The sequence below is a fragment of the Arachis ipaensis genome, chromosome B10 (assembly GCF_059453495.1).
Source record: "Arachis ipaensis isolate K30076 ecotype BB chromosome B10, ASM5945349v1, whole genome shotgun sequence".
In the NCBI taxonomy this organism is placed as follows: Eukaryota; Viridiplantae; Streptophyta; class Magnoliopsida; order Fabales; family Fabaceae; genus Arachis; species Arachis ipaensis.
In genome coordinates this window covers 136511844-136583932 of record NC_142435.1, presented here as the reverse complement: position 1 = coordinate 136583932, position 72089 = coordinate 136511844, and the positions used below count along the sequence as shown (strand labels likewise).

The following is a 72089-nucleotide window of genomic DNA, read 5'->3' as shown; positions in this document are numbered from 1 at the left end:
AAAAACCAACTTAGGTTGGTAGAGTGGTCACCTAACTCATCAGTTTAAGCAAGTGTTGGGGTTCGAATCCCGCCTTGTGTATGCAGCAATTCATTGGCCAATGATAAACTCTTAAATGGAAATCAGATCTGCGACAGATTAGTCCTTGACCTGTCAGGTTGAGAAATACTATGAAAAACAAAAAAAATAATGCAAAAAACTATTTGAAATTATATTTAAATTAAATATTATTTTAAAATTTTAAATTTATTTTAAATATAATCAATTAGATATAATTTGAACATATATATTTTAAATTTTAGCATTTATATTTAAAATTATATTTATTAATTTAAATTAAATAGTGTATAATTTTAAATTATAAATTAGTATATGTAAATTATGCAAAATTGAATTAGTCATGAGCAAGACTGTGCTGAGGTTGTCACAGTAAATAGTTAGAGTAGTCTCTAACTTCACATCAAGCTCTCCAAATAAATTCTTCAGCCACTTTAACTCAGCCTCACATGCTACCAAGTATTCAAACTCAACTTCTGTTGAAGATTTGCTAATGGTAGCTTGTTTCCTGCAATCCTAGGAAATTAAATTAGCACCAAGATATACATAATAACCAAATACACATTTTCTATCCTCTAAATCTACAACCTAATTTATGTCTAAAAACCTATGAAGTCTCATATCACTGTTTTTTTAAACTGAGGTTCAATAAGAACCTGTTTAACAGTAGAAATATTAAAAATAATTTTTTCATAATTTATGCAATTAATAAGTAACACTAAAGATACTTTAAGTAGTAAATACATTGCAAAAATTAAATAATCAAACACTAAAATTTTATTATGGGAAAATTTTTTAAAAGAGGGACAAAAAAACTCACAAGACCTAGTCCAGTAAAATCTTTCACTATCAAAATAGTGGGTACACAATTAGTCTTCCTAGTGACACTAAGACATCTCAACAATAAATAAAGTGCATCATCAAAATTAATAGAAACAACATAAACCTTCTACAAAAGTGGATATCTCAAATCAAACAAAAAAAAGGTAATACAACTAGCAAGTTATATCCTAATGTTCATTTCTACACCAGAAATAACATACTAAAATTTCATAAGAAATGGAGCAAATTTACTAGGCCAATGAGATCAAAATGACATCACCATTTTTTCCCAATTCTTCTTCTCTTCTTGTCGAAGCTCTCTCCTTGGTTTTCTTTCTTTCAAAAAATGAAAGAAGCTACTCTCTCTCTCTTCCTTCACGTGGCTTATAGCCGCTTCTTCCTCTTTTATTTTATTTATTTATTTATTTTTGTTTTTAATTTGTGGGTCCCACTTAGTTGGAGATCTACCAACAAATCTTCTCCTCACCAACTCAAGTGGGGATAGCAGGCTCCACCAAGTCCACATTTTCTTTGCAGGAATCAAACTTCACTACAAGTAAGCTTAGTCATTATGTCTGAACTATTATCATCAGTATGGATCTTCTCAAGTGTATATGACTTCATCTCAAGCGCTTGACGTATCCAATGATACTCACCTCTATGTGCTTTGATCTGGAATGAAACATTGAATTTTTACTGAGATGAATAACACTTTGACTGTCACAAAATAACACAAATTTCTCTTGATTGATGCCTAACTCTTGTAGAAATTTCTTTATCCAAAAGAATTCCTTAGAATTTTCAACAACGGCAATGTATTCTGCCTCTATAATAGACAAAGCAACACATTTCTAAAGTCGAGATTGCCACGACACAACTTTTCCTGCAAAAGTCATCATATAACCAGAAGTGAACTTTCTTGAATCAAGATTCCAGCCATATCTGCATCTGCATAACCATCCAACACAGGTTGGCCACTCCCAAAGTATAAACAAACTCTAGAAGTACTATTAAGATATATGAGAATCCACTTCACTGTTTGCGAGTGTTCCTTGTTAGGATTAGAGAGAAACCGACTAACAACTCTAATGGCATGGCAATATCTGTCATGATTCAAACCATAATATACATCAAATTGTCAACTGTAGATGTATATGGAATCTTCTTCATTTCTGCTTTCTCTTTCTCACTTTTAGGACATTGCCGCGAACTCAGCTTGAAGTGACTAGCAAGTGGAGTACTAACAGATTTGAAATTACTCATGCTGAATCTCTCTAAAACCTTCTCAACATACTTCTGCTGTGACAACTACAGTTTTTCATTCTTCCTATGACGAGTGATACTCATGCCAAGAATTTTCTTTGTAGGGGTCCAAATTCTTCATAGCAAAGGATCTGTTCAAGTCTTTTTTAAGACTTTCAATCTTCTTAGTGTCATGACCAATAATTAATATGTCATCAACATAAAGCAAGAGAATTATAAAATCACCCTCAGAGAATTTTTTAACATACACACAATGATCAGAAGAAGTCTTACTATACTCATGACCTCCTATGAAGGAATCAAACTTCATGTACCACCTATCTTGGCGCTTGTTTCATCCCATATAAGCTCTTCTTCAACTTGCATACAAGATGCTCCTTTCTTTTAATATTGAAACTCTTTGGTTGCTCTATATAAATTTCTTTATCTATGTCACCGCGAAGGAATGCAGTCTTTACATCAAGCTCCTCAACCTCTAAATTTAAGCTAGCCACCAATCCAAGCGCAACTCGAATAGAGGATATCTTCATAATTGGAGAGAAAATCTCCTCAAAATCAATACCTTTCTTTTGCTCAAAACCTTTCACAACCAATCGAGTTTTGTACCTTGGCCGTGAGATATTTCCATCGCTTTTAATTTGAATACCCATTTATTCTTAAATGCTCTCTTACCAATTCAAACGTATGATTCTCATGCAAGGATTTTATTTCTTCTTGTATGGCCTTCAACCAATCTTCCTTATACTCATCAGACATAGCTTCCTGGTAGCTCTCTGTGTCTCCAATATCAGTATTCATTACATACTCACAAGAAGAGTATTTCTGAGAGGGATGACACTCTCTAGTAGATCTTCTCAATTCAGGTTCAACTGGTAGTTTAAGTTAAACTTCAACATCTGGTGAAACTTCTGCATCTGGCACCTCAGGTTGAGGTGTGTAGGTTCATCATGCAAATCATCACTATCATTATCAACTTGTACATATTCCCCATCAATAGGAGGTCTAGTGGAAGGACTAGTTCATCATCAGCGGAACGTCTAACAGTAATTATTGGCTTATCTGTCTTCTCAAGATCTTCAATAGTTTGGTTTTCAAGAAAAATTATATCTCGGATTCTAATTATTTTCTTGTTCATTGGATCCCATAATCTGTAACCAACGTCTTCGTGATCATAACCCATGAAGACACACTGCTTTGACTTTTCATCAAGTTTAGACTTTTTATCTCTTGAAATGTGAACAAAAATCCTATAACCAAACACTCGCAAGTGACTATAAGAGACATCTTTCTCTCTCTAAACTTTCTCTAGAACATCACCATTTAGTGGAATTAAAGGAGAAAGGTTGATCAAATCTACCGCAGTCCTCATTACTTCACCCCAAAAGGATTTAGACAACTTTGCATGAGAGAGCATACACCTGACTCTATCATTGATAGTGCAATTTATTCTCTCTGCAACTCCATTATGTTTAGAAATCTTAGGAACTGTTTTCTCAAACTTGATCCTATGTCCTTTACAATAATCTTCAAATGGAACCCTATTTTCACTACCATTATCTGCACGAACACATTTTAATGTTCTTTCTATTTTTTTTCAATATTTGCATGAAAGTGTTTGAAGATATCGAGCATCTAGTCTTTAGATTTCAAAACAAAAGCCTACACTTTTCGAGGTTAATCATCAATAAAAGTAATAAAGTATGATGCACCACGTAGTGGCTTAGCATCCATAGTGTAAACATAAGTGTAAACTAAATCTAGAACATGTAATCTCCTATGAGGTCCAAAACTACGAAATGATACTCTAGCATGCTTTCCAACCAAACAATGAGTATAAGTATTTAAAGTTGTACCTTTCACTGAAAGTGAGTGCTTTTTGGTTAAAATGCTTAGTCCTTTCTCTCTCAAGTGACCAAGACGCATATGCCACAAATCAGAAGAGGAATTATCAGTTACATTCACCTATTTTTTGCACAACTTTGCTTGCAACCAGTAGAGAGTAGTGAGATTATTATCTTCTTTAGCAACAATGAGAGTTATTTTGGTAATCTTGCATTTTACACCATCAAAAGATGTGCAATACCCCTCTTGATCCAATGCCTTCAACATGCTTTTTTTAACTATTGATAATGTCAACTTCCCTTTTGGAACTGAATTAGTCAATGTCACAACTAGAACTTCCTAACTATCAGGCAAATAACTCAACAACAACAAGGCTTGCAACTCATCATTTAAATTAATTTCTTTATTTGTCAGTTGGTTCACCATCTCTTGAAAAATGCTCAAGTGCTCCGACATTGATTTACCTTCAATATACTTCATATTGACAAGCTTCCTAATTAAAAATGCTTTGTTTTGCACATTTTTTCTCTTATATAACTCCTTCAATTTCTTCCACATCTTCTCGGTATTCGTTTCGGTCTCAACATGTGGATACACGTTAAGATCGAGCCATTGCCTAATCAAAGCAACTGCCTTCCGATTCAACTTCTTCCATTCAGCATCGGATTTAGTACCTTTAGATTGATCTTCCTCCACAAGATCATACAAGTCCTTGCTATACAATATATCTTCCATGAGGGTCTTCTAAATCGAGTAATTTTTGAAATTCAATTTGACCATATTTGGCCCATGAGTATTTTCCTCCATTTAATCAGCATAAAGATAAACAACCAAAACTCTTGATACCACTTTGTTGGAAAAACTGAGGTTCAATAAGAATTTGTCTAACAGCAGAATTACCAAAAATATTTTTCATAACTTGTCCGATTAAATAGACAACACCAAAGATACTCCAAACAGCAAATACATTGGCAGAAATTAAATAATCAAACACTAGAATTTTATCGTGGAGAAAATTCCCCCAAAAAAGGGACAAAAAACTCACGGGACCTAGTCTAGTAAAATTTTTCACTATCAAAATAATAGGTATACAATTAGTTTTCCTAGTGGCACTAAAAAATTTCAACAATTAACAAAATACATCATCAAAATTGATGGAAACAACATAAACCCTTCACAAAAATAAGTATCTCAAATCAGACAAAAGAAAAAATAATACAACTAACAAGTTATATCCTAATGTTCATCTTTATATCAAAAATAATATACTAAAATTTCATAAAAAATAAAACAAATTTATCATATCAATGAAATCAAAATGGTACCACCATTTTTTCTCAATTCTTCTTCGCTTCTCGTCGAAGCTTTTTGCTTCATTTTCTTTCTTTCAAAAAATGAAAGAAGCTACTCTCTCTTTTCCTTAAGCCACTTCTTCTTTTTATTTTATTTATTTATTTATTTTTGTTTCTACTTATGGACCCATTTAATTAGTGACCCATCAATACTTGTTTAGGATTAATTCATGATGTTTGGTGCCTTGAAGATATCTTAGCACTTTCTATGTAGCTTATCAGTGAGCTAAAAGTAGAGAAGACATAAATTGGATTATTTTAGCCATTGCAAAAGAGAGGTCATGTCTAGTAATGCATAAGTATTAGAGAGAACTAACCATAATTTTATAAAGTTTAGGGTCCTCAAAGGTTTCACAACCTGTTGACAACAATTGAAGTGATGAAATTATAGGTGTAGGCATAGGACTAGCATTAGTCATGTCCAATTTTAAAAGTAAATCTAATATATACTTAATCTGTGACAAATGTAGTTGACTCGAAGTAAATCCAACTTCTATTTACTACTCCAATACAAAGAAATAACTTAATTCACCTAAATTCTTAAGAGAAAAAATTGTATCTAATTTCTTGACCAGATTATTAACATGAACAACATTGTTACCACTAATGATTATAACATAATATATAAATAACAAAATCAAATTATTTTTTAATAAAGAGAGAAGTATCAGACTTAGCATTTTCAAAATTAAAGGAATAAAAAATTGTACTTAAAAAAAATCAATTTCTAGGAATTTGTTTCAAAATTATAGAGAGATTTATTGAATTTTTAGACGTGTATTTCAACTCTGTCTTTTAACCTAATTAGTTGTGTCATGTGAATTATTTAGTGTAAATCTCTATTTAAGAAGACATTGTTAAAATCAAACTGTCTTATTATTCAATTTCTTGACAGTGCTCAACTTAAAATTAACCTAATAATAATTAGCCTAATAATTGGATTAAAAACTTTTTTAAAGTCAAAACCTTCTTCTTGATAAAATTTCTGTGCTACTAATCTAGCTTTGTATTTTTGGATTGTATCATCGAGATGCTTCTTGATGGCAAAAACCCATTTACATCTTATTACCTTAGCATTTTCTGTTTTTGGAACTAAAGTCTAAGTATTAGTTTTTTTTGTAAAGCTTGAAATTCATCAATCATAGCCTTTTTTCAGTGAGGAATGCTAAGAGCAATATGAGCAGTTTTATGAAGGTTGTTCTTCTTCACCTAATTATGATATAATAGTAGTAACATAAGCCTTGGATTTAGAAGTATCAGTTTTAGACTTGTCATCATAGAATGAGTATTTTTGATAGCTTGCTGTAGAGGTTTTTCTTGAAATTATTCTATAGGTGAAAAGACAATTTCAATTCCTGAAATTTTTTGCATAGTCTCATTCTAGTTAGTCTAATAAAAAACACTATCATCATCTTGTCTCACTTCTTGATGAGAAGTTTGTGAGTCATGCTGAGATTGCATAGGGCTGATATTGGTTGATTGAGAAGAGAGTGAAGTATTTATATACTGTGTAGTATTTATATACTGTAAAGTAGCATTATCCTTAGAAGAATCATTAGTAGCATTACTTGGTGAAAAAGAAAGAATAAAATTAGAATTTAAGACAATATTGCTAACAGAATTTTTAGATATAAAATGTATAGCATCATCAATATTTTTCATAGGTGAATTAATATTGAAGGTAGATTTATAATTGTTAAATAGTTCCCGATAAGAAAACTGGTGTTCATCCAACAAAACATTTCTTAAAAGAGTAAGTATTGTTTTTGCCCCAAATATTTTAAAGTTATTTATAATGTTTAAATTATCTTATTTAAATCTCAAACATTTTAAAATCATCTTAATACTTGTTGGGAATAATTAACCATTTCCCCTTGAGAAAATACCTTTCACAGAAAAATAAAATAAACACAATCACAACACAAGAATTTAACGTGAAAAACCCTAATTATTGGAGAAAAAAAATTACGGCCGTTGTCAAATGACAACCAGAGAATATCACTATATGAAAATTGTTACAACACATAGACTTCTTTCTCTCTAACACCGGCACCCCAGTACACCCACACTCTCAAAGCAAATATTTAACTACACCTCACAACACTCTCTAATCAAGGAGTATAGAGGAAAAGAAAAGTCAAATACAAGCTTTAAGTGTTTCCGACTGGTGCAAAAAAATGGAGAACTTAGCCTCATATTTATAGCCTAGGCCACCCACTCCATTTTCTATCATGAGCAATGTGGGACTAATTCAACAAAATCCTAACAATACTGTCCTGCCATTAGCAATCTGTTAACAGAATTAACAGTGGGACAAAAGGCTTTGGATGTGTACACTACAAGAAAGATGCTGAGTACCGTCAGATTTAGCGTTGCATAGTAGCGGCAGATTTACCGGCGGTAACGGCGTCGAATTCGTAAGTTTAAGTAATTACTAGCAGATTTTGGTTTCCATGGTAATTTCGCCGGTAATATTTGGAGGGAAACAAAAATAAATTGGCGCATCTTTCAGGGTTAAACGATGCGTTTTGGTGACCCGCAATGATTTATCGTCAGATTTTTTCGACGGTAAATCTAACCTTAAAGGGCCGTAAATCCAAAATGCGGACCCTCTTTCCCCTCATTTGAATTTTACTCTCTCTCTCTCTCTCTCACTCATCTGTTTCCTTCTCTTTCCCCAACACCACCATCTGTCGCCGCTAAAACTACCAACATCACAACCCACTCTCCGTCGCTGTTAACCCACTGCCGAGACCCTCCCTTCTTCTTCTTCTTCTCCCTCTTCTCTCATTGCCATTTCACCGTTAATCTTCTCCCTTCTCGGAACCGCCACGTCACACTACAGAGCCACCATCGACGAGCCATGAAGCCACCGTTATCCCCACCATCATCGCGCTATCGCTGCCTAGCTTCGCTGCGAGTCTATCCTTCAGTGCAGCAGAACAAGGAAGCCTCTGTCCCAGTCTCCCGGCGGATTTCCCAGCCTTCGACAACCAATGTTCGTAGATTCTCGCTCCAACAACAACATAGTGTCGTTGCAACTCCTCTCTTTCCTCTCCTATGTTGCATCTGTTGCCCTACATCACGGGTTTTGGATTAAACTCTGTTTTTCAAATTCTATTTAGTCAATATTGGTTCATTAGTTTGGTTTTAATTAATTAATTAGATTTAATTTTCTATTTTAGTAGATTTTAGGTTATTAAGATAGGTTAGATGTAGATTACTTAGTTTTGAGATTGCTGAAAGTGGTTGGATTGTCTGATAATGTTGATTCATTGTGTTACGATTGATTTTGCTTAGACATGGCTATTGGAATTGCTAGATTTTGCTTGATTGCTGCTTGTTTTGCATTAACTATTGCTGGTGTGCTTGTTGATTTGAAATTGGGATTGTATATTGATGCTTGGTATTAATTTTTGCTTGTTTGATTAATTTGGCACGCCAAGTGTTCGATAATATGCCTTAAAGAGTTCTAAACACGGTTATTTTTTTTTTTCTAACTACCCATTATTTAAAAATTTGAAATATAATTTAAATATATGTGATTTATTTGATGCTAATGCATGTCACTACTCTGTTGGCATAGAATATAAAATCTTTTCTATTTAAATTATATTTCAAATTTTTATATACTCTCATACAGCAAACGAAAGAAGTAAGTGAATATGGAAGAAGCAAACGTATTAATAATGAGTAGTTAGAAAAAATGTGCACTTATGTGCTTTCTAACTAAACGTGTTAACGTATTTATTTTAAATGGACACTCTATCTTTTCTATTATTTAAAATTGTTCATCTTTTTTATTATTTGAAACATTCCATTTTTAATAGTTTGGTCCGATTTAAATTATTAATATTTTTTATTATTTTTAAAAAATATATTTTTATATTTACAAATACATATATCTCGTTTACCGTGTAAACGAAATAATTTTTTATGTATCTCATTTACACTGTAAACGAGATATATGAAAATTGAAAAAATCCACGTATGAAAAATTATCCCGTTTATAGTGTAAACGAGATACAAAAGAGATATTTATTTTGGTAACTATTTTTTAAATTATTTATTTTAGTAATTATTATAATTATTTTATTTATTAAAATAAAAAATCCTATAATTACATCAGTAAAAAAATTAATATCCAAAATTATTAAATAAAAATTACTTAAACATTTAAATATAATTGAAGGACGTGTAAAACTTTTTAAAAATTTGCACTTTCTCCGTGTATCAAATTAAATTCTTCTATATAATAAGTGATTATCATCTTTAATATTTTTATTGGCAAGATTTAATTTTGATACACTGTGAATATAAATTAAAATAGTTTTACATGTGTATCTAATTATTCAAGGTCACATTAATAAAAAAAATTATTTTTTACATTAACCGCATAAATGATCATAAAAAAACAGATCTAATTGCACGACTGTGTAAAATATTTTACACTATTAATATAACAAAATTATACTTTTATTAATATAGTTGAAAATAAACAAGAAACCTCCATCAACATGGTACCGTTATATACTTGTATTAAATGATGCAAACCCATAACAGACTTGATCAAGAATCAACTCTCCCCCTTCAACAGTCATGGCTGAATCAATCAACTTTTCAAAACACATGCAAAAAAATAAAATAAAATAAAAAATTGATGATATATGACCAACTTTTTTTCGGGGGAAAAAAAATCAAATTGATCATAAGAAGTCTTAGGTTCAATTAGTGCTAAAATACATGCAAAACATCAAATGCAGCATTTGAAACTCAATACAAGATCAATTATTCTAGCTTAAATACACGAAGTTAAATATTCATTTTAGTATTTTGATTAAAATTAAGAGATATAAATTTCAGTATCATTCCTAACTAAAACAAAATTTTCTTCTTTCTACTTAAACTTTATTTTAATATAATTGGTCCCTTTTTTTTTTTTTTTTTGTTAAAGTGGTTCTTATTATTCTTACTTTATCTAAATATAGTTCAACTTACAATCACATGCATTTCCCAAAATAAATAAAAATACTTAAAAACAAGATCCGCTAAAATCAATATTTTTATTTTAATTAATTTCACTACGTACACTTTTTAGGATAGCAAAAATGTTATGTATGTATTGTTGGGCCAACCGTGCAGAACTCTCGACTACGGAGAGATTTCGGGAGAGAGAATATAAGATAAGAAGACATCACACCAACTCAAAACCTTAAGATAGTAAGTTAATGGGTCTCTTATCTTATAAACTCTTCACTCTTCCTTGCTTTCTTTGATGTGAGACTAATTTCAACACTCCTCACACTTGCAACAATAACATGTATATATAAAAATAGTTATTAAATTAATTGTTATGTATTTTTATATCAATACATATGTTATTTAATTTATTTTTAATGCATATTTTATATTTTATATTTTAATACATATTTTATATGAATAATTAATTTTTTATATACACATATTGTAGTTATTATATTAGATGTCATTTTGATAAGTATTTATTAATAATCAACATATGTTCTTTTTTAAATTAAAAAAATTAATATATAATTAATTAATAATAATTATATTTTTACAGGTATTTCATGTATGAATAGTATTATTATTTTTTGTTTGTGCCAAAAAGATAGTATAAAAGTAAATACGTAAAATAATTATGTATGCATATCAAAATGTATATATCATATTGTTATAGCAGTATCATACATAATTTTTTATGAACCCTAATACTATAGAGACAATAACTAAAATTATTTTATTTAATATAATATATATAATTTTGTGTATATAATATATATTTATATATTTAAAATTATATATTATTCTAATAATAATTAATAAATATCAAATAAAATATTTTTAAATTATTTATATTAATTTTTTATTATTTTTTAAAAATTTAATTTTAATGTACTATCAATATAAAATACACATGCATCTAATTATATAATGTCACATTAATAAAAATAATTATTTTTTACGTAGAAATGGTTTGGATGTGATTCCAAAATTTAAAAAAAGTTGTAAAATTTAACACTTATGTGTTACACAACAAAGTGTTACCAATATTTTAAAAAAGTAAGCTAATAAATTATAATTCAAATAGTATAGTCTCTTTATTCTTTTTTATAGGTCTCAAGTTCGAATCTTACTGCTAAATTTTAAATATATATATATATATATATATATATATATATATATATTATATATATCTAAAAAAATAAACGAAACCAATTAATTAAGTTAAAATTAAGTTTTGTAGGGTATAACGAAATATCAACGATCACGAGTGATGTATGCACCTAACATTAATACATCTGAAAGTGAAGTACCAGAGCCACGTTTTCCACCACCCACCGTTTATTTTACCTACCTGATCTGATCTTCTCACAAGGAATGCCCCTACTTCACCTTCTTTTTTTTTTTTTTTTTTTCCAGTTTTTCTCTGTTAATAATAGAATCATCAACTTATTATACGTACCGACGTAAGTTTATTCAACCTATATTTTATGTCACTAAACTTTTCCTTTTGTTATAAGATTATATAAATGCACACATTATTATTATTATTATTATTATTATTATTATTATTATTATTATTATTATTTTAAGTTCATGTTATAAAAATATGGGGTTGAAGGTAAAAATGGATACCAAAGTAGTACATATTAAGTATAAGAGTAAAATATATTTTTTGTTTTTGAAATTTGATAAAAATTTTAAAAATATCTTTAAATTTTATTTTATTTTAATTTTATTCTAAAAAATTCGATTTACATTAAATATATTTTCGATAGCTAAATTTTTAAAAATTTAAGACCAATTTAATAATAATGCATAATTTGTTCTTATATAATTGTTTTTGAATTGGTTCTAAATTTTATGAAAAACTAATTTTAAGACAAAATTAAAATAAAATAAAACTTAAGAGTATTTTTGATATTTTTACTAAACTTCAAGAATAAAAAATATACTTTACCCAAAATATAAAATTAATCAAAGTAGTACACATTTTATATTTTAGTTAAAAGATCTTAAATTTAAATATTAGGAATAACAATATATATACTGTGTTATTATTGTTATTATTATTTTAAAAGAAAAATTATGACAAGATTATAACGTGTCTACCCGTCACCACCACTCACCAGCTGAAAATATTTTTTATCCACCAAAATTTCTTTTGTCAATAAGATTGGAAGAAAAACCGATTAGCTAGCCTAAACTAACCTCCCTTCTCTTTTGGGACTTTAGCCCCTAATTTTTTTCCTCACTTATTCTAATATTCTTTATTGTGATTAACTCGATCGTTACGAGTGGCTCTTGTGGCATGCACTCTCACTCCACCACTTTTTAATTTTTATTGCATGAGATTTCATCTATTTATAAAATAATTCTGGAAATAACTAAGATCCATTGAATAAAATAATTCTGGAAATAAATTCGTTTTAATGAAAAATTACGTCCTTTTTTTTAAATTCAATTTATAATTAAAAAAATAACTAAGAAAAAATCAGTTACTTATATCGAATCAATCATATTCTATGTACACAAAATATTAATTATCAAACCAGTACTTATTAATATTAAATACATATTAAAATATAAATATATATATAAATATATAATAACTAATTTTTTTAATTAATGTTTTGTGTATATATAATATTTTTAATATAAAATATATTTTAAAATATAAAATACATATTAAAATAAGTTAAACAATATTTATATTTATATATAAATATATAATAATTAATTTGGTATAAAAATATTATTTGTACATTAAAATTAGTCACTAATATATTTATATAAAAATATGTGTAGTTTAATTTATTTTTAATATGTATTTATATTTCAATATATATTTTATACTTATTACTAACTTTAATGACCGATGTAATAATCGAATTTCGTAACTACTTTTTTAGGTACGTCTTAGACAAGATCAAGTTAAGTCTAAGTCTAACATTAATCATAAATGTCAAGAAATTTTAAAAGGAAAATGGAAGTTTCCCTATATATATCACCAAGGGTGAGACATTTTGAGAAACAAATCATCATCTTCTTGATCCAAACCCAAAACCATGGTGTCTTCATGGAGTATTGCCTTTGCCACAATCGCTTTGGCAATCCTCATATACCGTATCGTCAAGTTTGTTACCCGGCCGTCGTTACCACTACCCCCGGGCCCAAAGCCGTGGCCAATAATAGGAAACTTGCCACACTTGGGCCCAGTGCCCCACCATGCTATTGCAGCCCTAGCCAAAGTGCATGGTCCTCTCATGCACCTTAGACTAGGGATGGTAGACGTGGTGGTGGCCGCATCGGCGAAAGTAGCGGAGCAGTTCTTGAAGGTGCACGACGCCAATTTCAGTAGCAGGCCCCCAAATGCAGGGGCAAAGTACATAGCATATAACTATCAAGATCTTGTGTTTGCACCTTACGGACCAAGGTGGAGGATGCTCAGGAAAATTAGCTCACTTCATCTTTTCTCTGCCAAGGCCTTGGATGATTTCAAACACTTGCGTCAGGTTAATTAACCACCTTTTCTTGCTGCACATATGTCATAATTGTTACAATGAAACCAAATAATATTGCAATATTGATTATTTTTAAACTAAAAATATATATATTAGGATAAAATGATATTGAATTAAAAGCTTATACATTATAAAAATCATGTTTATGAAATTTTATGGCAGTTCAAAATGATTTGATATAATTTTTATCAAAATTATTAACGTACGGTATGTAAAGTTTAAAATGAACCCGAGAATGAGGTTGCTAGATTATGCCTCTGTTGATGTTCAATTTTTAGAAACTTGGTATAAATAATCCTTATGATTGATGCTTTTAATTTGATTGTTAGAATCGAAAAAAAATAATTTTTATAAAATATATATGACATAATTGACGACTAATAAAACAATTATTTTACGTGTTTAACGTGCATATAATTAACTTTACAAAAATATTATTTGTATAAAATTAACTATTAAAATCAACCGTTAATATATTTATATATAAATATATATATAATTTAATTTATTTTTAATATATATTTATATTTTAATATATATTTTATACTAATAACTGATTTTAGTATTTAGGTAGTATAATTATTAGATTTATTATGTACTAATAATATCATATAAATAATTTATTCTTGAATGATTAAACAATTTTATTGTAAAAACTGAAAATAACAAATTTAAATCTAACTATTTAATTAGGAAAAAATATAAGTATTATAGATCGTATTTCAGAAGAATAAATATCCTGTGTGCTGTGTGGAATTGGAATGAATTAATCATACAAAGAAGCTAGCTGTGGCACTGTCTAGAAATTAAATGTCGTACATTGAATTCGAAACTTCTGTAATAAGGGAGAAGTGGACAACTGCCGTAGGCCACACATTGAATTCTTTACTAATTCTACTTTTCTTTTTCTGAAATAAAAATAATTTGCCTAATATATTTTTGTTGAATTGTCATGTCACTTGATATATTTAGATACTCATCAAGTATTTTCTTCAAATTTAATTTTAATAAAAATTATTTTTTAAAAATATTTAACACACTTAAATATTAATATATTTAATTTTATTTTGTTGTTTATTTTAAAAATAAATTTAAAATAATATTATTATTAATTATTAATAAAAAATTATCTAAAATATTTATATAATTAAAAAAACTAAAATAAAAAAATAATTTATATTTTAATATTAATAAAATATTCAAATATTATTATAATATAACTAAATTTTTTTATATTATTGTTCATGATTTATATTAGACACTTTTACCATTGGTTATATCTAGAGCAAAATAGAAGTTAAAGATTTCGCCACATGTGAACCCAATCATGACCTTATATTGAGAAATATTATTGTATGGCTTTGTAAAAAGGTAAAAACTGGAAATATAATTTATTTGCTTTTAATCTTTTTATATACAAACTTCTAAAAAAAGGAAATTATACTTGTGAAAGAGAAGGATATATATATATATATATATATATATATATATATAACCGAAATAAGAATAAAAAAAATTAACTATTAAATTAATCATACATATATAATATTAAGAAATTTAATTTTAATTTTATCAGTTAAATTTTAATAATTATAAAAGTAGGTAGGGTACCTACAAAAGCGGGTTAAAGTTTAACTTTTTACTACTCGTAAATAAAAATAGAACGGGTTCTATGCAAATTATTGTAAGACGGGACGAGATCAAGTAGAGCAAAAATATATCCCTACTCGTCCCATTATCACCCTATATATACATATTGAAATACAAAATATATATTAAAAATAAATAAACAGTACATGTATTTATATACAAATATATAATAATTTATTTATTAATTAATTTTTTGTGTACACATATTATATATATATATATATATATATATATATATATATGAGCTAAAAAAGATTGATGATCAAGTTTAAAATACATTTCAGAAAGATATAATTCTGAGCTTTTATGCTGTTGTGAATGGCTTTTTTCGTAATTAATTTATGATTACTTCTATAAATACTCCTTGAATTATTTGAAAGCTTACTCTAATTTTTGTAGACTACAAAATAATCAAATATCTATCCTGTCTAAACTTTTGAAAATCTAAAAAAAAAAAAAATTTGGGACATGTCTACTTGACTAGTGGCTCCAAGTATAGAATCCACCTAAAGAACATGTCATTTTTTTTTTATCAAAGTCATATATCTATAAATAAACTGGCTCTGATCTACATATGTAATAATGCATAGCATACTCTTGAGCAATAAAGTTAGGTTTGGCTTTGCAACTTGCAAGACATTAGTCCTTGTACACAATAAATGTAGCAAAAAATTCAAAACTACTAATTAATAATTAAAATATTTTTATTCAATAGTCAGTCTATTTTATAAATAATGTTTTTCTTTGTTTTATCATCCATAATATTGTTACGTGGAGCATTAATATTATACTAAAATAAGAGAATTACAAATACATATATAATTAAAAAAATTATTTAGCAGTTTTCCGTAATATATATTTCATTCTCAAACAATGGCATTAATTAAAAATAATGTTATATGATCAATAAATATTATCAATTTTTTTCAGTACTTAACCAACAATAATTTACATTTATATTTACAGAAATTTTGTATATAGAAAACATATAATTTGTATTTATATTTATTAAAATTCACACATAAATCAATATAATTTATACCTATATTTTTTAGAATTTATATACATAAATTAATAAAATTTATTTATTAAAAATAATTTAATACTTCTACTGATAAAATGATAGCCAAAAACACTAAAAATTACTACCCAATAATTTGTCATTCATTAATGCTAATGAACCTCATAATAAATTTGTAGGGAGAGGTTGCAAGATTGACCAAGAACATAGCAAGTAGCACAGACACATCAAAAGCTGTGAACTTAGGACAACTGTTAAATGTATGCACCACAAATGCATTGGCCAGGGTAATGATAGGAAGGAGAGTGTTCAATGATGGAAATGGTGGGTGTGATCCAAGAGCTGATGAGTTCAAATCAATGGTCGTGGAGGTTATGGTTTTGGCTGGAGTCTTCAACATTGGTGACTTTATTCCTTGTTTGGAGTGGCTAGACCTTCAAGGGGTCCAAGCCAAGATGAAGAAATTGCATAAGAGGTTTGATTCATTCTTAACAAGCATTGTTGAGGAGCACAAGAAGAATCCCAACAAAAGTGAGAAGCATAAGGATATGTTGAGTACTTTGTTGTCACTTCAAGAGGCTTCCGATGATAATGATGGCACCAAACTCACAGACACCGAGATCAAAGCTTTGCTTCTGGTATTTACTCTCTTCATTTTTTCAACATAAATATTTTTATCATAAATGGAAATTATTTTCATATACTTGTAAAGAAAAGAAATTTAAATATATTACTTAAAAAATATGATTGTAATATTAGTGTACTAAAAGTTAACTCATAATAAATTGGTACGTTGAAAAGTTTGCACATTATGAATTTATTGAAATTTCTTGAAAGGAACCTGGTCGACATTTGCAGGCACTTAGATTGCCCATATTCCTTGAAAACTCAATGATGTTTCTTTCTAGCTTAAGTGATGATGATTGCACCTTTGAAAGGAACCACAAACAACCAACCTAATTTATTAGGAGCTTGAATTTTTCCACGTAATCGGTTTGTGAATTTCTTAGCCATACATAATGCATTGGACTTTTATTATTGTTTGTTGTCAACCTTATCAATAAGTAAAACAATTTTTAGAAAAATATTTGCTAATAAATATCTCTAGGACACTTATTTTTATTTATTTATTTGTTTAAAAACAGTATTTTGTAACCTAATTGGACAAAGATTAATTCGTCGGTAACTTCCATTTTTATTTATTTGTTTTGCAGAATATGTTTACTGCAGGAACAGACACATCATCAAGCACTACAGAATGGGCAATTGCAGAACTAATAAGGAACCCAAGAATCATGGGGCAAGTCCAGAATGAATTAGACAGTGTAGTAGGAAGGGAAAGGCACGTGACAGAAGAGGACTTGCCCAATTTGCCATACCTTCAAGCAGTGGTCAAAGAAACCTTCCGTTTGCACCCATCAACCCCACTTTCCCTCCCAAGAGTGGCAGCAAAGAGCTGTGAGATCTTAGGGTACCACATCCCAGAAGGTGCAACGCTCTTGGTCAATGTTTGGGCCATAGCCCGTGATCCAAAGGAATGGGCTGAACCATTGGAGTTCAGGCCCGAGAGGTTCCTAAAGGGTGGTGAGAAGGCTGATGTTGATGTTAGGGGGAATGACTTTGAGGTCATTCCCTTTGGTGCTGGGAGAAGGATATGTGCTGGGATGACTCTTGGGCTTAGAATGGTTCAGCTCTTGACAGCAACCTTGGTCCACTCATTTGATTGGGAGCTTGAGGGTGGCCTTAAACAGGAGGACCTCAACATGGATGAAGCATATGGGCTTACCCTTCAACGAGCTTTGCCTCTTTCGGTGCATCCAAAGCCCAGGCTTTCTTCTCATGTTTACTCATCATCTGAATAATTCATTAAGATTCAAAGAGGTTCAGGCCCAAAATATTCACAAAATAAAGCTTTTGAGTATAATAGTTTGGGAAATTCTATGGTAAAGATTATAAAAACTAAACCGTAGAATTAAGAGAGTGGAAATTAAGGTTCACACATAACTATAAGGAGAGAAATAGTGTGTTGATTGTTTAGTAAAGGAGAGATACATTGTGAATAATGATTATAGAGGGATAGTTTTACCCTGTACTGTTATTGATGATGTGTAATTTTGGGCGTATAAATATAGTGTGGTTATGTTTCCTCTCCAACGCATCACGCATGGGAATTTGTTTAGAATGATTTCTAGGTGAAAAAATACAGAGAAACCATGAGAATATTAACAATACGAATAATGGAGTAAAAAATAAAATTAAAATTAAAATTAAAATTATAAATCAGATTATTAATTAATTATTTTTAATTTTAGATTTTGAAATTTAAAAAATAAAGATTTACAAATAAACCAAATCACAATTGACAGTGACAAACCAAAAAAATTTATGTTGTGGGGACAAAAATAATATACATTACTATCAAAAAATATATTAATCCAAATTTTAAAAAAATAAAAGTGCAGATTAATTATTCGAATAAAAAAAATCAAAAATTACATATAATAAAATAGAACGAAAAAGATAGTTTTTAAAATATTTTTTTATTATTATTTCTAAAAATAAAAATATATATTTTTTAAATTAGTAAATTCATCAATTGACTTTAGAAATTTATATGCAACATAATTACATATAATAAAATAGAACGAAAGATAAACAAATAAATAATAAGGATCACTAAATTAAGAATAAAATAAAATATATAAATTCATGAAGAGAATAAAAAATTAGATTAATACCTAAATTATAATTGCTTGAATTATAATTTGTAATTGAAAAAAAAAAAAGAAACAATGAAATTGAAAGATACATAGAGTCATAGAGAGTTATATAAGAAAATAGAGAATTTAAAATTTACTTTTTGATGAAGAGAAGATGACCACTAGAAAAGGAATAGAAAAAAAAAGTTGAAAATATGAAACTAAGAAGAGGGTTTAAGAGAATAAAGGGATGGTGACAGCTGAAATTTGAGAATGGGAGAAAACTAAATTTGATTAGGTTAACTAATAGTCAAAATGATAAAAAGATAAAATGAATTTGAGACTTTAAATAATTGGGCTAAATTTATTTGTAGTGAGGTGATTTTAAATAAATGGGACATATATATATAGATTTTTTAAAAAATGAAATAAGAGTGGGGCAAGTGCCCCCTATTACAGTACGTAGGTTCGTCCCTGACAATTGGCACAGTTACTCTTAATATCTCTGGTTTATAGAGTCAACCCTACACCGCTGTACTTTTTCACTGTCTAGTCCGACACTGCCCAGCCGGCGCCGCCCATCCTCCCGTCGACGCCGCCCAACCTCCCGCCGATGACGTCCAGCCTCTTCGCGTTCCACTTGCGCGCCGTAGCAACGGGAGATCGCACTGTAGCACTCCCGTGCAGGCCTCACCGCAGGCCGCCGCCTTCCTTCGCGCCGTTTGAGACGCACGTTATCCCTGTCGTCTATCCGTCGCGCCGTTGTTGCTGCTGTGCCGCACCTCATCGACGTCGCTCTTTCTTCCACTGATTCGACTCCTTCTCCTCTTCCATCTCTGGCCGCTACATGTTCGGGTTCGAAGTCCACGAAGCAGATTCACAATCTCGCCTAGTCGAAGTTGTCGGTGCGTGGTTGCTCCATCGCCGGATTTCCTCTCCTGCCTCCATGCGTCGCCGTCGAATCTCTCCACCCTTCAAATGTGCTAGATGTTCAATTCATTAGGTATATAGATGGTTATTTTAATTCTTAATTGGATGGTTATTTTGTTCGATTCAGTTGAAGTATATACAATTAACAAATGCTGGATGATCATTTCATTAGGTAGCCAGATGATTATTTTAATAACTACGTAGATAGTTGTTTGATGACGATTTCGCAACAGTAACGAGAGAGGAGACTACAGAAGTGAACGATCATGGCCGATGAAAAATTATTTAAATTCCTCATTGTTTAAATTCTTCATTATCTCTCTAGCAAAATTGTTTTCAGATATAACAGGAAGGGCATTGAGACATGTAGAAAATTTCAATGCTTCTACAGCGGTTGTCTCCTTTAAATTAGATTAGTGGCCATGATTAGTATTGATAAAGGTTATTTTTCGCTCGCCATTGATATAATTGCCGAAATTTTGGACTGGACTGGATGATATACCTTTTATATTAGTTTAAATTTTTGTTGATAATTAACTTTTTTGAGTTTTTCAATGTTTAAAAATTATTATTTAAACAAAAATTTTTATAAAAAAATTTTATTTAAATAAAAATTTATTACATATATTTTTTTATTTTTCATATAATATTTATAGAATATTTAAAAATACAATCACACTCACACTTAAAGAATTCTGGGAATAAAAATTCTTAATAATTATATAAAATTAATAAAATTAGAATAATTTGTTATTGACAATTTTTTATCAATTTGAAATAACAGAATTTCATATTTATAATTTATTGAATTTTATTAATTAGGAATTTTTGTATATGCTAAATAATTAGTGGAACAACCATACAAGTTTGATTTCCTTTGTTCTTTTAAAACTAATATGAAAGCTTTTTCACAAAATAAAAACTGGAAAAAGTGGACAAAGTAATTTCATAATATAAAAACTAATTTCTGTGCTTTAACAATGTTGGGAATAAGGAATATGATCACAATCTAATCAATCATGTATCAAATAATTTGTTATTTTTATTATATTAAAATGTTAATATAATAAGGTTCTTGATTAAATTTAGAGATTTATCATTGTGATAGTGATTATAATATTGAGAGATAAATTTTTTATAATTTAATCTAAAATTGTTCTTGGTCATAGGATTATTAAAAAGGACATTAATAATCCGGAAAGATCAATATATATATAATGGTCTTTATTGGATGAAGATTAATAGATCTCATTTATTAAATTATATATATAGATGGTGCATATAGAGATATGACCATTGAACTGACTCACTATGAGAATTCCTAATTGTTATAATTACCGCATATTTGTCAATAGGATATTCTCAAAATGAACATAGTAATAGAGTTTCCTTTGACCTACGACTATCATAGTAATTAACAATGTATTTATTATACTTTGATTCCGGACACCTAATACCCTAGGGTGCTAGTTGAATGGATATTGGGTATGATTTAAATACTTGTAGAATTAATGATTAGTCAATAAAGAATCCGTCAACTCTCGGTAAAGAGTTTGAGCTCTATGATTATAATGACTGAGATAAATAAAACATTGGCCAAGGGGATTGAATGAATGAAGAAATGAGTTTCTTATGTCATTCACAGTTCATTATAATAATGGTAATAAGTTAGAGTTTGACAATTAAACCATACTCTAAGGGTTAACCAAGAGTTGGAAAGATGGAAGGAATTATACTTTATTCTTCTGAGGTTCTTAGTAAAAATATATTACTTCATACTATCGAGTCGTTGAGGAGTGTTGCTAGACGCCAACCTTGATTAGTAAATTTAGTATGACTAATTTACTACCCGCTTAGTATTGAACCTATGGGGTCATACACTAATTTACTACCCGCTTAGTATTGAACCTATGGGGTCATACACTAACGAGTATTCTAATCTTTGCTATAGAATTATTTAATTATTATTTTGATTTGATCAAATAAATAATTATATTAATTCAAAATAGAATATTATTATATTCTTTGCTAGCACCAAGAATATAATAATAGTATGATAATTGAGAATATTAAATGAGATTTGAGAATAATTAGTTATTCTATTTCTAAATTCGGATGAGATCCTAACTGATTCTGTTTCAAATTGAGTTATGATATGATTCATAAATTTGAAGGACTCGGATTTAGAATTTCAAGATATGATTTAAATTTGAATTGATATTCAAATTTAAAATCAGTAGCAAATCTCATACTATATATATGTATGCCAAGAGTAAAGGAATCACAGACGAGAATAACAAGAGTTTTATTCATTTACCTCTACACACATAAGTGTATGTGAGCCTAATTCTTGGAGAAGAGTTTTATGGTGTGCAAAAAGTTGCAAAGAGGTTCTCAATTTAGATTAGATATCCATTGGTCAAAGAGTTGACAGCAAATATTTGTCTCGGTGTGGATACGCATAGCGCCTTCGTACCATCGAAAGAGAAAAAGATTTTTACTAGCGTACTCAGGTATTTAGATCTGATCTACTATATATTTATTATTGGAATAAAGTTTAAGCACAAAATAGATCTTTAGGATTACTTTCTTTTCTTCCGCTGCGTGTTATAAACACATGGTAATCCTTCAATGGTATTAGAGCAAGGTTTGGCTTTTTTGTGTTTAAATTTTTATTCCTATTTTCTTAAATTTGTGAATTAATAGGATTAATTTAAATTTTTTTTAAGCATGCGATGCAGTTATTTTCATTGAAAAGGTTTTCTAATAAATTAATAGTTAATTTATTTCAATATTAATTATTTAATCGTGATTAAATTATCATTTTTTTAATATAAAAGTTATATTTATAATTAAATATTTTGTTTGATTTTATTTATTTATTAAATTTTATTGTGATTTTGATCATAACAAAAGGTATAAGATGCAAAATATCTTTTGTTTACTTTTTTATATATATAAGTGTATATATAAAGGTCAAATTTAATTTGATAATTTTTAAGGCTAAACGTTAGTACATGAAAAATCAAATTTTGATTTGATTGATGTGTTTTGAACTCTATAATTTTAGGAATTAGTTTTTCTAATGCTTTTGATTATAAAGAGCGTCCTAACAACCAGAAGTTTTATTTTCAAGATAATAATCAGTATATACATTTGATGTATTAAGGATTTAATTTTATATTTTTACCTAGACAACTTTGGGAGTATAAATTTTAATCCATGAGTACTGAAAAAAAAATTCTCTAACAATAGAGATAATCCTAAAAGTTAGGAGATTGCCAAAAAAAAATAAATTTATCTCTTGTTTACAAGGAACGACTTGACAACCAGGAGACTTGTACTCAAAGATAGAATTTATTTATGCATATGATGATGTATAAGGAGAATTAATTTTATACTTGAACCTAGACAACCTAAGAGTATAAAATATAATTCAGTTAAATAATTGTCTGACAACCAGATAATTATTTGAAATTATAATTGTATGGGATACAATTTAATCATGTTTATTTAGAATAGGTATGAGTAACAACTTGACAACCAAGGTACTCATTCACGATTCTAAATAATTTTGACAGAAATATAGATTTCTTAATTTACTTTCATATTTTAAATTTTTAAATATGTTCACCTTTTGTGTGGCATACTTGAAAATAATAAATTGGCTATACATTGAGAATTGTTCTTATGTATAAAAGGGTCATCATGGACATGATAATCCTATTGAAATAATATTGTCCAATAAAATTGGTGATGGAATAGTCAGTACTTGTGAAGTATTTAAAATATTATTTTACTACAATATGGGTTGTTTTGACAGTCATTGAGTTCTAATTTCAAAAATATATACCTACTATTTATTACTGAACATCTTGAGAAGATATATGGTGCTCAAAGTAAGATAGTATGACTATCAAATATTTTATTTAAACTAGTGAAAGTTTTGGGCAATATATTTTGAATTAAATAACTTCAGAAGTTGAAATGTCATTAGTCAAATGGCTTTTACGAGAACTGTTCTTGTAAGCATTTTTAGAGATTTATTTTGTTACAAACAATTTATAATTGGCCCTAATATGATTAAGGTTTGTGGTCTTTTTGGAAAAGCTCAATATGAGTACTGAGGATGCGTATCAAAATTGCTCTTAAGGGTTGGTTTGACTAATAATAAAGATATTGAGTATTTTTATTATAAGAGTTTAAAGTAAAATTTCTAATTATCTAATTGATATTCTATTGAATAGAGAATGAGATTCTCTCCATGCACAAATACTAGTACTCTTTATACTCCATCGTGTTTAAGAAACATGAAATTTAATTTAGTTGAGTATCACTGTTTGTTAAATATTTGGACTACGTTTTAGAAATATTGCTAAATTAACAAATTTTTTATTAAATCTATTTTTTTATCCATATGAGATATGGAAAAGGCATAAGCTGAAACTCAAGAACATTAGAGTTTGGAGATGCCTTATATGTGTTAAGAGATTGCACAACAATAGAATTGATATTAGGTCCAATAAATGAGATTTATTGGTTATCCTAAAGAAATAATGAGATTATTTTTATCACTATTCTTATGACAAAGTTTATGTGATAAGAGGTTAAACTTTTTTTTAGAAAGAGTGAAAGTACACTTACTTTTATTATAATTGTTTACTACTCAATAGAGGATATACTTTCTCCTGAAAGTATAAAAAGTTTGATCGTCAAACAAATTTTTTAAAAAGTAACCTATTTGTATAAATGATACAATTCTATAAAGATAGATCTAATGGTTACTTAGATTTTTTTTATAATCATGTTCAATAAGGATTATCCTTAAAATAAAATTATGCACTATTGTAGTGGGAGATTTCATGTTTTGAGAAAATGTCATATTTTTTTTATCGAAAAATAAGTACATAGCAGTGATAATATTTTTTCTAAACTGATACAACCTTTAAAGAAAAGGCTACACAACAAAAACCAAGCCTAAACAAAGCTAGTCAACCCTCACGAAACTAGAAAAAGACAAAAAAAAAAAACAAACATTTCACAACAAAAAGATAAAGAATTAAATCCAACCACACATGCAACAAGAGACAAGACACCAATAATTTATTATTTATCTCAATTCTTAGCACCTGTTCTTCGAAGTCTTCTGTCTCTTGACCAAACTAGAACCAAACCCGATACATCTTGTTCTAACAGAGAGATATTCACGTTTTCCTTCTTGAAGACAACATCATTTCTATGTTTCCACAGAGACCAAATTACAGCAAAAAAAAGTTGTCATCCAATCCTCTTTTTCACCCTTCCTATTCGCTCCATGTATCCACGACTCAAAACATTGTCTAGGATCTCCTGCCCAAACCCAAAGTATATTCCAAAACCTAAGAGCTGAACCCCACAGTTTCCATGCATATTCGCATGTGAAAAATAGATGATGAACAGATTCTGGTGCCTTGCCGCAGATAACACAGGTAATTTCTGATGTTGGTAAGATTCCACATCTAACTAACTTGTCTTTGGTGTTCACTCTTTCTAATATTACAAACCACACAAAAATCTCCACACGAGGAGGGACCAAACTCCTCCACAAATTGTTATAAAAATTGAACATATTTGGCTCTTGTCCTAGATTTTTATTCTTATATAACACATTCAAAAAAGATTTTACAGAGAAATTACCTTCCTTGTCATGTTTCCATATCAGCTTATCCACTTCGCTTTGTCGAATCCCCACCTTTGTTAGGCCTGTTTGTAGCTCACTCAGCTCTTGCTCTTCCCACAACCACAAAGCTCTTCTCCATTGCAACCCCCATCTCCAAACATACCCATCCCAAAAGCTACAATCACTGATGGTGCACGCCTTATCAACTGCTACCCTATAGAGATTTGGGAATCTGTCTCTAAGCCTCCCATCTTTCATCCAAACATTGTTCCAAAAAAGCGTTCTAGTTCCATCTCCCAATTGCAACTGCATACCTTCATAGAAAATGCTAAAAAGCTCAGCTTCACTAAATCTCAAGTTGCCAATAGTATTCCAAAGACTCCTTGTATTTTTCATTTGTTGTTTCTCCAGTCCCTTTTTAGAATCCAATTTATTACATGAACACACCACTCTCTTCCAAAGTGGGCACTCCTCTTTGTCAAAACGCCACCACCACTTGAATAAGAGTGCTGCATTCTTTAATACTAGATCTCTCACACCCAGTCCGCCTTGACTCTTTGGCTTTTGAATTAGGCTCCAGCTCACTATTGACATCCCCTTCGTTCCATCACTTTTTCCCCAGAAAAATCTTGACTGAAGAGACGTTATCTTTGTCACGACTGCTTTAGGCATCTTAAACAAGTTCAAATAATACATAGGCAGATTGTTCAAGACTTCCTTAATTAAAACCAATTTTCCGGCTTTTGACAAGTACCTACTTTTCCAACCCTTAAGCCTATCTTCCACCTTTCTAATAACTGGCTTTCATATTTCTATTCTTCTTGGATTGGCGCCTAACGGAATGCCCAAGTAGTTCATAGGTAGCGACCCATTTCTACAACCCAACGTCTTGCAAGCTAGCTCCACCTCCTCATTGTTATAATTTACTCCGATCAAGACAGATTTGTTGTAGTTTATCTTCAATCCCATCATTAGCTTGAACCCTCCTAACAGTCTTCTATAGCTCATTAGGGACTCGTGATCACACGGGCAAAATAGGATAGTATCATCTGCAAACTGAAGATACGTAATACTAACCCTATTATGACCAACGTCAAGAGATCTAATCCGACCCTTCTCACATAATCTTCCCAACATACTATTTAGGACCTGGCTCACCATAACAAAAAGAAAAGAGGACAATGGGTCCCCTTGTCTCAATCCCCGCTATAACTTAAAGGGTTTAGTTGTTGTCCCATTCACAAGCACTGACATAGATGCTGTCGATAAACAAGTCCTTATCCATGATCTCCACACCTCGCCGAAACACATGCTCTTCAAAACTCTGTCAACAAAACTCCACCGAATTCTGTCATACGCTTTCTGAAAGTCTAACTTGATTAACCAAGCTGGTATCTTCTTTTTCCTCATCCAATGCACTACCTCACACACTATAAGAGCTCCGTCAACAATCTTCCTCCCACTCACAAAAGCAGATTGCTCCTCCCCTACTAATTCTGGCATAACTGGTTGAAGTCTTTTTGATAGTATCTTAGCTACCACTTTATAAACACAGCCAACCATACTGATTGACCTATAGTCTTTCAGATCGTCCGATCCCCCCTCCTTATGAGCAAGAGTAACCCATGTCAAATTGGCCTTCTTCGGTAAAATTCCCTTCTCAAAAAAAATCCTCAACCACTTGACTGAAGTCTTCCCCTATGATGTCCCATAAGTTTCTAATACTTTTGAAATTGAATCCATCCGGACCAGGTGCTCTAGACAGCTCGCACTCCCAAACTGCGCCCTTGATTTCCTCTCTTTTTGGCTTCCTTTCCAAAAAAATTGAGTCTTCACTGCTAATCCTTTTTACCAAGGACATATCAAACCCAATTGATAAATGCTTATCCTCCCTGTATAAATTCTCAAAATACCGTCTTATCTCTCTTTTAACTGTGCACGGCTCCCTTATATATTCTCCATCAATACAAACTGAATTCATAACCTTACCCCTCCTTTTCACCTTAGTCACCGCATGAAAGTATTTGGTGTTTCGATCTAGCGGTGTAGCATACCTCGATCTTGACATTTGTCTCCAATAATCATCTTTTCGCTCATACCATTTTTCCAACAAAATCTTCAAGGCCTTGTTTCGTGCAAGTAGACACTCATCTTGGATACCCTCAGCAAAGCACTTATCCACACTTTGAATTTCAGACTCTATCTTCTCTATTTGGCAGTTGATGGATCCAAATTTTTCTTTATTCCAAACTCTAAGAGGTCGCTTCAACAAGTCTAATTTTTCCAATAAGTTTCTTTCCCTTGATTTCTCCCACTCCTTTCTTACTGTTTCTTTGAATCCAGCATGTGTCAACCACGCATCTATCGTTCGAAACGGCTTAGGACCCCAATCGACAACTCCAGAATCCACCAACAATAGACAATGGTCAGATAAACTTCTCGACAGCATCTTCAGACGAACTATATCAAAACATTCTTGCAATTCAACATGAATAAACACCCTATCAATTCTTCTACATGAGCGACCTCCATACCAAGTGTATTTTCGATCCCGTAACTCCAGTTCCAATAACTCCATAGCCTCCACCCACTCCCTAAACAGTAAGCTGTTCTGGGTTAGCGTGTTACACCCGAACCTATCCTCCACTTCCAATATCTCATTGAAGTCTCCTCCCATCGCAAATGGCACTATCCAGGCTCTCTTTAATTCCCACAGTTCTGACTAAATTTCAATTTTTCCTTCATTGTCATGCGGTCCATACACCACACACACTGCCGCCTCCAAATTTACTTCTTTAATAATACCCCTAATTGCTATCCATCTCTTCCCTTTTTCTACTCTCTTCTGTTCCATGAAACTATTACTCCAAATGCATAACAGACCTCCAGCCGTACCCACAGAATTGACACAAGCCCATGAGAAATCTCCTCCCCCCCCCCCCCACACTCTCGATACCAAGTCCTTTGTTATAAGCTCCTTCTTAGTTTCTATTCAGCCAATCATACCTACCCTTTGTTTTTTACACAAACCTTTGATCATTTCAATCTTCCCGGTGCCTCCTAAACCTCTTATATTCCAGAAAGCAATTAACATATCAGAAAAAATTCTCACCTGAACAGTGGACTAGGGGCAATCTATATCCCTTCTTCTCTTTATTCCTCTTTGAACTATTATTTTTTGATCGCAAATTGTACCCTCCGCTCATCGGTCTTCCTTCGATTTTCTTGAGGTGCTTCACTACCCGAGTCTCATCTTCTTCATCAAAACGCATGCCAGCATCCTCACACAAAAGTTTGGCTTCAAAAACATGTTGTAGCTGATGTCGCTCCAAAGATTCATTATCGCTCTCTCTATTCTTATCTGGTGCCCCTTCCTCTTCCTCACCCTCAATATGAGATATTTGTGGACTCATATTGACGATTTTCCTAGTAATAAGATGGTGTACATGGTTTGTACTTGAGCATGGCCCAAAACCTGGCGGAAAAGGGCAAGATTGATATGATCCTTGTGGTATATCGACATCTTCATGTACAAGGCCACCCCCTTCGTAACTTTGATTAAGAGGCCCATCCAAGCTAAGATTTAAATTCTTAGTTCCTTGTTCAGTCCAAGAATGAGAAAAACAAGGCCCAACACCACCTATCATTTCCTTTTCACTTAATATGGGCCAAGAGCACAAGCCCAAATGTTTCTTCACTTCACATCTCCTATTATCCATCTCCTTTTCCATCGCCACTTGCATCATGTCATCCCCTTTATTACCCCTCTTTATATTTAACTCCACTTTATAACTATTACTACTTCCCCCATAACGGCTCTTCTCATAGAAATAATCACAGCCCACCCATGCACTATATCCCACACTCTCCTGCGGGATTTCCAATTCCCTATTTATCATCTCATTAAAAATTGGGTCCCACCCTTCGTACTCGATATCTTCACTTCAATTTGCTCTTCATCACCCTTCTCTTTAATAGCCACACTCAGTGATTCTTGGTTATGCGCTATCTCCTTGCATCTTCTCACATTATCTATCTTTGTTTTCTTCTTGCTGCTCCATACCCCTTGTTGCTCCTTTTCCCTTCTTAGTCCTTTGTTGAAGCTTGCATGAGTCACCGTCATCCTTTTGCTTCCGATGCACACCCCGTTGAGCTTCTGAACCGCTCTTTCCGCTCCACCTTTAGCATCAAACCTTACAAATGCAAAGGGAGATGCAACGCCTCTTCTCTTTTTCCTCGAGATGTATATATCAGTCACTGCCCCGACCCATCCGAACGCCTTAAAAAGAGTCCCTTTAGATATCTCCCATGGTAAATTATCGACGAACACCGAATGCGAGTTCCTCTCTATGTTCTCCCATTTGTCCTTCTGATCACCCGCCCATTTATCTTTTACTTCGACCTTTGTCCCTCCCAGTCTTCTACGTCTTCTGCTTCCTTGCCACTGTCAGCCTTCTTCAGCCTCCATATTAAAACAGATTACATGCATGAAACTTAAATACACTAGGTGTATTTTACAAAAGGTTAAGCAAACATGCTCAAAACTTAAGTTGTTAAGGTCAAAAGAGTTTTGATAAACACAAATGTGCATTGAAAATTATACACATGATTGATTGACTCTAGTGCAAGTGGGAGATTATTGAGATAGTATGCCCAAGATCCAATCTATCATGATTGGCTCTCGTGCAAGTGGGAGATTGTTGGGAATAAGGAGTATGACCACAATCCAATCAATCATGTATCAAATAATTTGTTATTGTTATTATATTAAAATGTTAATATAATAAGGTCCTTGATTAAATTTAGAGATTTATCATTGTGATAGTGATCATAATATTGAGAGATAAATCTTTTATAATTTAATCTAAATTGTTCTTCGTCACAGGATTATTAAAAATGACATTAATAATCCGGAAAGATCAATATATATATATATATATAATGGTTTTCATTGGATGAAGATTAATAGATCTTATTTATTAAATTATATATATAGATGGTGCATATAGAGATATGGCCATTGAACTAACTCACTCTGAGAATTTTTAATGGTTATAATTACCGCATATTTGTCAATAGGATATTCTCAAGATGAACATAGTAATAGAGTTTCCTTTGACCTGTGACTATCATAGTAATTAACAATGTATTTATTATACTTTGATTCCAGACACCTAATACCCTAGGGTGCTAGTTGAATGGATATTGGGTATGATTTAAATACTTGTAGAATTAATGATTAGCCAATAAGGAATCTATCAACTCTCGGTAAAGAGTTTGAGCTCTATGATTATAATGACTGAGATGAATAAAACATTGGCCAAGGGGATTGAATGAATGAAGAAATGAGTTTCTTAGGTCATTCACAGTTCATTATAATAATGGTAATAAGTTAGAGTTTGACAATTAAACCATACTCTAAGGGTTAACCAAGAGTTGGAAAGATGGAAGGAATTATACTTTGTTCTTCTGAGGTTCTTAGTAAAAATATATTACTTCATACTATCGGGTCGTTGAGGAGTGTTGCTAGACACCAACCTTGATTAGTAAATTTAGTATGACTAATTTACTACCCGCTTAGTATTGAACCTATGGGGTCACACACTAATGAGTGTTCTAATCTTTGCTATAGAATTATTTAATTATTATTTTGATTTGATCAAATAAATAATTATATTAATTCAAAATGGAATATTATTATATTCTTTGCTAGCACCAAGAATATAATAATAGTATGATAATTGAGAATATTAAATGAGATTTGAGAATAATTAGTTATTCTATTTCTAAATTTGGATGAGATCCTAACTGATTTTGTTTCAAATTGAGTTATGATATGATTCATAAATTTGAAGGACTCGGATTTAGAATTTCAAGATATGATTTAAATTTGAATTGGGATTCAAATTTAAAATCAGTAGCAAATCTCATACTATATATATATATACCAAGAGTAAAGGAATCAAAGACGAGAATAACAAGAGTTTTATTCCTTTACCTCTACACACATAAGTGTATGTGAGCCTAATTCTTGGAGAAAAATTTTATGGTGTGCAAAAAAGTTGCAAAGAGGTTCTCAATTTAGATCAGATATCCATTGGTCAAAGAGTTGACAGCAAAGGTTTGTCTCGGTGTGGATACGCGTAGCGCCTTCGTACCATCGAAGGAGAAAAAGATTTTTACTAACGTACTCAGGTATTTAGATCTGATCTACTATATATTTATTATTGGAATAAAATTTAAGCACAAAATAGATCTTTAGGATTACTTTCTTTTCTTCCGCTGCGTGTTATAAACACATGGTAATCCTTCAAACAAAATACAACGATGATGGTTGTTTTAAAAGCTTTTTCACAAATGCCAAATAAGTGTCACATAAATAATTTCTATTACGTTTCAGGGAGTATTTTGCAGGGAATATTTTGTATGGGAGGACCCATCCGTCATGCGTTTTGAATAGTGAGGAATAATTTTGTATTTTTTAATTCTAAGAGACGAAATTGTCCACGAAATAAAAGCTCAGGAACTTATTTATCCTTTTTCCTTATATTTATTTCTGGATAACTTTTTTCAAGCAGTAAATTAAATAAAATTAAAACAGCAAGTACTATTCTTCACTAAATTCTGTCACAATTAGAACCACACAAAGTAATATAATGTCTCAACTAGGCTTCTTCGGCAATGATCTTGTACAGCTCCCAAGTGATAAGAAAAACAAAAAGGAAGAAAGTAACTCTAAATATTCTAATATAAAATGCACTCAAGGCTATTTAACTAGAGTATTTTAATGAATAGTAGAGATGGTTACAAATCGGTGGAAAACTTTCAAACTTTTACTATTTTGAAATTGCATCTCTTAAAAGATATTTAAATTTTAAAGTAGTCTCTTAACTTGTAATCGAGTTTTGATTTCGTCTGTAAACTTAAAACTGTCCCAAATTTATTCTTAAACTTAACAACAGTCATTCCTAAAATATTTTCCAGCGATAGATTAATGACATAATTGGACAAAAGCCACACGAACTTGTAAACGTCATCACTTTCTTTTTAGCGCCTAAATACAACTGAAGGTTTTAGATCTATGCAAAAACTCGTAATACGCCTCCTCTCATCCTCTCCCAATGATGACAGCTCCACCACCACCAACTCCAAGCCCAACCTTAACTCTCCTCACTTCATCAACACCCTCTGATATGCCCAATGCATCCTTTGCAACCGTCTTACCCCCTCTGTTGCCCCTGACACTGCTGCCATTGCTGACTCTGTCAAGTGCCGCCTCGCCTACCATGGAAGCTCTTCTCTTGCTCTCTCCTTTGCCAAGTTCTCCAAGACCGGCTTGGTAGTGTCAACAACAAGTGGACGGTAATCTACCTTATCAAGATCATCTTCAAGGATTACAAAGGTGCAAAATTTTAGAATTGTCCTTCTAACCTCTTGTCCAATTTGTCCCTCTAAGACAACGCCAATTTCGGCAAGGGTAAAAGCATTTGGGGGATAATAACAAAAAAGATTGGGTTAAAGAGGTTCTATTAGTTTCAAAGGATTCCGAGAATAAGCGCAAGCTTGCGTTTAAACATTTTGTCAATTTGGTTAGGGAAGAGAATGAGGTTTTCAAAGAGGTTTTGGTTAGGGATGTATTGTATGCTTGCCAAGGGGTTAATGGGAAGTATGTTAAATGTAACACCCTCACTATCAGAATGTCACGCTTCCGACTATGCTACTCTAATAGTTAAGGTATTACGACAACTTCTATACTTATTAACAATAAAATATGAGCCTTTAACTCGAATACCAGATTGTTATTTCTTTGAGAAATTGAAAATTCTTTTTTTTTATAAGTCTTTAGCTATATTGTTTTTGTTTGTATATGTATTCATCGTAATTTTTCTTCGCGTTTGTAAGGCCCGTGAAATTAATAAATAAGTATCCAATAAATAAATTATTATTCAAAAAAATTAGAAAATTAAATTTTATAGTTAAATGTGGTAAAAATAATTAAAACATGAATTTTGACACTAATTTTAAAAAATTTAGCCAAAGATTAGGCTAAACGAACTAAACAGATTGAACCGGACCCATGGCCTAACGTATAAAAGAGGAAACTCAACCCATCTTCCTCATTTCTTAATGAGAGGCACGCTGAAAGCTGAAGAGAGGGAGGAGAATGCAAGTTATAACACCAAACCCTTGCCAAAGATTCAATTCCATGTAACTTTCAATCCGGAGTTCCGATTGACGAGCCGTCAGCGGTCACGCGTTCGTCTCGGAATTATCTACAATATCCACCCAACAATTTGGTAAAAAAATTCTGATTTCATGCCTAGTCTTCCCCTTTTCAGTTCGTGATTTAGGTTTTAGAAATTGAGAAATTTTATGATTTTGATGATTTAAGGGTACTCTAACAGTGAATAATTGTTGGGTTTCACCCTAATTTCGAGTGGATAAGATAAAAAACCACTTAACCCTCTATGAATAATTAATTAGAAAACTCTATGTTAATTATAGTGAATTTGGATTGTATTAGATTGAATTGGGTGTTTTGGAGTTAAATTAGTGGATATTGGAAGCTTGAAATTGAATCCTGGGAGTTGAAAATTCAGTTGGTGAGGAGTTGGAGCTTTGGAGCTTGAAAAACGGTGGATGATTGAGGCGTTTCAATCTTAGGGAGGAATCGGCCAAGATATGGTTTCGGTTTCTTGTAACTAAAATATAATGTGTCGTGAAAACTTAGACTAGTTGATCGTAGGTTAGGTTGAACCAAGATGACTTGTTAAAGTTTAGTGAATTGGTAAAACTGTGGAGTTGAACATGTGAATTTGTTGCTGAATTATTGAGCAATGATAAGGTTTGAGTTTGATTGTAAATGATGATGATGTTATATTGATGATTTATAGGTATTGTTGCTTTGGTTATGATTGTGTGGGTTAGAGTTGATGAAATTGAGTGTTGAAGTATTGTGGAATGAAAGAAATGATTATGAAATTGTTTTAAGTGTATTTAATGTTGTTTTGAGTTGTGAAACTTGGTTTGAAACTGAGAATTTAAAAAATAAAGGTTTTGAACTCTTTTGGGAAAAGCAAATTTTTAATGAACTTCAGCTGTTCATAACTTGAGCCTCGGATATTGAATTTGAGTGAATTTTGATTCAAATTAAAGATAATTTTAAAAGCTTTAAGATTGTATAAACTTTATGAAAAACAGAATTTCATAGAGAAGGTTATAGATGTCGAAAGTTATGTGTAAAACCTGAATTTTCGAAGTTGTAGGAAAAATCAGAAACTATATTTAAGGTCTATTAGTTAGGTTTTGGTTACGAAGTAAGGATTAGTGAGTGAAAGAAGATAGAATTGGTGTCGAAGGAGTTGAGAAAAGGGATGCTTGATTTGATGAGGATGATGAGAGTAATGAGAATTTGTAATTTAAAGAGATATATGTAACTGGGTAGTAGGCAGTGACATTGTCCACTTGCTTCGGGTTGGAGATAGGGAAGAAGAATTATGAAAAATAAATTTGATTATGGAGTTTTGAATGAATGTATGTTTGTGATACTTTGGTAGTAGCAAGGATGGTGGTTTGTCCCGCTTGCTCTAGGTTAATGTTTGAGATTTGATAACGATGATGCTTGATTTAAACTAAATGAATGTATGTTTGAGACCCTGGGCAGTAGCAAGGATGATAGTTCGTCCTGCTTGCTCCAAGTCAGTGATTGTGACGCCTGGGTAGTAGCAGCAGTAATGGTTATTCCACTTGCTCCAGGTTGAGCTTTTAAACACCCGCCTGGGTAGTAGCCACAGTAGTGGTTATTTCACTGGCTCTGGGTTGAGCGGGTAGTAGCAAGGGGGTTGTATCTCAAACCCACTTGCTCCGCAATGGGTGTTTCAGTCCATGATTAGCTATCAGGACGTGTCGGGTTGGCTATATAACCGACAGATGATATCATCAGTCATAGGATAGGCATTTATCATTTGCATTTGTTTGTTTTGCTTGAGTTTGCATTTCTTGGGATTGCCTAATTAATAATCTATGCTTACCTACTATATTTGTTACCTGTTATATCGATATCCTACTTGTGTTTGTCATTATCTGTTTGCTTATCTGTGTGCTTCCACCGGAATTAGGGATTTTGGAGGAAAGTAGACGACGGAGGGTTTTAGTTAGAGTTTAGTTCAGATTTAAAACCTTAGATGATCTACCCTACTTATGGTTTACAATTTATTACCTTTAAGTTTTATAATCTGAGTGTTAGAGTTCTAGGATTGCCTTCGACTTTTCCGTGACCTTATATGTTAGTTATGTGGGCACTATTACCATGCTGAGAACCTCCGGTTCTCATACCATATATATGTTGTTATTTTCAGATGCAGGTCGAGAGGCACCTCGATAAGTTTCTGGAGTTCATTCTGCAAGCGAAGTGTTATATTTGGGACTCTGTGTTTCGAGCTTATGTTTAGTATTCTGTACTTAGATTCTCCTTTGTATGTTTAACTTTACTTTGTCCCTCTTAGAGGTTGATGTGGAGAAACAAGTTATTGTTTTGTCTATTTTGGGTTAATGTAAATATTCTCCGGCCAACCTTGGTTTTGCAGGTTGAGCCTAGAACTTGAATATTTTGTATCTTTTGACACTCTTTTTATTATTCATATATATATATATATATATATATATATATATATATATATATATATATATATATATTACGTTTCTTCGTATGCAAGTTTTCCGATTATGTAAGCAATGCGCCCTATGTTTTAAACTTTCCTTCAAAAGCTTCTCGTTATAAAATTCTTTTCAACTATTATTATATATATTTTTAATTTTAGAGGTCGTAATACCTTGTCACCCCAGTTTTATGATTTAAGCATAAGATTCTGTGTGATAAGGTATTACAGCCTTTGTTATTATAATTTTGTAAGAGGGATAGGGGCTGTATGATATGTATGTATCTAACATTTGTAAGTTACTTGTTTAAGAAGTTTTGTGTATATGTATATGCATATTTATTATCAAATAAAAAGAATTTTCGATTTCTCAAAAAAATAGCGATCCGATATTCGAGTTAAAGGCTCATGTTTTATTGTTAATAAGTATAGAAGTCGTCGTAATACGTTAACTATCAGAGTAGCACAGCCAGAAGCGTAACATTTTAATAGTGAATGTGTTACATTAAATTCGATGGTGGTAGTGATACAGGTGGATATGTGTTATCAGATTCGATTAGGATACCTAAAACTACTAGGATTATGGTACAAAAGCTTTGTGAATTGGGGAGGAAGAAAAGACTTAATGAGAGACAGAGGCACAATAACACTAACACATTAAACCTCTCTCAATACTCAAAACGACGTCGTTTTAGTTGTATTTAGAGACCAGGAAAAAAAACAACGATGTTTACAAGTTCAGCGTGGTCTCCATCCAACCACGTCATTAATCTGTCGCTGGAAAATACCTCAGGGACGACCGCGGTTAAGTTTAAGAACAGATTTAAGGCAATTTTAAGTTTGGAGACAATTTCGAGGCTCAATTGCAAGTTGAAGGACCAATTTGAGATTTAACTCCTAAAAAAATTTGCACAAACTCAAAATAAAATATCAATACGTTGTTAGTTGTTACCCCTTTTTTAATTTGCTGTTAATTATTACCCTTGTAGTCTTGTACTTATGGTAACATGAGTTAAACTCCAAAATGGTCTCTGAGATTGGCGTCGTACACTAAAATCGTCCCTGAAATTCCAATTGCATCAATGACATCCCTGAGATTGACAAAAGTGCACCACGTTAGTCCCTGTCCATTTTCCATTAACGACGTAATGACATGGCTTGATGATGTGGGCTGTTAGTGACACGTGTCACTCCATGGTTCAGTCACGTGTAATGGTATGATGATGTGGTGACCAGTGACACGTGGCATAATGATGTGGATGGTTGTGCTATATGTCACAATGCTATTTGGCCACGTGTCCGTTTGTGCCATGTGTGGCAACAGTATTTATCCACGTGTCGTCCATTATGTCATCATTGTATTTATCTACCAAATTAGTCCCTCACTTTGCATTAAATGACTCATTTTAATCCCTAAAATTGAATGTCATGCACCAAACTAGTCCCTTTACCAGTTTTTTCTCATTTTTTTTTTCTATAAATTCAAAATTCTCAATATCTTTGAATGCGTTAATTTCAATTCTATTTTTTCATATGTTATTCAAATACAAGTGCTTTTATAAAATATTTTTTCTCTTGCGGATACCCTTAACTGTCGTCTTGGAGTTGTCGTGAAGGCATTTTAAGAACCCTCACTACCATCTCCGACCTCTTTCATCTAGACTGAAGAGGTCGGAGATGATAGTGATGGTGCTTGAAGTGCCTTCAGTAATGCTAACCCTAATCCAAACCCTAACGCTGAACCTAATCCTAAACCATAACCCTAACCATAACCCTAACCCTAACCCTAACCCATTTACACACAACGGAAACGTGTATTTCATAAGTACAGAAAAAGTGTTTATTTTAAGGGTAAAGTACTAAATTGGTCTCCAACGTTTGGGCGTAATCCTGCTTTAATCCTTAAAGTTTAAAGTGTCCTATTTGAATCCAAAAAAGTTTCATTTAGCTTCAATGTAGTCCCACGGTGAGGTCAAAATTAAATAATTAATGAAATGTCCTACATAACAACAAGATCGATAATCTGTAAAATAAGTACAAACTCCAGAGGCACAAAATCAACTGTGGATGCATCAATACATTTATTTATCATTCTCCTTAGTTCTATAGAAAATATTTCATTTAAATTGTAAGAAAAATAATAACTTAATGTATTGATGCATCCATGGTTGATTTTGTACCTCTGGAGCTTGTACTTATTCTCCAAATTATCAACTTTGTTCATGTATTGCTGTCATGTAGGACATTTCGTTAATTATTTAACTTTAACCTCACGGTGAGACTACATTAAAACTAAATGAAACTTTTTTTGGATTCAAATAGGACATTTTAAACCTTAAGGACCAAAATAGGATTACGCCCAAACGTAGGGACCAATTTAGTAGTTTACCCTTATTTTAATTATTGATTTCTTGTTAAAAACACATTTTTTTATTAAAAAATGTTTCTAATCAACGATATAATTCTTTTTTTTATAATAACATATTTATATATTACAAAATTTACCAATGTTAAATTATGATGGAAAAAAAATTATAAAATTAAAACTAAAATTTTAAAAATTTTTATGAAAGCACGTGTATTTAGACAATATATAAAGAAATAGAATTGAAATTAAGGCATCCAAGATATTGAAAATTTTAAATTTAAAAAAAATGAGAAAAAATTGGTAAAAGGACTAGTTTAGTACATAATATTCAATTTCAGAGACTAAAATGAGTCACTTAATACAAAATAAATGACTAATTTGGTGCATTTACAATGACGACATAATGGACTACACGTAAACGAATACTATCGCAACACATAGCACAAACGGACACGTGGCCAAATAGCATTGTGACACGTGGTACAACCAACCATATCAGCATGCCACATCACTAGTCACCACATCATCATACCATTACACGTGGACAAACCATGTAATGACACGTGTCACTAACAACCCACGTCATCAAGCCATGTCATCATGTCATTAATGGAAAATGGGTCAGAAACTAACGTAGTGCACTTTTGTCAATCTCAGGAATATAATTAGTACAATTGAAATCTCAAAAACGATTTTAATACACGACACCAATCTCATGAACCATTTTGGGGTTTAACTCTAGAAAATCAATCATTGAAAAAAAAGAGGACTGCAAACGAAATAAGCATTAAGCAAAGTTACTCCATCATGGTATTATCGAAGGCAAAGAAACTGCAAAAACCTGCTGCTATGGATATTGCAGATTGATTAGCAGGATGCGAAAAATAGAATAATTCTATGATGAAGTTTTTGTTTGTGACTTTGTGTTAAGAAAATGGAGTATATAAATTTACTTCAAAAAATTAATAAAAATAAAATGGCACATTCTCATAGGTAAGTATCTATCTAATATCTATCTATCAAAATAAATTTGTATCTCTACTATTTTTCCTCTTCACCATAGCTGCACCAAAAAAATATCCCATTATCGTAACAAATACATTTACCTTTTACAATTACCTAACTACCCTCACCCCTACAACAAGGAAACTGTATATTTGAACAATAACATATACCATAGTTCAAAGCTAGTGGACAGTGATGACTCAACTTCTAATGTTTTGCTAATGCCGGCCTCCAATAAGTCCTTCAATGGAGTGTTCTTGCTCAAATCCAATGTAACAATCTGAGACTAATATGAGTTTCATACCCTGCAAGACAGTGTGTATCTAGGAATAAATACCACTATAAAGGTATTGACTGCAAATGTTTACTTTTATACATTATCACATCATTACTCCATGTTGCATACCTGATAGTCTCTTCAAAGTGAAATAAATTCATAAAATGATCTACAAATTTGCTAACTTTTGTAAATATTTAAAGGCTAAACATCCAATGCAATAAGCATTAAGGCGTAGATCTCTTTTAATAGTTTAACCTGAGTTTCACGTCTATTTCTTAGGAGTTAATTACAAGTATAAGGAATATAAATAACGAGAGAAGGGGTTTAGTTAGGGTGCATTGCCATTAGTTGAGGAGTTCAAAGCTTTCCTTAGATGAGTATTCTTTACAGGGTTCTTGGCACTTCTCCAATAATCCTACAATAATAGTTAAGATTCTTTCTCTTCTAATTCCAGTTCTAACAGTCTCTATCTACCTTTAGCTTCGACTACCTTCTATGATCTATTCTTTCCAGGACTTCTCAACTCATGTTCAAATGCTTAATACAAGATTTTACCATCTTTATTCATATCAGACAGTAGCCCAACTTTCTCTTTCATGCATTCATTTCTAATCCTATCTTAACAAGTGTATTCACCCATTCACTAGGGACATACCCCTGCAATCTGATACTACAAGAAATTATCAGGTAGAAGGAGAAGGGCCAAGATGCACAAAGCAAGGATAGCAACAGCATGCAGCAAAGCTCACCACCTTGATTGCTGGTATTTCACTATCTTTTTTTGCAAGGTACACTTGGTAAGTGGTGGAAAATGAAGAGGGTGAAAAAATAAGAGTACAAAGGTATTCATATTAAGTTATTAGAGTATGGTAGAAAATGGAGATGGAAGAAACTTTTTCCTTTTAACTTCTTATATTATCCATTTTCCCATTTCCATCAACATTCGGTCTAATATATTGGAAGGAGCCAAGGACGAAGAATAACTGGTGGGCACTGCACCATGTCCATCTTATGCAGTGTGGCGGAGCTTGAAATAAAATTTTGGAGGAGCCAGATAGAAGATAATTGTCAAGATGCTTTTTATATGGACCTCATTTAAGATAAGCTCGTCTAACCTCATCTCTCTAATTTGGGTGACATTGCCAAATTTAAAACCGTATTTCAGTGTCTCGTTCTAAAGAATTAAGGTCAAACTCATCAGATGCAACTCTTTAAACATTTGAAGGTTGTATCTCACTTTCTTCATGATTCATTAAAGTAGAAGAACTATCTACAGGGGTTAATATTGTAAAAATTATATGTTCTCCTTCTTGAATATTAGCCTTCCTCTTAAAAATGTATCAATTCTTTGATTTTTCATAATTATTTTATATAAAAATTTGAATATATATCCTGTAAAATATGTAAAAAAGAAATTAGAAGGATAAATATTAAAATTTATAATATTTATTGAATTTTTTTTATCAATTTATACAAATACAATAATATCAATACTTATTGAATATTCTAATATTTTTTATCATATAAAAAATTAAATTAAATAAAAAGTAAAATATATAATAATATTAAATTACATAAATAAAAAATACTTAATTTTTTATATTTGAACTCAAAGATAGAAGGAGTGTTACTTATTGAATACAACGCTGCAAAATGCGAATACACTCAATTCAGTCCAAATCCAACAAGGTTTAAATGTTTAAAACTAAAAACTATTGTGCATTAAAAGTAAGAGATGAAGATTGAACTTTAATATTTTAAGTCATAGTAAAGTATTTGAGCCAACTGAACTATTTTTTATTTTCTGAAAAAATACTACTAATTTTTTTAACAAACGGCCCCCTCTTGTCTTAACTAAGCTCCGCCTATAATCTTATGTATATTATTGAGTGCATCCATCGCATACAAGAGCAGATGGTGGAATCACAGTTTGAATGAAGGAAAAACATTTTACCTTAAGGTTGGATGGTGTATGAGGCAGCTTCATCAAGGTAACCAACTGATCAGAAAAAGACACTCGCTTCAATGCATATAACTCAGATGTAGAGGTATTACCAAGAACCAACCACCACTGCTCTTCTTTTATCTGCAACCAACGAAGTAGAAGATTATATTTACAGAAGACTGACTACAAATCATCATAGAAAATTAAATGGATGACAGACCTTTGGAAATCGAGGTACAAATGCTCGAGAGGAGTGTCGTCTAGAATTGGACTTCTCCAATCTGATGTACAATGCATCAGAGCTCTCACCATTAGTTTCCTTCTTCTGAAGCTTTAACTTCATTTTAACACGAGGGAAGTGCTGTAGGTCCTGATTGTAAAAAATAAATAAATAAATAAATAAAAAGGAAGCAAAAAAACATATAAACAACAGGGTATGACATGCCTGCCAAACAAAATAAAGTATGATTACAGGAAAGAACAACTCTATCAGGAGTAGTTATGACACAATGTAAAATCCAAAACATGGACTTCGAAATGTGGGCATACATAACTCGCTCCAGCATCAAACACCCTCGTGCCACTAATAGGATAGCCGCATGATAGCAGGATTAACAATCATCAAAGCCAAAGCCCAGTTTAAAAAGGTTTTGTGCTTACGCTGGGTAAACTCCATCGGTCATGCAAGCTACAAGTTGTCTAACAACTTCTATTTGGAAATGGATAACGCTATTAGCAAAACAAAATCATTGAGACGTATCCCAAAAAAGAAAAAAAAAACACATTGACAATGATAACATCTCAATCACACATAACACCCACATTTTTTTTCCACAATATTATACATGTGCAAAATTGACAAGTTTTCATTCATCTTTCTTCAACATTCCCTCTCCAAAAGAACAAAGTTATACATCAGCACATATTACAATATAGATAAAGCACAAAAATAAAACTCATTCAGACTTTTCACCTGGTACAATCTTGAAGCCGGAAAACTTCCTGTTACATTTTGCAAGGATGCCTTGGGAATATCTAGTAATTCCTGTACACTGGAAATTCCACTTCTGCTAAGGGATTGCATTAGATCAGCATTCATGCATGGCAGCATCCATAAGGAAGAGTCCTTTTCAAACCACAGCCCCTATAAAAAGGTCCCAAAGTATGAGAAAAGCGCTATTTTTTCTGTCTTGATAAGCGACAGGGCATAACCATCGAAGGAACCACTCTAGGAAAGCAAGTACCAATGAGAAAAGTGCAATTATAAAGAGGGAAAAAAATTATACTCTGCCCCAAAACACACACAAACACAAAAAGAGGGGGGGGGGAGGGGGAGAGAGAGAGAAACAAAGACCCATTGTGAAAGCTATAGAGTAGGTCTAAGTTATATATCCACAATTTTATTAAAAGCGTAATTTATCCTTTCCAAGTATGCCCTGAGATGATGTTCAATGTTATGATTGAAATATATGTAGCTGCACCATGAAAGGATGACAAGCATTTGAAGATACAATGGACTGAACGGAGAGTACCATATGATGCATGTAAAGTAATCTCTCTCTGATACAAACAAATAACAATGGAATTCTTATAAAGGTTATGTTGCTTGCAGCAAAAATCTTAACAATTAGGAAAAAAGACCACAAAAATATGCAGAAAATAATGTTATAAAACTAAAGAACATTTCTATCGATTCTAACATAAAATCAAATATTCATCAGTCTCTTCCACTGATTAAGCAAAGTATCATGCTCTATTGCTGTAAACTTGTATGATTTTTGAGTACAATACAACTTTCAATGTAAATGATGGAAAAGGGAATGCTGCATGCAATACTTTTCTCATTCCTCAACCCCACTTAATCAGGATGAGAGTAGAAAATTAAACAGCATTAGCAATAACATTAACACCAGAACATTTTACTTTCACTTCAAATTTAAAGTTAATCACCCATTATTCTCTTCCATTAACCACAGAAAGCAATATGAAAATAATCTGAAGCTTTACAATTGTATAATTTGTGGATGATGGACCTCATTTTTCCAGGGATAGTGAAATGATTCATGAACTCATACCATCTGTAATAAACATATATCATGAAAGTTAAGTAGCAGTTATTGCTTGGTGTGCCTACAATTGTAAGTGAGGATGTACACTACCACATTGTTTGCTTTTAGAGATGTTTATGATCAAAATATTCTAGAAAAAGCTAGAGTGGAAAGTATAGGCAGGTATGCGTTTAGCTAGTTGAATTCAATTTATCCAACTGAAGAGGAAAAATAAAGGTCAATCTGAAGAACGAAATAGAATGAATACCTGCATGACCATTTGCAGAAGATGCATGCAAGTGAGTGAGCTTGAAAGCCAACCACTGTTTGCACATATATCAATCATGGCCTGAATTATGCGTATACTCTGATCTAATACTGACTTCAAGTCCGTGACATAGTCACTAATTGGTAAGTCCAACTGAGAGAAATGAGCCTGTGTCACAGACCAAAAGGATATGATCATGAGTGCCAAAACAAAAAGGCTAAAAAATTATCAAGATAAAATTTGAATGACATGACTAACCTGAAATAGAAGATTTGCTTTGACATGGGGGTCATCCAAACGGTTGTTATCCACTGGATATTTAACTTTCTGAGACAGTCCTTCATTGTATTTTTCCTGTGACATAATTTGATTGAATGAATTTGATTTAGGAGCAAGATCAATTTTGGCTTAACATGAAATGGATCAAGTTATATAAGAGGAAAGGCAATAGTTCAGTCTACAGAGATATTCAAATCTCTAAAGTGCAAGGCATAGTGAATGTATGCTTCAGCATTTATTATTTTGGAATACGTTGACTTTGAGTGTAATACGAAGGGTAAAGCAATCACCTCATTATGACGCACAGGGAGTTCATCAAATTCGGAAGCAGCAGATAAGACGTGCAAAAACACCTATACAATAAAAAAAATGATTTGACTTACAATGATACAGTTGATACCATATGTGATAAGAATTGGACATAAATTACTCAATTCTACAAATATCAATACCAATCCCTAAAATTGAGGAATTTGTTCTTGTAGTATTCAATATCAGGTTGAGAGACTGTTCTTTGTACACACAAATTAGTCTCAGATTAAAGGTTATTTCAAATAACAAAAAAAGGATAATTCAAATGATGAAGACATAAAAAAGACAAGAGAAACTAAAGAAAAATTAATTCTTACTTCAAGTGATGTATCAGGACCTATGTTTGAACCAAACATTGATACTGTCATGTAGCTTAGGTAATACTGAGATGCTATTGAACCCAACATCATTGATTCTACAGTGTCTTCATTCATTTTTATGCATCCACTGTCTTCCAAGTCCTCAAATGTACTCTGTACTAGACTGCCAAAATGACACCACTGGTCAAAATTGCTACGAACAGCAACATCATTCTCTAAAAAAATTCAGAAATGTTTGGCATTCCAGGACATTACCTAGACAGATATGAACTGATAAATTCAGGGTCGGCATTCTCCAATCCATAGTAAGCAGGATTAACCATCTGTTAACAATGGTTACTAAGATTAGTCATAGTTGAGATCAATGTATTCTCTGTAATATTTATACACGGAGAACCAAAAGTGTTCTAGACAAATTGGCTGCAAAATGGAAAATCTATGACATGAATGTCATGAACTATCTTTGCTAAAAGTTTCAACTGTTAGGTAGAAGAACATGAATGATTCTATATCTAACACATCCCTTGACACAAAGGGCCCCTTTTTGGACTTGAAGCATTTGCACAGGTTCATTTTTGTGCCTTGTGCTGAAATTTTACTCTCTTCTTTATTTATTTATTTATTATTATTTAGTGAAATGGTAGAACGTTTAAGCTTGTTCTATAGAGGCATATGAATAGTTCTGGATCTAAAAATCAAACACTCAGCCATGAAATAGTGACTTAGACCAACAACCATGGCAGCCCAAAGTTAAGGAAATAATCGATATGTACATATGATTAAGCTATCAGGTACGAGCCATACAAATGGTTTTATATCTAATATAATAATATAAAAGTCTCCACAGTGGACTTTCTATAGATGACCACCACATAACCAAACCACCTACTAGCTTTTCCACATCTGGTGCCGTCCCAACTTTCTATTTAATGCATTCATTTCTAATCCTATCTTTACCTAAACATCATTCTCGCCTCCACAACATGTAATAATTCTTTTGCTGGATTTTGCTCAAATATAAATTGTTGCAATTGTGATTCGTGAAATAAAACAAAATAATGACATATATGACACACGATTAATAATTAAATCAAATATGCAAACACATCACACGACGTTCACTGGCCATTCTCTTTTCCAGTAAGCTTCTTTACCACTCAGTTTCTGTGCCGGTTCAGATGAGACATAATTTTCATTTTCTCATGATATGCAGAACTTTTAATAATAATAAGGAAACAAATTTTATTTTCATGATGGATGATGGCTGTGCAAGATGCTTATATATTAAAGAATTGCATGGAATGCAAGTATCCATAAATGGAAGCTGAAAAAAACACTATTTTATGCTTTTCCCTATTTTCTATTTTACTATTACTGATGCACTAAAAACGCTAACCAGTCTACGGAATAAGTAAGTCCATGTAAGGTAGTGCACTGCATCTTGTTTATTGCAAATGGTTCCAGAAATAATTTCAGCATTGAGGTGATCATGCAGGTGCTCCCTCAGACTACTTTCAACTGGAAAAGGTTCATACAAGAACTGCAACAATGAAGAGAAAACAATATAATTCTCAGCATAGTAGGCTCAGGCTATTCAGTTATAAGAAAATCGTAATCATCAATCACCATTTTGACCTTTTTATAGAAGCTCTTCTTTGGTTCATGAACAAGAATCACTGCTTTCCCATGCTGATCAAACTGAGGCCTTCCAGCACGACCCATCATTTGCAAGATATCAGTGATTGGAAAATCTACATACCTCTTTGATTTTCCATCATAGTATTCTGTACCCTGTGAAAGAAATAAAGTACTAATAAATTAACAAATAAATATTTGACGATAATGTCTGTTTGATTCACCTTTTGTTCCATTTACTAGTCTGCCCCAAATAAGAAAGATGGATATTTTCTCAGCCTTTTAAAGGAACAAAGAAGGGACCAAAAATTTTATTCCTTCTTGTTGACCCAACACACAGAGAGCAGATATCAAATGTATTGAACTTGGCTATTAAATTCACCAAGGTATAAAAGGACAGCAGAGATAATGCAAGAGTATGGTCAAAACAAGAAAGGAAGTTCCTTTCTACTTGCTATGTTCCTGCTCTTGAAATAAATGACTGCCACCAAAATGTAACAGACTGAAACTACATCACCTTGATAATCACTAGATGAGCTGGAAGATTCACACCCCAAGCCAATGTGCTGGTACAAACCAGTATCTGCATTGACGTTATACAACTAATCAGTTAGGGGATAATTTTTACTTTTCATTTTTTATCTTATTTTTTTCCATTAAGATCAAGAAAGTGCCCAATTCAAGTCATAAAGTAAGAAATAAGTGCCTGAATCTTGTTGTTTGCAAAAAGTTCCTCAACCAATGATCTGTCTTTGTCATTCAGGCCTGCATGGTGTAACCCAATACCAAATTGTAAAGTATGCCTCAGGTTTTGGTCAGAGACTTGGGACAGAACCATCTGCAGTGCATCTTCTGGCATATCAAGGAACTGCCTTGGATGCTCGTCTGAGGCAGCAAACTTCATCCATGGAGAAGACAGATCAGTAACAGAAAACCATAATGTAATAAATACAATTTCCTGAAAAAGATTCAATCTGAACCTGAATTAGGTCCAGTGCAGTCAGCCTTGTCTGGCGTCGTGAAGAGACAAATATAAGAACAGGTTTAGCAGGTGAATGTGTGCATATTGCTGCATACGCTGGTTTATTCATACTGTTCATCCTTGGGCAATAATACTTTCCAGGATAGCCCTACAATGAGAACACCAAAAATTTTATTGCAAGGATATCATGGTATGGCAGCTAGAAAAAAACAGGTAGGATTGATTTGCATTCTTCCTTCAGTGCCAAATCTTCTACTACCAGCCACACCCTTAATATAATGGAAACAACTAAAAACAAACAGACACGGAAGTGGACATGAAATGCCACCATCATCATGAAAAAACATATCCACTTGCCTGGATATGAACCTCCAGAGGTACAGGTCTCACACTTGGCTTGAAATTGAAGAGGCCAGTCTCCTCAACGCCTAACCAATCAGCTAGATCACTACATACAGAGGGAAAAGGGATTATAAATTGATTGAACAAACGGATGTAGTTTTTCAAAATATGGAGAAGCATAATGAACTTTAAAAAACTAACAATTTCTATGGAAGGTTAACGTACATTTATGGTTTAATAAATCACTTGTGTATATAAGTAATGGTTCAGTTCATCCATGCTTGCTGTGAAGCTCTCAAGAAGTAAAGGGACCAAATAAAAAACATGTAACATGGATTGGGACCAAAAGTACATCTAGAAAATGTTTGTACAACTGAAAAGTAAAATGAAACCATTTTTCTAAATAGAATAAATTTAAAAATAAGTTTTCAAGTAACATGGGGATAAAGCTTCATGCATCTATACGCCCCAAATCTTGCGAGGTTGGGGTCTCATACTTAGCCAAATAATTTCTTTTTATGGAGGGGAAATTCATAAATGTGGAGAAAAATGCAGGTAAACTTACCCAGCATTTGCTAGAGCTGTAGAGAGGCCAACAAATCTTATTGCTCGCTCTGTTTGTGATGATATGTATCTCATCCTAGAAACAATAACCTAGAAACAGAAATAACAAAGGTGAGCTACAATACGGGGGAATTAGCTATAATATTAATATTCAGGGAAAGTCAATAATAGTAAAATGTAAGTTGTTGTGCGGGTATAGCAAATGATAAAATATCCAGGTAAATGAGATCAAAACTTGTCAATCCCGACGCTTAACAAGGCAATCATCAGCAGAACACCATATAACTCATTCTGCATTCCATATACAACTCCAAGCATATGCATTAAATAATAGCATTGATTGCACACTTGAAGAGTTTAAAACTTGACAATTCAAGATATGCCAAAAAAAAAAAAATGATAGTAGACACATCTCCTTTCTCCATCACTCCACATATGACATCAAACTAGTTGCTATTCTCCGTTATCCTTTGCTAACTTTTTACCCCTTCCTTTGTTCTAAAAATTGAGTGACACATCTTAAGAAAAAATAATGATCTCGCACTATCTTTTAGCAGTAAATCCAGCATGCAAGGACTTCTACATCAATATTGAATATAAATTTAACAAGCAAGTGAAGCATGACAAGAAACATGAAAGCTGAAGAAAGTTTATAACTCTTATTCAAAATAGAATACAGAAAATGCTTTACGTATCATATACTTAAAAGTGCATGATTACAGCAACAAATTACAATATGAATGCAATAAATTAATTTCCCCAAGATAGTGCAATTTATGGATATTCGTAATCAATGGTTATGGCTGTCAAAGTATCAGCCAACAGTTTGAGCCTCAAGGGAGCTACATCAGCACCCTACAGGAGTTCTACCTAGAAATTAAATGAACAAGTGAGGCACAGTCAGTAGGATATCCTAGTTTATAAGAAAATACCTCAAGTATGGGTCCACGATCAGCTCCCAATAAGTGAATCTCATCCAATATCATGAGTCCAACCTATTGATCAGTGCACTCAGATTCAACAATGAAGTAGAAAACCTCACTATTTGACTGGTAAAAACATATAATATTAAACACACCCATGCATACACTGACATTATGAATGTACCTTTGTGACATAGCTGCGTGTATGCCAATTACGACTGATACCATCCCATTTTTCAGGGGTAGATATGATGATATCTGCAGACAAAAGGGCCATCAAATCTGGTGTATAGTCTCCTGTCATTTCAACCTGAGAACAAGTTTGACATCATTACCACCAACCCATACATTAAGCTTTATATCTAATTAAATCAACAAATAATACCATCTTTTTCCCTAGCTGAGAGACAAGACGCCTTTGCCAATCACCCATTCTTTCCCTGACAATAGCCTTCAAAGGTGCTATATAAATAACCTGAAATAAGTTCAAAGCATGCTTTAGCATATTGTTACCAAGAGAGGACAGAAAGAAGAATGAGGGAAAAATAATTTAGTTAGAGAAGAGATGGGTGAAACAACTCCTTTCCCCTTTAATTACTGTAGAAGGATGAAAAAAACGATAGTTGAAATGAAAAGAAAGTGGGACCAGCTGATGCAACAAATATGACAGCCAGAAAAGTTAGCGGGGAGGGCATGAGTGAGGGATGAATTCAGTTATAGGAGAGAGAATTGAGAATGAATATAAAGGGGGTGAAGGGAATCAATAGGAGGAGGAAGGTTTTAGGCAGGACAGGACCTTAGGAGAGTGGTAGCGTCTCTAATGCTACCTTGTTCTCTACTTTTCAGTATTTGGCTCTTCCATTAATACATCAGAGACCGGAGAGTATCACCCTGATAACTTCCAGCCCCTCTGTTTCTTATCATTCACTCTTTTACTCTCTTCGACTCTCTCTTCTCAAAATTCTATATTTCCATTCTTACATACACAGTTTATTATGCTGTTGTGACTACCTAATCCTAATATTTGTGGTCCCTAGCTCTTACACATACACACTTCATAAAATATTTCCGGGTAGGCAAAAGATTAAGATATAGTTATGTATGTAAGAAATAATGCAAGAGAGAAAAGAGGGGGGGGGGGGGGAGAGTAGCCCCATGCATACAGAGAGTTACATCATTTATCCACACAAGTAAAAAATGTGAATTTATTAAGAAATTTATTCTATTTTAACACAGTTCATCAGCATAATTAAGTACTACCTCTGACTTTGCATAACTGTCCACTTGACAAAATCTTTATATCCTTAAATTAAAGTACCTTATATCCAAATACATTTTTTGTTTAGTTAATAATGTAACCCATTTGTCAAGTAGAAAATTATATATACACAGAATCCAAGAGGTAAAATCTAGGTTCCCAGCCTGTATAAGAGCTAGCATTACTAACTTCAAATAAAATGCAAAATATACATCTTATTTTCCTTCCATAATTTTTGTTCCTAGGCATACTATATTGCACACTGCATTAGTAAATTCATGTACAAACCTTCATATCAGGCTGCGTGTTGAAAAGATGAAGCATAGCAAGCTCAGCAGATATAGTTTTACCACTTCCAGTTGGAGCTCCTAATAGAACATTATTGTCCGTGTGATACAAGACATGAAAAATCTGCACAAGGCCAGTAAAGTCACTATAAAATTATTCATAACTTGCTTACACTTTAAACATATAAACCCGCAGTCAGTCACCCAAAAAAAATATAAACCCACAGTGCAAAAGCTAAAAAGAATTGTAGGAAAGCAAATGAACCAACCTGTGTTTGTATAGGATTAAAATGTGAAAATCTATATAACGCTTCATAAGCAACATTGCCTAGGGAAGACACAGGAAGAGGTTTTAAATCAAGGAGTTCAGTGTGAGAAGTCCTAGCCTGAGAAAAATATAAGATTAATTGTGAGATACGGCTTGACCAATGGCCAGGAGCCAGATGCCATACAATAGCAATTGAAATCTAAAAGAAAAAAGGGTGAAGCATCATACCTCTGGCAATGGTAAATTATGAAAAGTAATAGTGTAGAATGCTTCTGCTTGAAGCCAAGAATCAGAAATAGCATGAATGTAATACTGTGGCGGGTGTGGTTCAAATATGGGCACAGTGAAGGAAAGTTTATAAGGTTCCCCTTTAGCCATCCGCTTTGTCAGAGTAAAGAGTTCTGAGTGGTAAATGTGATCATTCTCAGAGTCCTGTACAAAATAGTTGATGATATGCATCCAACTGGGAGTTCTCATCATCAAGTAATCACAAATAAAACATCTAGTTCTGTATAATGATATCCAGGAAATTTTTTTATATTCTTTTGGTTTTTTTTTTTGGTGGGGGGGAGAGAAGAAATAAAAGGGGGCTACTTGGCATGCTATAACATGTGGGGCAGACACACATTTCACATCTCCTATACCATAATCTAAATGCTTATGCTATCAATCTAGTTAGAATAAAAACCAATGAGAGATGGCTCAAATATGTGGCTTTTGGGCAACTCAAGGATTTAAAATAAATAATTCTAACCATTCTAAAAATCTGATAAAAAGCTGAATGCATACTAATATATAAAAAATTACAAAAAACAGCTAACCCTTATTCTGCTAGGAAGAGTGGACTATACAGAACAACCAATGCCATTAAGACACTATCAAAAGCAAAAATTCCAGTAGGAGTATTTGTAGGAACTCAAAATAAATACCTAGCCTAGTTAATGGACACCATTTTGACATGGCATAAGCATGTTTGCAACTTGTGGAGTTTCTTAGTCTCTGAATAAAGATAAAAATAACACTATGCATTGGCTTACATATGGCATAAAAAATGTGGTCATTATATCAAGATTCTGGGATGAGAAATTTTCGCAATTTCGCCCCATTAATATCTTCTCTTTCCCACTTTTTTGTTATCATTATTAAATAACTGGGATCTTTATCCTCTAGCAGTCCAACTTCCTTGTACTTATTTCTATTTACTTCAATAAATTTACCCTTGACATGATATGTGAAGTCTTTCATAGCACAAACGAGTCACATTTATGCACTTAAACAACTCATTTATGTACTTTTGCAAATCAAGATGAATTCCACAAAGGATCATGCAATTAAAAGTGGTCAGATTATAACAAAAACCAAGCAATTTGTAAAATGATTTATTCATATGAAAATCAATTCACCTCTACCAAAATCCACCAGCGTTGAGCAGTACCATGAAAACGATCTTTCCAAATGAAAACAGGCATTATCACCAAATCAACCTGTGTATAATGAGATATCAAAGCTATATCATGTAATGAAGAAATTTGCAATCTGAATAGCCTGGAAAATTGAGTTCATTCTGTAAATACCTTCAGAACAGTTCTAGTTATCGGACTGACTGTCGCTGATAACTGAATTGATGGAAAATACCCCAGGTATTGCTTGACCAACTAAAATGGACAGGGTTACGAAAAAAATAATCGACATTTATTGAACATCTTAACCCACATCTAAAAGAAATACTCAGAACACAATCCATATTGAAAGTTACATACTTTTCCTCCAGGTGCATAACGAATTAACGCCCCAATGTCTTTTTCCTCCATCTCCAACAGGCGATCTAGGTCAGCCCCACGTTCTTCGAGCTTCCGCAATATCTAGAGAAAAAAAAAGAAAGAAAGAAAGAAATGAATACCCTGCATCACACACCAGTATGAAATACAGCTAACAGATATGGTGAAGATAATAATTAATAATAATCAAGGGAAAAAACCTCTCCAGAAATGTCCTTATCAAACTGTCTAAGAGGATGTTGGTGTGGCCAAACTTGGCGATCCACAGCTTTGCAATATTCCAACATAAACAAAGACATTTCACACCAGCCCCTTCGCAGACAAATCTCAAATAAAGCCCGCATTATACGAGCTAAGCTTGCACTTATGTATGCAGCATCAGATACCAAAGAAAAAGAATCTATAGACCCTCGAGATATATACAACTGCAAAAAAAAAAAAAATGGGGGTGAAAAAAAAACATATAATATTCATGCAATCACTAGGTTTATCCCAACAGGATTACGAAGGCAACAGCTTAAGACCAACCTGAATCAAAATGGATATCTTTCCATGTTTATTGGAAGGACCACCCCTAACTTCTAATGGACATGATGAGCGAACCAACATCTCTAGCTCATTCTGTTCTTCTTCTCGAACAACAATATTCTCAAATTCAGATGAATGTGCAACCATGCTAATCACCTAGAGTGACAATAGGTCAAAAGAACATGAGAAGACAAAATCACATAATTATTTGAAGAGAATAAAAAGAGAAAAGAGAAAAGAAGGGGGGAATGCTATTTGGACCCGAAATGTCTAGACAAGCTTGCAAGAAAGCATCGAAAATTAAACCAAAAAAATATTAGGACTTTATCAAAACTAAGAATGCAGCAAGGCTGCCAAATTTCTCCACATATGGAAGCTGTTGGAACAGCCATGGGCAGAACACAGAAAAAACTAAAATCATAGCCCTTTCAAAAGCAAAATTAAGGGCAAAGAAAACCCTTCAAAATAGGATATAAAAAGAATGAGCAGAAATCTTTAACAGAGACTAAGACTTTGTGTGAAACTAGATCAAAATCAATAAAACTAACCTCACTGTCACTCATGTGGCGTCTCAACATTTCATTATATGTTTCAACACTGGAATATTGTATGTAAAAATGGCTTGCAATGCGACCAAGCTCAGTACAGTAAAAATTGCCACTTTTCTCATCAAACCGCATCATTTTAGCTTTATCGAGTGCACGTGCAGCATCAATTACAAAAGATCTTTGCTTAGACGTTAAGCCAGGATCTGCCATCACCTAAAGCATAGAAGACCAAGAAACCAAATGAGTTATAGACAACATATACAGATTATCACAAAAATAAAGAAAGAAACCCTCTGAATGTATGGAGACAATCAACAAAATATTTTCTCAGAATGGTAAGCGAGAGACCACAAATGAAATACTTGGGAAAATGTAGAACACAATTTAACCCTCATCTACCTCTTAATGTTATATCTACCCTATCTGATCTATAATCAAACATACTGTAGAAAAGTGGTTCAATAAAAGGTAAGTTTGTGGTTAGGTACCTCATCCCATCCTATACCATATGCCAATGGATTCATCCTCATCCGTATGAAGAGATAGGTATAGCCAAGCCATGCACAGGCTTCTTTGACATTAGTTACAGTACCCAATGCCACCTCTGCATTCAAATTATCTTTCAAGGAGCTAATGAACTGCAAATGATCAAACAAGTCACTCAACAGTCAACACGATGCCAAATATATTAATATTGTGCTGATCCTGAATATAACTTCCCCATCGTTTTCCTTATTATTACCTGGCTTTCTATAGGGAGTTGACTTGTCAGCAGTCGCAGATAATAAGCTAGTTTATCATGAGATGTAATTATGATACCTTCACCACTTTTGTCAAACTGAGGTCTGCCAGCTCGGCCAAATATCTAAAAGCAACATGTCATGAAAATATAACTTTATCTAATTATAAAGCGAAAGTCGTGAAAAAAGCACCTATACGTCCTTAAAACTGACAGGTCCATGTCCTACCTGCATAACATCAAGCATACCCAGATCTCGCCACCCACCAGCTTTTGGATCATACAATTGGGTACCCTGGAGAACATTATTCAAATCATTTACAAGACCATAATAACATCAGACCACCGATAACCTTGTAGAACATGCTAATTTGATACTGAAGCCCTTGAATATAAAGAAGGTAAAAAAAAAAGGGGGAAAAACTAAGCTTTGGGTGCACAGTACAGTGGATACGGTCCATATCTAACCACAAACTTATTAGCAAAATAAAATTATTTAATATGATATATCAGCACTAATATTTTGTCCCAAAACCTCCTCCTAGGGCAAAGGCATACTAAAAATAGAAATAATGCTACCGGCTATATTTTTTTTTTTTTTAAAAAAAAAAAACTATAGATTGAAACTGAAAACACTTTATTGGAAATTAGTATAGTTGGAAAACAAAGATAGTATCAAGGTATTGAATCCATAGTTGGAGGGATAAGAGCGATAGGAAAGAATTTAATTATCCTTGTAATATTTATATAAACAAAACAAATAAGAGACATGGTAATCAGCACGGCAAACCTTAATGACAACTGTGTGAGCAGGAAGATTGACACCCCATGCCAATGTTGCTGTACAGACAAGTACCTAAAGCAGCATATTGCATACTTAACATTAAAATACATGCAACTTATAAAAGACTAATCAGGAGAGAGAGAGAGAGAGAGAGAGAGAGAGAGGGGAATAATCTATACCTTCAGGAGACCCTCAGAGAAAAGCCGCTCAGTAAGCCCTCTATCTGCACGTAACATCCCAGCATGATGAACACCCATGCCATATTCAAAAAGTTCAACAAGATTTCTGTTTCTGGATTTAATTACTTCCTTCTGAAATGCATAAGATGAAAAAACTATCAGCTTAGAAGAAGCATAGAATTCACTGAAAATACAGATATATTCATTCTTATCACCTTCATTAAGTTAAACTGTGGATGAGTATCATTTCCAAAGAGTTCCAAATCCTCACTCCTCCGAGCAAGCTCAACCTGCCAAAGATATGATGAAACCAGAAGCAAAGCATGGGACAGATAAAAATACAATAATAAGTACAAAAGTAAATAGCCATAAGTATTCACAAAGTCCAAATGGAAGTAATGAAGAGAACCACAAAAGATATGCTCATACTCAAATAATAAGAAATAACTAGTCCACTTTCTCGAGTAATATGTTTTCATAGTAGAGACAAACTATAATCCGATAGTTATCTCTATTCTCTATCATATTTAGTTGTACATTCTGAAAAACTAAAAGAAAGGTGTGTAAAAGAAGACACCATCAGAATCGGAATCTAAATCTTCTAACAAAATTGGTTGGAAAAGAAGTCTTGAAGATAACCGAAAAGGATTGCAGATCACCAGCTTCTCTATCTTTAAATTCATGATCATAATGGAAGTCCTAATTGAAAGAATGACCAAGAGAAGAATAAAAGTGGTGAACGAAAAATTATGCAACATGGCGCATGTATCATTTATCATAGCATTAGTACTTCCCATATTTCAGTATCATTCATCTCTAATTCTTAATAATATCCTCCTTTTATCAAAAAAAAAAAAAAAGAAGAAAGAAACATCATTAAACAGAGTACCAAGAGGTAAAAATCTCTCACACACACACACATAAAAGTAAAAGATAAAACACCAAGCTGAGGACTACCAGACGATCTCTATCTCTTTATAAGAGCCAAAACCTAGTAATGCGGTGAGAAATAAAAGATGGTTACACAAGGGTAACCTTTAACCATTTCTCAGCTCATCTCAACAACTTACATCAAACCCCAATTTATGAGTGACCAGTTCCTGACAAATAATAAATCAGCGAATTTTGTCGAGTAACAACGTTCTCAACAAACACTACAATACTAGGACAGGACTTCAAATATAGAAGCATAAATATATAAACTTCCAAAATGACAAACCAGCTTCTCAGCAGTCTTTGTAGTGTCTTTCCGTGAATGGACAAATACCATTGCCTGATGACCTTGCCTGATAGAATCAACAACCTTTAGCAAAGAACAGAGCCAGAACTAGGAAATTAGTCATCAATGGAAGATTTATTACATTATGAAAATAACAGAAATGGAAAGATACCTTCTTATAACATATATCATTCAACAATTCATTTCGAGCTGCGAAATTTGGCTCACTAATTCCAATATACTGTTGTGCAAGAGGCACTGGACGATAACTAGAATCAAAGAAGAAAAGACCTGTATCTGCATTTACTCTAAGAAATTGAGCAACCTGCCAAGAATGAGTAGTCAAGACATGCAGGTAAGGTTGCAAATACTTTAATATGCAGAATGTAAAGGTCAATGGAGGTAATAAAAACAACTATATAACTATATATTGTTTGGACCAGACACCTCCAGGTAATTGGGAAGAGTGGCAGAAAGGCCCACAATGCGTATCATTGTTTGAGTTGACTCCACCTGATATCACAAGGATAGAAGAAAGTATACAGTTAGAACATAAATTATCATCAGGACAAAACAAAAAAATAGATTTATCTGAAAAACATAGCTTCCAAATCTCTCAACATGTCTGAGAAGGGAAGTCCCCTATAAAGATAATGAGCTTTACACTAAACAGATGCTAGCCTTCGAATCCTATCGCATAAAACATGCTTGTCAGAAAATCTGTCATTGAAAGTGTGTGCACTACGATCCAACCAAATAGTGGTAACAACTGCATAGTGCCACAAAAACTTTGCCTCTTTTCTACTATCAAAACCAACAAACCTAGTCATAAAATTTGGTCTAGAGTTGCAAGGCACATCCAACAATCATCAAAGATGCCAAAGAAACATATATATATATATATATATATAACAGTTACAGTGGCAGCACCAAGTAATGCAAATAGCACCATACACAGATTGGCATATCATATAAAGACACAGCTTCCTCATTTTTCTGCCCTTCAGCTTGCATACACAATTACATTTTTCCCTTAACCAGCACAACAAAGGGAGGGGGAAAATCTTTGATCAAAACTCGATAAAAAATTAAAATTAGGGCCATAAAAATCCAAGTGGATGCAGTGAGAGACGTCAACCTATTTGTTCAATATCAGATTAACCAAAACCAATCATGTCTAATCATAAAAGATTTACCTGCCGTAGGGTCCTAGCAACTAGGGCCTCTATTACAGGACCTCTATCATCATTGAGTAGGTGCACTTCATCGATGATCAAGAGCTTTACCAGCATAGAGAGTGACATGTCACTACTCTTGCGAGTAATGACATCCCATTTCTCAGGGGTTGTCACTATCATCTGAATCAAACAATGCAGAAAACTTTAGTTTGCAAGCTAGAAAGGAAATGCTAATTTTGTAATTTTCATATAAAGAAACCTGAGTTTCTTCAAGTTCATTCTTAGAAAGCTGCATATCTCCAGTTAGCTCCCTGACAACCATATTCAAAGGAGATAGACGTTGGCTAAATGCTGATGTGACTTCCGCAGCCAAAGCCTAGAAGGACAATAATATGAACTTAGAAACCTTACAAAAGGCAGGGAATAAAAGAAAAAAAATGTTTATAAGAAAAATAGAAAAGCAGAGGAACACAAACATCAAAATACCTTCATTGGAGCCACATAAACTATCTTAAATTCATCTTTGTGCAAGTAACCATCCCTAAAATGCTGTCCGATCTGCATACAAGTCATTCATAATGGAAAATGGTTCTTTAGTAAATAAGTTCTTATTTTAGATAAAAAATGAAGACTATTTTTAGTCCTAACATTCTAAAGTTGTCATTAATTTTTTGTCTTTCTTTTTTTAACATTAATAAAGGTCCTAATACCTTGAATTTTGACATCTATTCCATCCTTAAACAAAATTATTAGTAGTAACTTCTATTACAATTAATCTTAATTAGCATGTTAGTTCACTGTTATATTGCTTATCTGAATGTGACCTATTTTCAAAGCCAAATTGATGTCAACTTCAAAATGCTAAAATATAAATCTTCTCAAAAAGAAAAAAAGCACAATCAATCATAGATGAGCACTCAGTTTAAATGAAAAAAAAAAAAAAAAAAGACTTTTGTATATAACATCTACCCCAGAAAAAATTACTAGAAAGGTGTATCACAATAGAAAAATAAACTACATGTATACAAGTTTAGGACAAAGAAAGTTGGAATCTACAAATTAACAGCTAGTACATCCACATCATTCTTTGTCTCATGAAGCAATAGAGGGGGAGAAATAAATATAAAACATCAATTTCATATGAAACGAATAAATCATATTCAGGAAAAGAGCAAATAAAAATCTGCTTATTCACCTCATGTAGAATTGAAATCATGGCTATGTTAGTTTTCCCAGCTCCTGTGGGAGCACACACCTGTAAGTACATGATAATCACTTCATTATATAAGTGACAGTGTTTCTTTAGTATTAATGAAACACCTCTCCAATCAATATCAATTATGTCTGAAAACCAGAATAGAAATAACCCACCAGTATATTCTCATTAGTGCCATAAACAGTTTGAAATATTCTGCTCTGGATACGGTTTAGCGTTTTGTAACCACGGAACGCAGCTTGAGCAAAGTCATCTAACTCCCTTATCTCAATCTGGAAAACGCATAATTATAAAAGATAGATTTAAACATAACCCCTATTCAAAAAACCATTACTTACTATCTTAGGGGATGGCAGAGACAATAGCCATGCATTTTGCCAATATTTCAGTTAGAGACTTATAGAAGATAGATGATGTGCAAAGGATATAAAATATGCAAACTATATGTTTTAATGTTCAAAATGTGGCATGGTATCAATTTCCAGTATCCAAACCTAAAAAAGTGGCAACACGTCAATCATGTCACCCATTTCAAATATCAATTAAGCACCAATGATCTCATCCTCTAATGCCCATATCATCATCTCACATTAAATGATGGTATCCACAGGTAATAATTTAAGAGAATTACCAGCTTTTCTCCAGGTTTCATTGGCGCTGTTGGTTTAGGAGGAATGGTAACCTCTTCATACCCTTTAAAATGCTTTCTCGCAGTTCCTTCAGGAAGAGCAGTTACGGCTATTGACTGGGACTTATCCCCAGAACCAATCAAATCATCAAATAAATTCTTCCTCTCACTTGCTTGTAGTAAAGACGAGAAGTCAGATGCAGATAAGTCACCATCACCGCCATATTCTATTCCCCTTCTGTTTCGCTTTTCCTCCTTGCGCCGAAGCTTGTCAATTTGCTTTTCTGACTCTGTTTGAACGATAACCTAGAAAACAGGCAGTAGCTTATATATTGACAGCATATATATGCGCATTTCGTAATATGAAAGTGAAAAGTATAGATCAATCATAGAGAATACAGAAATACCTGCGTCCCATAACTAGGCATACGAGACTGAGAATTTGGAGCATTTTTATCAGACTTCAATACTGACAAGCCATGATTAATTGAATCAACAATCTCCTTTCGATGCTGCAAATTGTTGGATGAATGACACATGATTAAAATAAAAATCCATTAAAATAGATATATAAATCTCAAAGTGAAATAAATAAAAAATAAAAAAGTAACTAGACTGTCATGAGGTAGTCAATCGTGAAATAAATCATAAAGTGAAGCTCAACAACCAACACAAAAGTGTAACTCAAACAACAACAAAAAAGGTATGTAGAATATTCAAAGCCAAACTTGGCGCATAATATAAATCAATAATTCTTTGACTATAAGCAGAGAAGGCAAAGTTCACAAAAAGTTACTATTAACTTTTTATGGAATAAGAGGGGTGGATAGGAAATCCTCACCAATAGAAGATTTTGCACAGTTTCAAATGCACTATCACCAGCCAGATCTAACAGATCTCCTGCTATCTGCAAAGCACGGAAAAAAGAGTAAATTTCAAAGTTGCAGTGAACTTTTTTGTTGGAATTATATACCTATTAAAGAACATTGAAAACAAGAAATACCTCTTCACCAGGCTTTTCTGAATTAAGAACCCTACAGATGGCCATTGCTAATTCATCTCGGGATATCTGAGAATTAGAATTCCTAGCTATTTTATCACATGCTTCTCTTAACCAAGTCAAGTTGAACTTTTCTGCATCAACAGACTGATCTGTTGGAATAGTAAGAGCATATTGTTCTTCATGAAATGATACAGGAAGTGTGCTCCTGAAATCCATCATATCTACATTATCAAATGATACATCAACCAAAAAACGCGTTGGTGCTTGGAAAACAAAATCAGCCCCGAATTCCAAATCCTCATTATCATCCAGATTTCTTTCCGAAGACAAGGCAGGGCGTTTATTGCTAGGCTGCAAGTTCAGAAGATTCTGTGCTAGAGACGCAACATGCCTCAACTTTGTATCGGCAATAGCATGACCAACAAGCTTTTGCAATTCTAACCTGCCAAAAAGGCAAAAACAAATGCCACGCACCAACAATTTAAAGTTCTTGCACAAATGCTCCATGTTCTCCACATTCAAAACTTAACTAATAATCAATCAAATACATAGAAGTCAGACTATTATGTGGCCTCTGCATTCTATAATATCATTCAAACCTTCAAAAGGCAATCGATACTCACTTCTTATAAGTCACTAAAACAAATACTCACTTCTTATCCGCAATAATTCTATCAAGATAATCCTCATCCTCCATCGGCCTGCCGAAATGGCGGTACACGGTCAGCGCCACTTCATGGAACTCCTCAGAGCGCATTTCGCCATCAGTCAGCTCCACCACTGCTCCTATAAACTGCTTGTACGCCTGCCTCACTTCCCACGAAGCTGCTTCACCAATTCACCAAAACGAGAAACATGTTAACACTAACTACACAATTTTATTTTATTTTTCCTACAATTGGATTACAACCATTCATTACCTTCTTCCCATCCAACCACGATCTTCCGTGCAAGTACCGATTCATCAAGCGAGTTCGCAGAACTACATGAGAACAAAATAAACGGAAAAAATAAAAGTAATCAAAATAACAGAAATGCACTACAGTTTTTAATTTTCTCTTTATTGTGCTTACTTTCTCGGCAACCAAACACAAAGTAGGAAAAAATTGAAAATAAAAATAAAAAAAATTATGGATGATGATGATGATGATTATTATGATTACTTGCGAGGATTTTGATTGTGGAGTAGGGTTTTGCGATGGATGTAGGCTTGGTCGACATCGAAGGGGTTTCTGAGGGAGTTTGTGAAGCGAGGAATCTGAATCAACATCTTAATTGTTATTGTTATTTGCAGTGATAGTGGTTGACGAGAGCGAAGATTAAAATACTTTTATATAGTGTGAACAAAAAGATTCCTCTTGCTTGCTATGAAGAAGAACGAAGAAGGAGGAAGAAACCAGTTTTGTAAGAGCTACTGTCTTGCAGCTTCGCTTTTTCCCACTCCCGCTGCTGCTTCTCGGTTTATTTTATTTTATTTTACTTTTTATGCAAGTAATACCCAAAATCATTCTCCAATATAACTTTCATAAATCTCACTGTAATTACAGTTTTATTATAAGTATACTTAATTAACTAAATAAGGCTAAGTTAGTAAAAATAATTATTTTTATATTAAGTACATAAATTATTTTTTAAAAACTAGAAGCAAGTAAATATTTATATAAAATATTTTGTATTGTTAATGTATTAAAATTAAATTCATTATTTTTTCAAAAATTTTTAATAAATTTTAATTATCAAATCAATTATTGAAATTTAATAACTAAAATTTATAAAAAAAATTTTAAAATGTACAATTAAATATCATTTGAAAACTTATTAGTGTATTATTCTTTTTTATTTTTCAACTTTTGAGTAATAAGACAATTAACGGCTTAATAAACTAAGTCCAATTGTAATGGTAAATATGTGTTTTTGTCAGAATAATAAAAAGAGATTCAAAAAAAAATCTGTTTAGCATGACAATTTTTTGGGTTCTTTACGTGAATAAACTAAAAAATAATTAATGTCTTTTCCCTGATACAACATTATTTACGTGTATGTCATTTCTTTTAACAGAAATTCTAAGAGACCAATAGTTAATAATTTTAATCATCATTTGACCAATATAAATAATAAATATTTTCAACAAATAAATTTTATTAATTCATATATACAAATTCTAAAAAATATGGATACAAATTATTTTGACTCATATACAAATTCTAATAAATATAGTGCAAATTATATATTTTTATGTATAAATACCTACAACTACAAATATAAATACAAATTATTACTAACCAATACTAAATAGACAAATACTCAAAATAATAATATTTATTTGTCATCAATCATTGCTGTTTTTTTTAATGGGTAAATCACAGTAGCAACGAGTTATTTAGGAATAAAGAAGTAAATCACAATAAGAAATAAGAAGCATTGATCTATTTTAGTTAGTGCATAAATTACACCAAAGACAACAAATTTAATAGAATACCAAAAGCAGCCATCATCGTTGCAATTGATAACAAAATGGGAATTGAATATGGAATTAAATCGCTGTGGCTGTAAGTCATAAATCTCCCAAAGCTACTGCGATTTATGAGTTGGAGACTAAATTACAAGAATAAACTATCAAAAGTATTAGAAAATTTATATTGCTAACAAAAATATTCCTAAAAAAAATACTAACTAAAAATAAACTCCTAAAAAATTTAAAAATGCAAAAAAAACAGACTAAATATTAAATATATATTCTAAAAAAAACTTTAAAAATAAAATATAAGCTTTTGCAAACATTATTAGAAATGCAATTCATCTTTGCGATTTATGAAGAGAATGAGTAACAAAACACTAGTACGTGACAAAGACAAAATGGTAAAAAGCTTGGAGAATTTGCAAACGCTTTCATAGGTGGATATCGATCCACGGGAGGCTTGTGTGTGATAAAAGAGACAGCTTCCTCAACTTGAAAGAATTGGGTTTACGTTACAGAGAAAGAACATTTTCTCAGATGTTATCCATGCGTCTATTGATCACATATCAGCACGGTCAATGCCACGCAAAAATTCAATTAATTACAACTTCAGCATTTGGACAAACACTCATCTATAGTTGTGTTTGCCTAGAAGTAAAATATAAATAACATTTAACAATATTCAAGTTATGGACCAAAATTGGCAGTAGCAGTAACACAATGTGCAGCCACCTGCCTGCCACCCTAGGGACTTATATATCCTTCAAAATGGAAATAAAAGAAAACTGACATTAAAAAAAAATTATAGTAATTTTGCCTTTAACATGTTGAATTATATTTTGCATTTGAGTAAACTACCACTTCTACCCACGAAAGTTAAAAACGCTCACACATCTACCCATAGAAAAAGAAAATTACCATTTATACCCATGAAACATAAGTTCCGCACAATAAAATTATCCAAACACTAAAAAATTATCTAAAAATCCCAAATTACCCTTATCATTACCACTACTACCATCATCTTCCCTCTCTCTCTTCGCATCACCTGAACACCCTTCTATCTAACCTCCATTTCTCTGCCACAAACCACCTTTGCCACAAACCACCTCATTGCCGCTCCTTCATCACCATAACCTTCATCACCATAACCTTCATTACCTCAATTAAAGCATAGTGCATTGAAAAATAGTGACCTCATGAATTAACTCGGAAAAAAAAACACCTTTGGAGGAATCAAAATCAACCCAAAGAAGATGTGGCGGCGTTAGAGTTAGAAAGTGGGGCTGTGATGGTTGCGTGATGTAGGTTCAATGGTCCCTGTGTTTGCAGACTAGGGAAGAGCGGGTGGAACCACGAACAGGGCAGAGGCTGGAGCTCTGTGTCAGCGAGAAATGGAGGGCTAGCTAGAACGGGTTGGGGCAGCGGTAGTGATCAAGCAGCGACAGCGGCTCTAGGGTTGCGAAAGGCGGCAAAAATAGAAGGCGACAGTGGTCCTGGGCTCGCGGAGGTGAGGCAAGGGAAAGAAGAAAGAGAGAGGGAAAGGGTGGAGGAAAGAAAGGGGGAAAGGACGCGGCGACAGCGAATGGAGGTTGGATGGGACTTGACGGCGCCAACGACTGTTGAGTGCCGCGGCAGTGGTTATGCAGAAGAGCAGAGAAGGGAACAGGGGTGAGAAGGGGCGAGAGAGAGGAAGAAGAGAGGAAATCGGGTGAGGGGGCGACAGCTTGGTGGTCACCAGTGGTGGTGCGGTGGTCTAAGACAATGAGGATGATGATAATAACAGTAATTTGGGATTTTCATGTGATTTTTTAGTATTTGGATAATTTTGTTGTATGAAACTCATGTTTTATGAGTATAAATGTTAATTTCCTTTTTTTATGGATAGATGTGTCATCGTTTTTAACTTTCGTGGGTAGAAATGGTAGTTTAATCTTTGCATTTTTGCTACTCTAATGGAAAATGATACTGTTCTAAGTAGATCCAGTGAATTTCCATGTGTCAAAACCTCAAAGCAAAACTTTTAATATAATATACCATCCAACAATACTGTAATACTATAGCTGCAAAGCCACCCACTGATTCAAGATGACTGCAAGTCCAACCTCTTGTTCTCTCCAAAAAACAAAAAACAGCAATGACCTGCGACGGAAAACTAGTATTTCAAGGCTTCAAAATCTAAATTAAATATCTAAATAAATAAAAGGTAAAGATTCAAAATTGTACAAAGTTAAACCAACACATACATTCACCAGAAATTTTGGAAGGAAAATAAATAACCTATTTAATCCAGAACTCAATGCTGATATGATATATAAAATTTTAAAAAAAAAAAAAAAACTACACACACTAGGCAGTATTTACTATTTAGTAATGACTAAACCAACAAATTATGCTATGGAAGCTTAAATTCTAAAATGCTATTGTCATATCAAATATTTATTCAATCAACCAACAATTAATCAACACAACTTCACAAAAAGATGAATCAGTAACAACTAACAACAGCATTGAAAACTTGAAACAAAATTACGAATATAACACAATCTAAAGATTGTACCAGATCCATACAACAACTAATTAGTCCTCCTCCATTGGAACCTCTGGAATGTCAAAACGATCTTCTTGGATGGGCTTGATAATCACAGACATCGGCGAAGGTACTGGGTGTGTCAAGGAAATAACATGTATGGCGGGAGGTATAAAAGGACAAACAAAATCATAATTAGGTGGTTCCATAATATTTAGAGCTAGACATGTTACTCTTAAAACATGATCCCTTATTTCTCAATATTGAAAATTGCTTAAAAACTGTCCATGCAATAGCTGGAGTGCAAAAATTTATTAGCCTGTCTTGCAAAAGTTTATGCTCATCTTTTCCCGTTATAAATTATTCATATAACAGAATTATTTTTTTTGCAACCTCAACATTTAGAGACTCTTAACAAAAGGATATAGATTGACATGACATCTTCCTCCTTTTCACCTCGGTTTCGGCTGTGGTTCAGCTCTCTAATAATTTCAGGTGTAATCTGTAGCAAGGGAAAGTAAATTATAACCAGAAACTAAAAACGCAGGGAAAGCAGCCCAATCAGGGTCACAGAACTCACTAATCTGTGCTTTTGCTTTTCAAGTAGAATCCTTAAGTTATCCTTATCTTCCTTTAGCAGCTCATTTTTGTACCTGAAAGAGACATCGATGTAGAATACTAGATTAGAAGGCCTGCTGGACAGAGTAGATTATTAAGGCATAGACAACAAATTAGCTTGTGAGCACATGGGAAGCATACAAGGCAACAAATTGATGGACATCAAGACTCTAAGAACATTTAATAACACAAAAAAGTATTTTCTAAAACATTAACCAAGTGAGAAGAAACATTGATATCAAATAATCAAGGAAAATGATAAATCACTGACCTCTGCACAAATGCAAGAAGTGACTGGTGCCATATAACAGGCATTATTCTAATGTCGTCAAGAAATCTCATAAAGTGAGCCACCGCTGCATCAACAACCCGATATGGCAAGGCATATTTCTTCTCCAATAAAATCTTTATGAAATAGCTGCAACGATTACCACAATTAATTGCCATGACATATTAAGGAAGAAATGCTATTTTGATCAGACGATTTATAGTGCTATATCATTTAAGACATGAACAGAGCACATAATTAAATCGGAATGCATTAAGGCTGACCCACATATTTTGAATCCAATGTTTTGGGAGAAGACCATTGGTTCACTAGGCCTTATTATGGAGAATCCAATTAATCCAACTCAATCTGTAGAGGTCCCAAAGGAGGGGTGGCTTTGTCCCTCCCAACAAGAACTTCACTCCATTTCCAATATTCGAACCTCCTACTCCTAGTTATAACCCCAAACTTTGATGTTACATGTAACATTTTCTAGTGATTTATATTATATTATTAATTAATTATTAATATTAATATCAATTCATTAATTATTAAAGACTACCTTTATTTCATTTTTTTAATATAACAATTCACAATTGATGTTATTGTCGTTATGTATGCATCTTATGAACATGTATATGGGCATAGGAAGACAGAACAAGAGATAAAACCTTTGGAAATATATGCATATATATCTAAACAAATTATGCTCTATCTAAGATAGAACAAGGCATCTAGTATCTATTTAGGGTAAAGCACATAGTCTTCAGAGAACTTTCACTCAAACATGTTGAGACTAGAAAGATATAACCCATTGATGTAATTTTTTTCATGGTTTTTTATTTGGGTGGATCTATTTTCCTTTCTTTCTTTCTATTTGCTCTTTTATGTCCTAATAAAATCTTTTGTTATCAAAATAAATAAATGGTTACAAAAGTAAATACCTTGTGGTGCCACAATATTCCATCCTTACCAGCCTCAATAGCACAGCACTGTAAATAGATTGAGAGTTTTAGGTGAGTCTTGCATTCAAACAAATCAATTTATACTCATTCAAACTTCTGGCATATTCTACATGAAAATTTATGCACCAGGTATCCAATATTAACAGTAAATTCTCAAACTTTGACTAGCAGCAAACGCAAGGCTATCCTGCCACTATAATATTGTATAACAAGATCGATTTTCTTTTGTTGTTACTGCTCAAAGCTGACATCAAACTGTTTTGCAATAATAATATTTATGTCAACCCACATCATGGTTTAAATTCGGGCAATGTCCACAATGCATCTTGCTAAGGTGCATCATGCCTTGAAGAGCACATATACACAAACCAATTATTGAACATTATAAACTTCTCCCTAAAACTTCACCCCTCATTCCACTACTGATTTTTGAATAATGGCCAACACCGCTAAATAGCACCACCACGCTTTTAATTAGATGCCTCTGGAAATCCAAACATCCATCAAACAATCAACAGCATCGAATATCAAAGGGAATGTAAATAATTACACTATCCTTTCTCCAATAATGCTATTTTCCTCCAACTAAAGTCCAAGAAACCAACTAGAAAAACCACTATACAACACATTTTAGTGAACTATAAAAACTTCACAAGGAATAATTGACAAAGTTCACATACCTAGAATGGAATGAAGGAATAGAAACCTTTTCCATGACACTTCCAATAATGACTGCTTCCCTAACCGTGCATGTGCAAGACTGTAGGAGAAAAATATTGTAAATTTTCACAAGAAAAATGAATTAACATGTTGAGTTGTAGATTGCATTGGTAGTATAGTTCATGCAAACTTGTATTATAAATCTTATTCGACTCCAATAACTAAATAACAAATTATGATCATTAACAAGTTATGATCATTAACAAATGTAAATGTTTTTCTACATATGGTGTTTATTGATTTGGAAAAAGTGTATGATAGGGTACCACGGGAAGTCTTATGGAAGGTTTTAGAAAAGAGGAGAGTAAGGATCGCAGCAATTAAAGACATGTATGATGGGGCCACAACTAGTATGAAGACTCAAGGTGGTGTGACAGAGGAATTACCTATTGGTATAGGATTACACCAGGAATCATCCTTAAGTCCATACCTTTTCACATTAGTCTTGGAAGTACTCACAGAACACATCCAAGAGCCTGTGCCATGGTGCATGCTTTTTGCCGATGATATCGTCCTTATGAGAGAGTCAATGGAAGACCTAAATAAGTTGGAGTTATGGAGAGAAGCTCTAGAAGTGTATGGTCTGAGCATAAACCGTAGCAAGACGGAATATATAGAATGTAACTTCAGTCTGAGAAGGGAAAACCCCAATATAGAGGTGAAGATTGAAAAAAACATCATACGAAAAATAAAAAATTTTAAGTATCTTGGATGCATCATACAGGATAATGGAGAGATTGAACAGGATGTAAATCATAAAATCCAAACAGGTTGGTTAAAATGGCGGAGTGCATCTGGTTTTATATGCGACAAAAAAGTGCCTTTAAAACTTAAAGGTAAATTATATCGCACCGCTATAAGACCGACTATGCTGTATGGTACGGAGTGTTGGGCGGCTAAAGGGAAGCACGAACATAAGCTGAGTGTGGCAAAGATGAAGATGTTGAGATGGATGAGTGGTCATACGCGATTGGATAAAATAAGGAATGAAGATATAAGGGAGAGAGTTGGAGTAGCACCCATTGTGGAAAAGATGGTTGAATCGCGTCTCAGGTGGTTTGGACATGTGAGAAGAAGACCGATAGAACATCCAGTCAGGAGGGTGGATGAGATGGAAGATGGACAAAGGGCGAAAGGCAGAGGAAGACCTAAGAAGACCATCTATGAGGTGGTCAAACGAGATCTACATGTAAACGGTCTCTCTGTAGATATGATACATGACAAAGCACAATAGCGTCGTTTGATTCATGTAGCCGACCCCACTTAGTGGGACAAGGCTTTGTTGTTGTTGTTGTTGTTATTATATAAAACCTAAATGTTTTTTGTTCATTATATAGAACTTAAACCCAAATTAATCCTGATATAAATTGCTCTTTTAAACTGCTTGAAATTTAGAAATCAAAAAGTCTTCAAATGTGCCAAAAGCTTAAAGAATATTACTATAGGTTCAAATCAATTTTGCATTGCATATCACAAGAAGGTCAATGCAATGCAAAGTATAAATAACTGCATACCTCACACAGTGGTAACAAAATTCCCTTAAAGAATGCACCAGGTTTGTAAAATGCCTTTTTGAGAGTATGATATACACTTTCATGCAGCTTTCTATTTTTCCTTATATCTTCTCTCACTCTTGGAAGCAAGACAAGTTTGTAGAACCGTTCTGCCTTTTTCGCATTTAAATTAGAAGCGAAAATCCTAGTTACTTGATAGAAAGCATGTGGTGACCAATTCTCAGGTTCGGTCAGATACAATATCTCCTCCCATTGTGGCATGGAAGGGATGGGTTTGATTGCCTTGGGTATTTTTCCAGACGTATATGTGCTAAGTATTGTCCCCACTCTGCAAAGAGAAAATTAGACAAAATCAGTTGGGCATGATATCAAAAGCACAAACCAAGGCGCTAACAATCTCAATACAAAGGAAGTTGTCCATTTGAACTCTATATCAACATAGAAAATTGAATTGGATTCGCAATTACCCCTTGTATAAGTCAATTACGGACTGGTCCAATTTAGGTACTGATTGATTTTCTGGAGAAAGAACAAAATCATAGATAATGTGAAAGAATAAAAATCAAACCTCAAAAAAAAAGGAAACAACAAAAGTCAAAAAGGAAAAGTGGATGAATTTTAATGATACCCAAAGCAACAGAACCATCCTTTTCTTTTATCCTTTCAACAATGAGATCTGCAAGTGTTTTCTGCTGACCCGGCTGCTTTGACAAGAAAGTATCTATTATTCTCTCGTCCTCCTCATTAATATTCTCCTGATTTTCAATATTGTGAACAAGGAACAATCAAACACACTGTAAGGGCACATTCAACACAGGCTGGATACTCCTAAATTCCTAATTCAGTCCAAAATAGTTCACCAATATAAAGAGGCATATAACAATTTGCACTTCAAGATGCAGGGCATTCAAAGTTCCTAATTTCTCAAGAGTGCTACATATGAGGAATTTGCATCAATGAGAGCGTCCACTCACTTCATATCCAGCAAAGTGGCTCTGCGTCTCATCAAATCCTTCAAAGTTATCGATATCGCCATCCTCATCTTCAATGACCACGGGCGGCTCTTCAATTCTATGGAAGGAACTCTTGGCATTCTGCTCCTCCTCCTCCTCCTCCTCCTCAACCTCCTTCTGCTGAATCAAAGCTTCCTTCATGATCTTTGAGGTGATGTTCGAAGCAATCAACTTGGCTTCCTTCTGGTGCTGTTTGGGAGCTTTCGTACCCTTTTTCGACTTCACAGACTCAGTGCCATCAGGGACAAATGGCTCCGGATTGTGAATCCTTTCCTTCCTCTTACCCATTGATGAAGCCTCTTCTTATCCACCAAAACTGAAAATTATTGGTTTTTCTTTCTGCAAGAAGCAATGGAAAAGAAAAAAGTGGTTATAAATCTTGACAAAGTGATTAACAATGTTGAGGCATATCAGCATATGGTCATTAGTTCAACCAGTGGATGATACAATAATTAGGAAAATACAAAATTTTACATCAAAAATGCATTAAAACTCAAACTAATTGTCACTAAGACATTTTTTCCTATGATCAATGAAAAAGCAATGTGCATGCATAAGGAAACACAAATAAATCCATAACAAACAGCAACGATATTCCTATTTGTTTAAGAGCTTCCCCC

General features: G+C 32.8%; 4 protein-coding genes across 8 annotated transcripts in view; 1 reads left to right on the top strand and 3 right to left on the bottom strand.

The window, feature by feature from the left end:
• The first annotated feature begins 13374 nt into the window (after positions 1-13374).
• On the top strand, positions 13375-18707 carry TT7 (Cytochrome P450 superfamily protein). Its single transcript, XM_016325904.3, has 3 exons — positions 13375-13873; positions 16733-17191; positions 17768-18707. The coding sequence occupies exons 1-3, from the start codon at positions 13427-13429 to the stop codon at positions 18413-18415; spliced, it is 1554 nt and encodes a 517-aa protein (XP_016181390.1). The 5' UTR covers positions 13375-13426; the 3' UTR covers positions 18416-18707.
• Positions 18708-26645: 7938 nt separating this feature from the next.
• On the bottom strand, positions 26646-28518 carry LOC107621492 (uncharacterized). Its single transcript, XM_088494050.1, has 4 exons — positions 27694-28518; positions 27264-27539; positions 27094-27165; positions 26646-26990 (listed from the first exon to the last, which is right to left on the bottom strand). Exons 1-4 carry the CDS (start codon positions 28516-28518, stop codon positions 26646-26648), a joined length of 1518 nt encoding a protein of 505 aa, XP_088350176.1.
• An 11284-nt stretch (positions 28519-39802) lies between these two features.
• LOC107622398 (U5 small nuclear ribonucleoprotein helicase) lies at positions 39803-62841 on the bottom strand. The gene is made up of 49 exons (XM_088483723.1): positions 62547-62841; positions 62304-62365; positions 62037-62208; positions 61384-61825; positions 61222-61287; positions 60788-60892; positions 60384-60686; positions 59908-60024; positions 59732-59791; positions 59023-59094; positions 58796-58912; positions 58555-58716; positions 57806-57871; positions 57531-57683; positions 57359-57442; positions 56355-56429; positions 56140-56271; positions 55967-56032; positions 55406-55471; positions 55180-55302; positions 54926-55075; positions 54438-54650; positions 53890-54045; positions 53562-53786; positions 53344-53445; positions 53158-53238; positions 52987-53067; positions 51812-52015; positions 51585-51701; positions 51317-51439; positions 50156-50245; positions 49955-50080; positions 49780-49842; positions 48849-48937; positions 48299-48389; positions 47940-48089; positions 47666-47857; positions 47477-47542; positions 46960-47115; positions 46721-46864; positions 45580-45647; positions 45322-45487; positions 44983-45045; positions 44672-44767; positions 44414-44581; positions 43071-43241; positions 42318-42467; positions 42107-42238; positions 39803-40177 (listed from the first exon to the last, which is right to left on the bottom strand). The coding sequence occupies exons 1-49, from the start codon at positions 62651-62653 to the stop codon at positions 40091-40093; spliced, it is 6270 nt and encodes a 2089-aa protein (XP_088339849.1). The 5' UTR covers positions 62654-62841; the 3' UTR covers positions 39803-40090.
• Positions 62842-65840: 2999 nt separating this feature from the next.
• Positions 65841-72089, bottom strand: part of LOC107623010 (bystin) — a 6972-nt gene continuing 723 nt past the window's right edge. Inside the window, exons 2-12 of one of the 5 annotated variants that reach the window (XR_015880827.1) lie at positions 71431-71808; positions 71085-71211; positions 70924-70975; positions 70457-70784; positions 68903-68982; positions 68202-68249; positions 67261-67407; positions 66952-67024; positions 66806-66873; positions 66402-66504; positions 65841-65983 (exon numbers count right to left, since the gene is read on the bottom strand). Coding sequence is in view for 4 of the 5 variants with exons in the window: in XM_021114242.2 (XP_020969901.1) it covers positions 66422-66501; positions 66798-66873; positions 66952-67024; positions 67261-67407; positions 68202-68249; positions 68903-68982; positions 70457-70784; positions 70924-70975; positions 71085-71211; positions 71431-71757 (1338 nt within the window). In the remaining variant the exon portion in view is untranslated. Of the gene's footprint in view, positions 65984-66235; positions 66505-66797; positions 66874-66951; positions 67025-67260; positions 67408-68201; positions 68250-68902; positions 68983-70456; positions 70785-70923; positions 70976-71084; positions 71212-71430; positions 71809-72089 lie in introns of those variants that run through there. The other 4 variants (XM_021114242.2, XM_088483748.1, XM_088483762.1 and 1 more) reach the window with 4 other exon arrangements.

Bases quoted from the DNA above. Each gene is read 5' to 3' on its own strand.
- LOC107621492 (XM_088494050.1), bottom strand. From the start codon at position 28,518: ATGGGAGGAGACTTCAATGAGATATTGGAAGTGGAGGATAGGTTCGGG. The intron at 27,540-27,693 runs GTAAAAAGGATT...GGGACATCATAG, and splicing joins TTGGGTTTGATATGTCCTTG to GGGAAGACTTCAGTCAAGTG. The intron at 26,991-27,093 runs GTCAGTGCTTGT...ATGGTGAGCCAG, and splicing joins TGTTTATCGACAGCATCTAT to GTCCTAAATAGTATGTTGGG.
- TT7 (XM_016325904.3), top strand. From the start codon at position 13,427: ATGGTGTCTTCATGGAGTATTGCCTTTGCCACAATCGCTTTGGCAATC. The intron at 13,874-16,732 runs GTTAATTAACCA...ATAAATTTGTAG, and splicing joins ATTTCAAACACTTGCGTCAG to GGAGAGGTTGCAAGATTGAC. The intron at 17,192-17,767 runs GTATTTACTCTC...TTTGTTTTGCAG, and splicing joins AGATCAAAGCTTTGCTTCTG to AATATGTTTACTGCAGGAAC.
- LOC107622398 (XM_088483723.1), bottom strand. From the start codon at position 62,653: ATGTTGATTCAGATTCCTCGCTTCACAAACTCCCTCAGAAACCCCTTC. The intron at 53,446-53,561 runs GTTTTTTCCCTT...TTTTTTCTCTAG, and splicing joins ATAAGGACATTTCTGGAGAG to ATATTGCGGAAGCTCGAAGA. The intron at 44,768-44,982 runs GTGATTGCTTTA...ATTATGTCACAG, and splicing joins TCCCTGTGCGTCATAATGAG to GAAAAATACAATGAAGGACT.